At 39.4% G+C, this 72089-nt stretch overlaps 2 protein-coding genes and 1 long non-coding RNA gene across 3 annotated transcripts; 1 reads left to right on the top strand and 2 right to left on the bottom strand.

The window, feature by feature from the left end:
* Positions 1-5861: 5861 nt before the first annotated feature.
* On the bottom strand, positions 5862-8065 carry LOC139163714 (P2Y purinoceptor 1-like). Its single transcript, XM_070744699.1, has one exon. It carries the CDS (start codon positions 7317-7319, stop codon positions 6240-6242), a length of 1080 nt encoding a protein of 359 aa, XP_070600800.1. The 5' UTR covers positions 7320-8065; the 3' UTR covers positions 5862-6239.
* A 22917-nt stretch (positions 8066-30982) lies between these two features.
* CCN5 (cellular communication network factor 5) lies at positions 30983-53723 on the bottom strand. Its single transcript, XM_070744700.1, has 5 exons — positions 53573-53723; positions 46000-46216; positions 40039-40293; positions 35965-36155; positions 30983-31859 (listed from the first exon to the last, which is right to left on the bottom strand). Exons 1-5 carry the CDS (start codon positions 53615-53617, stop codon positions 31836-31838), a joined length of 732 nt encoding a protein of 243 aa, XP_070600801.1. The 5' UTR covers positions 53618-53723; the 3' UTR covers positions 30983-31835.
* Positions 33886-53932, top strand: LOC139163716 (uncharacterized). Its single transcript, XR_011558512.1, has 3 exons — positions 33886-33987; positions 40058-40320; positions 53554-53932. It is a non-coding gene; the product is annotated as an uncharacterized lncRNA (long non-coding RNA).
* The last annotated feature ends 18157 nt before the right edge of the window (positions 53933-72089 follow it).

The following is a 72089-nucleotide window of genomic DNA, read 5'->3' as shown; positions in this document are numbered from 1 at the left end:
TTCCCTGAATGCCATCACAATTTTTCCCTGAATGCCATCACTTTTTCCCTGAATGCCAATTCCCTCACCACTGTCAAACTATTCACTGAGGCTGCATTACTATTACTATTACTATTACTATTAGTCTTCTCATTATTCCTATCACCCATCACCTCCCACTTATGACCGTATGATTGTAACTTCTTGCCTGTATCATTATGATTTATATTAATGTTGATTGTTTCCTAGTTGCTTATTTTTACATTATGTCAATCATGTGTTGTACTTCATGATTCTTGACATATATATATTTTCTTTTATGTACATGAGAGCATATGCACCAAAGGCAAATTCCTTGTATGTCTAATCACACTTGGCCAGTAAAGAATTCTATTTTATTCCATTCTATTCTATCATTTTCTTTCTGTCTTTGCAGACATTTTATCAATCAATCTAATGAATCTGAATTGATTAGATTGACTGATTGATTGGTTGTAGTTCACGTTTAGCAACTGACTTGGCCAGCAACTGTTCACAAAGACAATAGGGATTTTAAAATGTAACTTTGTGACCAATCCTCTCATTTACAATCATCACAGATCTATAAAGCAAAGGAAAGCTGAGGTAAGATTTTAAACCTTTGAACTTGCTCATTTATTTGTCACCACATGAAGACTGCAGCAATATCTCTCTGGATTTTTTTAAAAAAGAGCTTCAGTTGGGCCAAACAAAACTTTAGATAAGACGAATGCTTAATCTGATCCACTGACCAGAACAATTCTGTTCTTGTTTGTTAGCCAAGTGACCAAATAAGTCCATTTCTTCCCCATGCTTGCCTGTGAGCAGGATCTTGTAATGTTCTATAGAAACCCAGACCAGTTGGCTTGTATTCCTGTGCCTTTGAAGCAAGCGAAGTCAAATCATGTCTCTCCCTAAACTGTAAATATTTATTTGGTTACTACCATTCTCTGATATGAATAAAAGGTCTGATTTCTTTCCTGGAAACCCAAAGAAAATCTATTAGTTCAGACCATGACAGCTTGATATGATGAATCTTCATCCAGTTTCCAAATCCTTGGGGCTAATAGTTTGATAAGTATTATTGGCCGTACATTTATTGTACAAATTTCCTGATGTTTAGAGCTGGCTGTGGAAGAAAACCAAACTTTCATCACTCAGTATTCAATATCTGCTGAATATTGCCCTATTATCATTTTTTTCTTTCTTTGCAGACATTTTATAAAGTTGTGGGCCTTATTTTTCCTATCACAATGCTATGGAGAAGGCACAGTAACATTTTAAGGTTTTGTACTGAACCCGCAAGGTTCAGTAGGATAACAGATTAGGCAAGTAGCTCAATTTTCTTTAATTGCTCTAAAACTTCAGTTCTAGATAATTATTAAGCAATTAAAGCATTTATGGGTAAAAACATACTATTTAATTATTTCCTATTTTAAAAGTAATTAAGGATCATACCAAGGTACTAGAGAAGGGAGGACAATTAAAAATATATTAAATATTCAATAAATAGTGCATAAACTTACTACCCCCACTGCATGAAACCAGTTTGGTCAGTGCCACCGTCTTTTTTGGGAGGGGGGATTTTTTTTCCTCCATTTTTTTTCCTTCTGACCATGCACAGAAGCTGAATTTCCTGCACTGCACATGTTACCATCTTGTTTTTGGCTTTTTTAAAAAAGAAAATTTCCATGTGGCACAGGAGGAGGTGAACCAGCAGTGAGGTAAGTTAGAACCCACCCCTGCAGTGATGGGAACCAGGCTACAAATATTTAGTAGTAGTTATCTCAGGGGCCATAAGACAAGGGTGTTTGGGGACTTCATAAAGCCTCAGCCCAATCACATGATTGTCAAGCCACTCCCACCTGGTCACATGGCTGGCAAGCCATTCCTACCTGGTCACATGGCTGGCAAGCCACTCCCACCTGGTCACATGGCCATCAAGTCACACCCACAAAATAAGCCATGCCCAAAATTTTGGCAGCCCATCCCTGCATCTGGGAATATGAAGTCCCTGAGCCAAATGCTGTTCTACCTTTACAGGGAATCTTAGATGACAAGGGTTACAGGGAATCTGTGTAAACTAGAAGATTGGTTAGATACTGGAAACCAGAATAAAGAAATCAATTTCCCCACAAGATCAAGAAAAGACAAAACTCTATAGAATAGAGATGAGTATGCCCAGGGTGTGTGACAGAAATCAGGCCAAGTTATTTTTGTACAATTTCTGTACAATTTGCCACAGGAAACAACAGTAAGAGCATTACTGATTGGTTACAATGGTACATGATAGTCACGCCTGCACATAAGGCAAAGCCATCCCATAATTATTAACAAGATCCACCCACTTCATATAAGCTACCACCAAGTGTGTTTTTTACTATGATAATGATAGATTGTGTTCATCGCCAGCCTCTTACCTGTATACCCCCAACCACTGCTATCTTGTCACCTCCCTATATATATAAAATATATCCTATATCTCATATATCTTCTCTTCTATCCCTATATTTTTTTCTGCTATTCTCTCATAGTTATATTTTACTCCTTTATTTTCTCCCCTGTTCTCCCTTTAATACATTCTACCTGATTATATCCTCTATAACCCTCATTGTGCATTATTGTGTATTGGACAAAACAAGCAAATAAATAAATAACTCCAGCAGCAACTTACTTGCAGTGTATCTTAGCCGAGTATGAAAACAACATCCTGTCAGCTAGTTTGTGAGAAGTGTTTGTGTAGCTCTCCCTAACAGATATTACATTTTTTTTTCTTACAGTCAAAGAAGCAGCTAAGCTTACAGAAGTCCCTAATTACTTATTAATAAATTAATAAAAAAATAGACAAAAATCCAACTGTCCTACACATTCATCTATCTCATTCCAAACATCCTGGCATAGAGTCCAAAGTTTATAGTTCACTTTTTTTATATGACTAGGACGCTGATATATATCTTATCTTTTTTCTGTTACACTAATATTCCTTGTATACACATGACTGTACCCCATTGCATAACACCAATGCAAATATTAAACTTGCAGATGATACAACAGTGGTGGGTCTCATTAATAAAACCAAGGAGTCTATTTATAGAAAGGAAGTACAATCAGTGTTCCCGCTAATTTTGTGGGGGGGTGGGGGTGGAAAAGTATAGTGTCTGAGCGGCAGTCCCTTCGGGACTGGGCGGCACAGAAATAATAAACAAACAAACAAACAAATAAATAAAAAACCCACCCTGTTTTTCCTCAGAGAATTTCAAAATAAAATACTGTACTGTGTGTCTATAACAGTGAGCTCATAATAGGGCAACTCTATCAATATCAAAATGCCACTTAAATAGTTGAGCTAGTTTCAAACTAGATTTTGATTTTCTTTCTCTCTTCCTTACTCCCATTCTTTTTCTTTCTCTTTTCCTTCCTCTCTTTTTTCTATCTGTTTCTCTCTCTTCCTCTCTTCCTCTCTCTCTCCTTCCCTCTCACTCTTTCCCTCTCGGCTTCTGGGCAGGTTTGAAAAACTCTGAGTTGATGATTTTTAAGTGAGCGATTGCTCACTGCTCAGCTTAGAGGGAACTATGGCTGACATTATGGTGTAAAGAAAATAATCTTACACTTCACGACAAAAACAACAACAACCCTAAAGAACTTATAATTGACTTCAGGAGGAAAAGAAATGTACACTTACCATTTCACATAAATGGTGAAGAGGTGGAGAAGCTTGATAGCTTGAAATTTCTGGGTATTTATATCTCGGGAGACCTGTCATGGACTATGAATGTTAACAAGCTTGTGAAGAAGGCACAAAAGAGGCTGGAGTTCCTGAGAATGCTCAGGAAGATAAATCTATCTCAGCATCTATTGCTGTCCTACTATCACAGCACCATTGACAGCGTCCTGAATATGGCATTCTTGCATGGCAGCAAGGGGGCAGCTCTGCAACAGACAAAAAAGCTCTACAGAGAATCATTTGGAATACTGTGTTCAGTTCTGGAGACCTCACCTACAAAAAGATATTGACAAAATTGAACGGGTCCAAAGACGGGCTACAAGGATGGTGGAAGGTCTTAAGCATAAAACGTATCAGGAAAGACTTAATGAACTCAATCTGTATAGTCTGGAGGACAGAAGGAAAAGGGAGAACATGATCGAAACATTTAAATATGTTAAAGGGTTAAATAAGGTCCAGGAGGGAAGTGTTTTTAATAGGAAAGTGAACACAAGAACAAGGGGACACAATCTGAAGTTAGTTGGGGGAAAGATCAAAAGTAACATGAGAAAATATTATTTTACTGAAAGAGTAGTAGATCCTTGGAACAAACTTCCAGCAGACGTGGTAGATAAATCCACAGTAACTGAATTTAAACATGCCTGGGATAAACATATATCCATCCTAAGATAAAATACAGAAAATAGTATAGATGGACCATGAGGTCTTTTTCTGCCGTCAGACTTCTATGTTTCTATGTTTCTAAAACTGCCCAGAATATCATTGGACTCCAACTATCAGCCTGGACAATATTTTCGCATCTTGCTGTTTTTGGAAGTTGCACAACATTCTCAGAGATTCTGCTCATCTTACAATCTTACAATCTTTTTGGACTGCTGCCTTCTGGCAGAAGATACAGAACAATTAAAACTCAGGCCACACATTTTCTGAATAGTTTTTTTATCCCAGAACTATAATTGCACTTAACAATGAACTAAAGCAGTGATGGTGAACCTATGGCATGGGTGCCACAGGTGGCACGTGGAGCCATAGCTGCTGGCACGCAAGCTGTTGTCCTAGCTCAGCTGCACCACATGCATGTGTGTGCTGGCCAGTTGATTTTTGGCTTGCACAGTTAATTTGATTTGTCAAACTTGGTTACTGAAATCCAGATTTTATTCAGTATCTCATAATTAGAAATTAAAGGCAATTGTGTGGGATACCAAATGCTAATACAAAGTATTAGGGGTCAGCTTGAAGGGCTGGGGAATCAATATGATGATTGCTATTATGGGATTGAATTTTTTACCCCCTTTTTTTTTACCCCTTTTCCATTCTTAGCCATATTCACTTATCTATCTATCTATCTATCTATCTATCTATCTATCTATCTACCTACCTATCTATCTATCTATCCAGTATCTCATGTGTGCTATATCTATCTATCTATCTATCTATCTATCTATCTATCTATCTATCTATCTATCTATCTATCTATCTATCCAGTATCTCGTGTGTGCTATATCTATCTATCTATCTATCTATCTATCTATCTATCTATCTATCTATCTATCCAGTATCTCGTGTGTGCTATATCTATCTATCTATCTATCTATCTATCTATCTATCTATCTATCTATCTTCTATCTATCTATCTATCTATCTATCTATCTGTTTATCTATCTATCTATCATCTATCTATCTATCTATCTATCTACCTACAGTATCTCTCTGTGTGTGTGTGTGTGTGTGTGTGTGTGTGTGATATTAAAAGGTATTTATGTGTTGTGATTTTGTGTAATATATCATAACATAGCCATAATGTAGCAAGAAATGCATCCATACATTTTTAGTTTTTTTATATAAGCCATTTTATACAATTTTATGCAAGACATCAGATACCAAAGTTCATCACTCCCCAAATAAAACAGTTTTTAAAAAGTTTTGCAGAACTTGAACCAATGCAGATTTCACTGGCTATGTGCTCCCAGTAAAGAAAAATAGACATTTCACATTTCATTGGAAATGTTAACTAGACAGCTAGGTAGCAATACTGTAGATACCCATTAATGGCAACTGAATAAATCTTCTGGTTTGAGTCTTATATGGTCTTCTACTGCCACCATTCACGTACAAAGAGAAAAAGGAGTACTGTTATACATAATGTATATGGTGTTTTCAATTCAGCAACTTTTCAATACTCCAATGTCTTCAGAGGACCTCCCACGGAAAATGCAAATATAATAAAGTAATAAGGGCAGGGCTATGCATCCAAGTTAAAGATTAATACAAGGAAATAATAAAACCACAGGTCCATAAGTCCAGTTGTTTATCTTTCATAGCCTGTTCCATTGTATTAAATTCATTCTCAGTCACATTTTTTGCACATTTTTGCTTCTAAATTGTGCTCCAAACACATTATTCAAACTATTTAAAACATTAATACCTGTATCCATCAAATTATAGGAATGTTGGAAAACAGAGAAGAGCCTTCAGATGGTAGACACTTGATGACATGTTTGTTTAAATTAAAATAATTTCAGACATCACTAGATAATATCTCTTCACATTCTTTATCAAGCATAGTATTTGATTGCCTTAATTCCAAATGGGATTGGACTTTGCCCTGGAAAGAAGTTTTCAGACTCAGTGTAATACTTCGACGCAATTTCCTAAACTGTACCTCTAAACCCTTGTGGGCCAACAGGTATAACAAAGGGTTCAGGACACTATTCAGGCTAGCCAAGACTCGAGTCACTTGGTAGAAGATATAAATATTCTTTAAAGTCTGGTTGCAAAATCCCTGACGTTGCCATCTTCGAGACACCAAGTTGAGGTTCCTAAAGATATGATAAGGGAGGAAACACACATAGAAAAGTGTCATTACCATAATCACCAGCTTGATGCTCTTCTGCTTGAGGTCAGGGTCCATGTTTTTGTTCCTCCTGAGGACAAGGACCACATGACAATAGCACCCAGTGACAATGAAGAAAGGAATAGCAAAGCCAGTCATTGTTAAAAATTGAAAGTATAACATATAAGGCTCCAGGTTTTTGTGCTCTGTTGAATCATGACACTTCCTAGTGCCATTGCCACCCATTTTATTAAAAGTTAAATCAGGAGAAAGTTGAATTGTGACCCAGAGCCAGACCAAACCGCTCAGAAAGACAGGAAAGCCAAGGTTCTGACATCTTCCAATCATCTTCATCGGATGCACAATGTGCAGGTAACGATGGACACTGATGCAGGTCAGAAAGCCAATGCTGGCATAAAGGTTGACATGGAATAAAAGTCGAGTTAGCTTGCACCAGCTTTGCCCAAAGTGCCACTCATGTCCCAGGAGATAGTAGGACACAAAGAACGGCAGTGTAATCACATAGAACAAGTCTGCAATGGCTAAGTTACACAGCAGCACATTGAAGGCATTCCAACTGTTCTTCCATGAACTTCTGCATAAGGTCCACAAGCCCAGCATATTCCCCAAAAGACCCAAGACGGAGAGAGTGAGGTAGAAAGCAGGCAGGAACCATTCGGTGAAATCTGTTTTAACCGGGCACAGGATATCAATGTCCAGAGTAGAATTGTCCGTGGAGTTGACTTGATGACCAACTTCTTTCATGCTGTCAATGCTGACCGTTGGAGGAGAACAAGAGAAAGCAGAGAACGAAAGGCGGGGGATCTGAGAAGCAGGTAGGGAGAGGAGCAGTTTACCTGAGCAGGTGCAGGATGGGGTTGAGGAATTTCTCAAAGGAAATCATGGCGGGAAGGAATGCCAGGAGAAAGAGCTAAGAAAAACGGGGATGCCCACAGCGGAGAGAACTTAGAAGGGTAAGACGGGGGGAATTAAACCTGGGAGGTGGGGTGGACGGTCGATAGGAGAATCGCAAAGAAACGAGGCTTCCCAAGATAAGACTGGTGGCAGTTTGGAAACTCTTGCCAAGAGAGGAAAAAGCCACCCGGAGTCCCTTTTCTCCGTCGAATGGTTGCAAAACATTCGAAAGTGGAGCAAAGTGGATGGAGGGAGACGACGAAGATGGAGAATAACTCCACGGACGGGGTCCTGAGCCGCGCGTCGGCCGTCTTTGGGACGTCTTGCGCTCCGGAGAGTGGACGCATGTCAGTCTGGCATGGCGAACGGGGAATTCCCAGGATCCGGCGCTGAGCGGTCAAAAGGCGAGCCGACGGCAGCTGAACGAAGCTTCGAAGCGCTCGGGGAAGAGCTCGAAGAAGACGGGGTGGGTGGGGTGGGGACGGAAGACGGAGAGGGAAGGGCAGAAATTAGGTGGAATCGAAAGTCAACGCGGCGCTCAGCCGCGGAGAAAGAAGAGAAGGGCCGGGGAGGAGCGCAAGGAGTGTGGTCGTAGACTACAGTAGCATCCTTGTGAGTTTCTCGTTTCTCGAGGGGGGAGAGGGAGGAAACTAGACGCACTTCAGCAGCGGGGCAGGACGGATGTCCTCGGCGGTTCCCGCTAAGAAACCAGCTCTGACCGCGTGGCCAAGAGAACTGAAAAAAATGTTGACGCATGTTATCCACACTGAGATAGCAATAGCGCTTGCTTGCTTGCTTGCTTGCTTGCTTGCTTGCTTACTTACTTACTTACTTACTTACTTACTTACTTACTTACTTACTTACTTACTTACTTACTTACTTACTTACTTACTTACTTACTTACTTACTTTGCTTGTTTAATTGGATTTGTATGCTGCCCCTCTCCGAGGACTCAGGGTGGCTCACAGCATGTACAAAAACAGAACAATAATATGAATCCAATTACTGTAATAATACATTAAAACAACCATTAAATTCAATTAAAAGAAAGCCTATCAAATCAATCATTTAACAATCATACTAAAAACATTCATTGGTCAGGGCAAAGATCTAAAAACCCCAAGCCTGGCAGCAAAGATGAATTTTTAAACTCTTTCGGAAAGCGAGGAGGGTGGGGGCAGTGCGAATCTCCGGGGGGAGCTGATTCCAGAGGGCTGGGGCTCCCACAGAGAAGGCTCTTCCCCTAGGTCCCGCCAGCCGACATTGTTTGGTGGGCAGGACCCTAAGGAGACCTGCATAAAGACTTATATGCAGTGAAGGGCTACCAAAATTTTTACTACCACACTGTGGGCGTGGCTTATGCAGGATGCCCTGCATTGTCTTTATCTTTCAGTGCAAATTGGGTGCTTTGGGGTCCATTTTCGCTACCCCACTGCGTTCCCCCCCCTCCGAGCAGCAGCCCACCGCTGCTTATATGCCGCTTTATAGTGCTTTTACAGCCCTCTTTAAGTGGTTTACAGAGTCAGCATATTGCCCCAAACAATCTGGATCCTCATTTTACCCAACTGGAAAGGATGGAAGGCTGAGATAACCTTGAGCCTGGTAAGATTTGAACCGGTGAATTACAGCAGTCAGCAGAAGCAGCTTGCAGTACTGCACTCTAATCACTGAGCCGCCAAAGTTGATGAATGAATGGATGAATAGAATTCTTTATTGGCCAAGTGTGATTGGACCCACAAGGAATTTGTCTTGGTTCATATACTCTCAGTGTACATAAGGGAAAATATAATTTGTCAAGAATCAAGAAGTACAACACTTCATGATTGTCATAGGGGTCAAATAAGCAATGATGAAACAATCAATATTAATAAAAATCTTAAGGATACAAGCAACAAGTTACAGTCATAAGTGAGAGGAAATGGGTGATAGGAATGATGAGAAAAAACTAGAAGTAATAGTAGTAATAGTGAGTGAGTGAGTGAGTGAGTGAGTGAGTGAGTGAGTGAGTGAGTGAATGAATGAATAAATGACTCCCAGCCGAAGTCAGGCCAGAAGCACCAAAGCTTCTTCCCAGCAGGATTTGACCTCGTCTCACTCAGAGGGATAGTAAAGTTATCTAATGAACTGGTTTCCCTGATAAACTGGGAGAACATGTGTGTGAAGTTTTTCCTTCAGGTCTTTGAGACTTAACCAGCTCAGTGAAGTTGATTTATTCCTCCAGTAGAGGTGATTTCAATAGAAATCAATACATATATTGTCGCTTAAAAACAATAGTACAATAACTTAAGTTACATTCAAATTTTAATTTTATTTTTCAACCCATCTCAATCTTCCCTCTCCCCACTCTCCTCTTTCTATCTCAGGTGGCTATTCCATCTCTAGTACCTATGGGGAAGCCTCTTTCTTGATGAGATGAGATGGTTGAAGGCCTGGGCACATCTGCATTACAGGGGTTTTGCTGACTGATGTCACATTTAAGCTCCCACCATAATACATCATATATAACACCACAAAGACCTGCATTTGAAGTGATGATGGCTCTATTGGGCCTTGCTGTGGTGTTAGAGCCTATGTATAATGCTGAACCATATGACTTATGCATCATTTTAAAGATTGCTGCAGGATGAAAAATACCAAAGGCCCAAGCTCTATAAATCAATGCCTGGCCAGAAGAAAACATCATTATTACTGGGGTTACCAAGTTCTTCCAATGACACCCATAAATAATTTGTGGGAAAAGACCCTTCATCCAGATTTACTGCTTGTCTAAGAAGCACACAAGTCTGTACTGTCTAATGCTTGTTTAATTAAATGCAGGGAAACTGCAATCGTTTGCACTGTATATGACTGTTATCTAATTTATCCGCCCACAAAATGTGCACAAAATGAACCCTTCAGTATTTCTGAAAGAAGAAACTTATGTCCTTGATTTGCAAATAACACCTGCTTCCGGCCTGAGGAAGGAAATCTCTTATTTTAGAATAGAGCTAATCATCTGGTGCCTCTGCAGAGAGAGCTTTGAGGTTGGTAAATGATGTCTCGTTGATGGTGCTTTTGGAATTTGTAGATGTTGTGTTATTGGGCATTCTTGTGGTTTGGAGGAAAGAGTAAATAGTTTTGTACTATTGCATTTTAGCGTTTTTGAGAAAGGGTTGTATTACACGTTGAATTCAGTCTCAAAAATGGATCAGGTGAGAAATGTATCCAAAGCACATGGTCTGCAATACAAGATGTGATATGGGATGGACCATAAACCAGTACTGGGTCTACTCACAGGCAACCAACAAATGCCGTAGTACCTGTTGTCCAGACTGACCCACTGGTCCATCTTCCTGTCCGGGTGCAGCTACAAGCTGACCCACTGACTAGGGAAGAGCATTGGAAATGCAGATACCCTCAGCCGCTGCCCAGCACCCAACCTCATGGAAGACTCTGCCCCTGTGGCCAAAATATTGCTGATCGACATTGAACGAATGAGCCCCGTCACATCTCAACATCTCAGAACACAGGGCAAAAGACAAAGTATTCTCCAAAGTCATGAACTAGGGGATGATCATAGGAAGAAGAAGGGGAAGAATTTAATCAATTTAAAAATAAACAGATTGAGCTGTCGGTACTGAAGGGGTGTTTACGGTGGCCATGCATAGCGTGAGGCATTGGGTCAGCAAGAACTGGTTGATCGGTTCCTGCCAGTTCCCAAGGCCCATTCTGATTAAAGTTTCTTTTGTCATTCTTGTTGGAGTAACGTTTTGCAGAAGTTAGTCCACCCAGGCATGGAGGAGTTGAGACACCTTTCCCCCAGGCTTTTTTATATTTATGTTTGGATATGTATGTGTTGTTTGCTTTTTAAATATGATAGGGTTTTTATGTGCTTTTTAATATTAGATTTGTTTTTGCTAGAATATTGTTTTTATTGTTGTTGTGAGCCGCCCCGAGTCTTCGGAGAGGGGCGCCATACAAATCTAATAAATTGAATTGAATTGAATATCCACAGCAGCTAACCAGCCTGCCTCAGACCAGGAAAACAGGAACCTTTATCTTGAAGATAATTGAAGACACTTGCTGCAGAGTTTCTTACGAAAATATTTACTTCTTTAGTAGCAAACCTACACTAACTATTTACACTGTAGCTCTCTAATAGTTAATATAAAAGTATTCACAATTCTCTAACTGCTAATCTCAGTTACAATATTTAGCTACAATTCTTCATCCACCGCAAGTCACCCAATTCACAAGCCACTGTAAACCATACTAGCCACAATACCTTCAAGCCAAGCCAACAAGCCACACATATGCAAAGGTGCATTATGTACTTTTGTCAGCCAATCAGGTTACATTACAATTTGCATATTCACCATGGCTAGGCAGTTTTACATTGTTAAAGTTATAAAAAAAACTCTCTCTGCAATTTGGAATATTCTCTTAGGTAGGCCTGATCCTGACAATTCTCACCCTTCTTTTTGCCCATAGCCATTGCTAACCAGACTGAATGGTGAAACAAGCACAGGACTTATTCCCAGGTCAGCCAGGAATGACTCCATGTTCTTGGCTGTCAGCTGTGGTCCATTGTCTGACACGGGGTCATCTGCAAGGCCATGTGTCGTGAACATCCTTCTCAGGGCTCGTATGGTGGCTTCCATGGTTGAGGTATGCACTACCTCCTCTACCTTTGGAATAGGCATACAATGAAGAATGTTGGACCCGCCATAGGTCCCTCAAAGTCAGTGTGAATTCTTGACCATAGGGCTTTGGGTATCTCCCATTTTAATGGTGTGGGTGCGTGGTGGAGCCAGCTGGGATTCTTGGCATTACCCATTCTGTAATGTCCTGGTCCAATTTCAGTTACCATGAATTATGTGCAGAGTTTTCATCACCTGTTTCTGTAGGCTCTGCACCCTGCAATCCTGGAAGACTTCAACTCCCAGAATTCCCCAGCCAGCATGGCTGGGGAATTCTGGAAGTTGAAGTCCTCCAGGTTTAAAATTGCCAAAGTTGGAGACCCCTGCTGTAAAAAGCACACTTGCTGAATTTAAATCTGTAAGAAGCACTAAAGCAGCGTTCTTTGAGCTCCTTGTTTTTCTGCTTTTTAATATGCAGTCTAGCAAGCTACGTTCTGTACAGTATCTAAATGCTGTCAGCTCTCAGACAGGAAGTGAAGGCAGAGAAATCTGAAGCTGCTGGAGGAGATTTGCCAAGCAGAATCGGCCAAAGGAAGAAATGCTAATGGTTGGACTTCAACCTTCTCCTAAAGAAACACTCCCAACTTTGAATAAGTTTTTATTATTCAAGGAAGTTGTAAACAGATCTCTTACATTTTACTTCTAATTAATCTGAGGTGTTTGAACACAACTTCAAACAGAAATAGACAAATGACTTAGCTGGAACTCTGCTTTTTTTCAAAGATAACTTAATTTGATGGTCCTAATAATTATTAATAATTAAATTGAATAGTCCTTATTTCATCCTCCTTCATGCTTCTATACACACACACACACACACACACACTTTTAATTCATGGATTACTCTTGGAGAAAATAAAGTCTATGCGAAGTCAGACAGGGAGAGGCTGTTATGGTTAAATGAGGTTTTCTTAAATCAGAAACTGTCATCTTGGTATTGAAATAATTGACTTCTCTATGTAGAAACTTGGTCTCATTAAAAATTTATCTCTGGGGCTTTTGCTCAGAAGCTCAGGATAATACATGGGACTTATGACAGATCTGTTTAAGCAACTTTCTTCAGGAATGAAAACTAAGCAATTCTTTTGATTAGAAATAGAGTATTCTGTATTGGCCAAGTGTGATTGGACACAAGGGGTTTGTTTCTCTCCAATGCATAAGGTCTCAGGGAATATACAAACAACAAAGTAATATAATCATAATATACCAATAGAAAAAAGTAATAGGAAAAACGAGAAGGATAATAGTAATATAGCCCTATTATATGGGTAGATATCCTTGGACAAAAGACAGTGTTATGGGAATTAGATGTTCAGTAGAGTGATGGCACAAGAGATATTGTTTGATTAAAGAAATATTGTGAGATGTTAAGACTAAGGTTACATTTCACTCATATTTAATCAGGTTTTTTATATAGTGTTTAAATTTAAAATGAGAGGATGCTTGTACGGTTATATTGAAATTGATTATTGCTATTCTTTATGATATTGTTTTATTCTAGGATTTTTTTGTTGAAAAAGAGAAATAAAGTTTTGATTTTGGGATTAAACAATTAGATCAGTTTTGATTAGAGAAATATGGTTCTAGAATTACATATGCATGTTTTATTTTCATTTAATATTATTATATCGGTTAGTTAAATTAAAAAAATAGTCATTTGAATTGTATTATTTTTGTATGGTTTAATATGCATTGACTTAAATTTACAGCAAGAGATCTTGTGTATTTGTATGTTTACTAGAAAAAGTCAGAAGTTACTCATTTTATAATATATATTGTGTATTTTTTCTGTTTTAATTTTTTTTAAAAACACTTTTTAAAGTTTAATTTTTTTAATTTCAAAAAATCTTTTAAATTTACCCCCATTTTTACCCTCCCCAATTTTTCTTTCGGGAAATTTGATTTGATTTGATTTTTATCACGTCTCTCTCCGAGGACTCGAGGTGGCTATGATTTTTATTTTTTGGAAACTCCATTTTTTAAGACAAACAAACAAACAAACAAAGGAATGACAGCTAAGCAATTCCAGGCCTTGGACCCTGTCTTCTGATTGGACGGATGAATCTCTTGCCTCCAGTAATGGTGTCTGACACTTCTCTCTGTGGAAACCTAACCCCTAATTCTGTTGATACTTTTTGCTTGTCTCATTGTCCTAAATGGATATGGCCACAGAATATTGCTATATATAGTCAACCTATTTAAAGCTCTTGCTAGTTTGAAGCTCAGCAGTAATTGAGACTGTCCCCATCTGGGCCTAGGTTCTACCAAGGCCTCCTGTCTCATCTCTCCCTCTTTTATTTAAAGATTGAAGGGGTTATGACTGCCTTCCACTGATTATCTGCTCTTCAAAAGTCTCCCCTTCTTTACTTACTGTATTTTTCGGAGTATAAGATGCACCTTAGTTTTGGGGGAGGTAAATAGGGAAAAGAATCTGCTTACCAGGCTAGCGTCCTTAGTCTCGTCAGCTTCAGCACATTATTTTATCCCCTGGTTAGGGCTTTAAAAAAATTTATTCAGAGAGAGTAACAATGAAAGAGATTATAAGCTGGTAAGAGCTGAGAACATCATTAGTACCTGGAAAGAAATATTCAGAGCAAGTAGAGCAATGGAAAAAACCCTGCAAAGACTTAGGGCTTGGAAAACATTATTTGCAGAGAGTAACAATGAAAGAGCTTTCAAGGCAAGAGCTGGGAAGATCGCTAGCAGCTAGTTAGGGCTGAAAGAAACCCCTATATTCATAGCATAAGACTCACTCAAATTATCAGTCTCTTTTAGGGAGGAAAAAGATGCGTCTTATACACCAAACAATGTGGTAGTTTCAAACCTCTCTGAAGGGTTCAATCAGATCATCAGGTGAGGTTCCTGGTGGTTATGATTTAATTTCCATTCTCTCCTGGAACATTGCTGGCTGGAAAATGAAGAACCCGGATACTAATTTCTTATATTGCCTTGCTGCTTTATGTCTTTCCCCAAGAAACTTTAATTATGGATGGTCTATTTATAGCTGGACAAATTGCTTAGACCATTACCTAGTGTAAAAAGCAGGAGACTCTTGGCTAGGTTTATAATGGTTCCTACCAAATCCGATATTCCCAGGATTATTTTAGAGAAATGTGCTAACACAGTCCTAGTCTTTCTTTTCCATTTCCAGCTTTGCAATATTCTACTCATTAACATATGCCTTCATCTATTTTGTAGACAGTATTTAAGATCTCCTTGACAACAATTAATAATTTACTATCCCCAGATGTTCCAGTAGTTATTGCCAGCAATTTGAATGCACTTATTGAGAATAATGATTCCTTACTATGAGCTCATTTTAAGTAGCATTTTTCCAGAAAGAAGGAGCTTATTATTCTCAGGTTTGGCAATCCCAAGGGAATCGTCGTAACATAACAGATTTGTCATTCTGAATGGCAATGCAAGGGAAAAATTTAATGAATAATTCACTTTTTGTGTGACTGATTTCATACTGATTTCACACATACACATGCTTCTCTAATAACTCGTTTTTAAAATTTGCCTTGGGAAATCATTTCTCTTTAATCTGCATGCTGGACTCTAAAGCAAATACCAAGTTCCTGGATGAAGCGCTTGTACTTTTGTTCAAACATAAAAGGGTGTGTTCAGACTAATAAAGAACATTTTTGTTCTCTTGGTCATGTATCCCTCCTCCGATTTCTTTCCCAAATCTGCCTTGCACAGTCCTCTAATTATTCATATATTATTACACTGTTATCCCCCCCCTTTTTTTAAAAAAAATCTTTATTAAATATTTACATTAAAAACAAACCCCATAAAAAGAAAAACAAAGACAAGACCCATCTTACAAAATATACAAACACATAAACATATATAATCTTTCATATTTGCAAATATGTATCAAATCTTAAACACTCAATGATTTACACAAATGTCAGCCATCCGGTTGACCTTATTTATTACAGCCTGCTTGTATTAGCCTATTGATATAATGTACCATTTGTTTTCTATATCTTAGTCATATTATTTTTAATCATATTACTTTTTTTATTATGAATTATTAAAATTGCTAGACAACGACTTACCTTTGTATTATAAATATATATCATAGTTTGGTTAAAGGATTAATAAGATTATTTATGTATTTTTGTTTTTCTTTCGAATTGTGCAAAATCTTACAATTTATAGATTACACTGTTATCCTTATTCTCTGGGCTCCTCTGCCAAATAACTTCAGAATGTCTTAGTCTCTCCCATATCTAAACTCTGGTTTGATAATAATTGTATCAAAGAAAAAAAGAGAATCAGTGAACACTTTTCCACTGAAAACATTCACTGGTCACATTCCAAGTATTTATATAGCAAAAGGAGACCCACAAAATCTAGGGGAAAGGGAAGAGAACTATGATACCTGTACAATTAGCACAGGGCCCCTCAAGGCTGCGTACTCTCACCACTTCTCTTCTCTCTATGCACTAATGACAGCATCTCAAATGATGCACCTGTTAAACTACTGAAGTTTGCAGATGATACAACAGTGATCGGACTCATTCGAGACAATGATAAATCTGCATACAGACGGGAGGTTGAACAACTAACCTTGTGGTGTGACTTGAACAATCTAGAACTGAACGCACTCAAAACCATAAAAATGGTGGTAGACTTTAGGAGAAACCCTTCCATACTTACACCTCTTACAATACTAGACAACACAATATCAACAGTAGAGACCTTCAAATTTCTTGGTTCTATCATATCTCAAGACCTAAAATGGTCACCTAACATCAAAAACATCATCAAAAAAGCACAACAAAGAATGTTCTTTCTGCGCCAAGTCAGGAAGCTCAAACTGCCCAAGGAGCTGCTGATAGAGTTCTACAGAGGAATCATTGAGTCTGTCATCTGCACCTCTATAACTGTCTGGTTTGGTTCTGCAACCCAACAAGACCGACACAGACTTCAGAGGATAATCAGAACTGCAATCACACTTGGCCAATAAAGAATTTTGTGTGAATCTTGCTCCCCTGGTTGTACTCTGCTGTTAAGGATTTGACACATTGTGGGGTTGGCCTCAGTGGAGCCTATTTCCATATAATTGACCTCTGAACTCTGATTCTGAAAAATGAACTTGATCTATGATACTTGATCCTGCTGTGGTTTCATTGTTAGTGCTTGGATTGTTAGGACCTTGACAATTATGCAGTAGGGTCCTTTTGGAATGCCCTGAAAGGGGATTGGTACCCATACTGCTATTATTGTACGTAGTAGCCTTAAGGTTTCTGAGCGAGAGATGAAGATGGTGCATGACCGCAAGACCTTATACATATAACTCTAACTCTTCACATTTGCCAGACCATAATGTTTCCTGAAACTACTGGAATTCAGCAAAGCCATTTCCAGATTATTTGCTGGATCATGAGCTCAGTTTCCTAGGAAACATTATCTCCAATGTCACTTTGAAGAGAAAACATCATGGCTTCGTTACACAATTGTTAAACACTCTGGCAGTTTTCACTTTGTAGATATGATGATTGCACTTTAGTGGAAGGGTGCATCACACTCTCTCAAAGATCTCTTCTCTGTCTTTCTTCTTACTTGTTGCGGTGTCTTTTGGGACTTGTAATATTAAACTACACAAACCACGTTCCAGCCCAACTAGGTACACCAGACTTAGAAACCAATGTCATATAGGCCAGGATTACTTTTATTGTAACAGCTAGTGAAAAGTCAGGACTCCGGTAGTTTAAATCAAACTGGTTTATTCATAACAAGGTGAATCACAAGCTCTGGAACAACAGATTTTCCGAATGAGGGCAACGGCTAGCCCGTTGCCCTTTTATACTCTTAAAAAACGGCGGGCTTCTTGTAACTGACAAATATTTAACTTTCGCGGCTATTTTCTGAATAGCCGCGTCTTGACCAATCACAGAATTTCTGCGATTATTTTTTTAACAAACACAACACCCCTCCCTCTTTGGCTGAGACCACGATTACGTGTTAATCCACATCACGTAGTCCTGCAAGCGGATTGGTGGCTTTACAGATCTCTGGGACCTGCGCAGTTCATTTTGCTGGGAGCTGCTTGCCTGGACGGACGGCTCCGTTGCTCCGCTAAGGCTAGTCTCTGACGGGCCTGGTTGCGATGATGCGTTTTGATCTTCGCCGGCCGCCAGGGGCAACAAGCAGCCATCGCTGGAGTCTCGAGGTGGTTCTGGTAAGTCCTCTATTGGTTTGTCTACAGTAGGCAAAATGTCTGGGTTAGTCTTAATTCTTTTTCGTAGTTGGTCGACATGCCGATGCCAACTGCGCCCATCTGATAATATTATGATGTATGTTTTAAAACCTGTTTTATCTAATACCGTTCCTTCTTTCCATTTGTCGTTCGAATCATAGTCTTTAGCATAAATTAAATCCCCAACGTTAAACTGTCTCTCACTTTGTACTTTTATTTCTCTTTGGTCATTCTGGTAATTTGGGTGAATTCTGTCTAATTTTGAACGAAGGTTTCTGCCCATTAAAAGTTCTGCCGGGCTTTTGTTTGTGGACGCTGATGGCGTAATATGCTGAATGGTTAAAAATTCATCGATTTGTTGTTGCCAATCTCCTAATGGTGCTTTGTTTAATGCTTCCTTTGTGGTTCTAACCATTCGTTCTGCTTGCCCATTAGCTTGGGGAAAATGAGGTGGAGTGAGCACATGTTTTATGCCCTGGTCTGCAAGAAATAGTTCCATTTGACGGGCTGTTAACTGAGGCCCGTTGTCAGATACCAAAATGTCTGGAATACCATGTGTGGCAAACATTTTCCTTAATGCCTTTATAGTTGCGCTAGTAGTTGTGGATGCCATGAGTTCAATTTCCAGCCACTTGGAGTATGCATCCACAACCAGTAAAAAGGATTGGCCCCTGATTGGTCCTGCAAAGTCAATATGTATTCTGGACCAGGGCCCTCTTGGTGTTGGCCACTCTGATGGTGTGACTTTTGGTGGGTTGGGTCTTGTTCTCTGGCAGGGTACACAACCACCCACCCATGACTCTATGTCCTTATCCAACCCTGGCCACCATAAATGACTTCTGGCAATAGTTTTCATTTTGACTATTCCTGGGTGACCTATATGCAATAACTGCAATGCTTGCTTCTGTAAGGCTTTTGGAATAACAACCCTGTCTCCCCATAATATACAATCTTTTAACACATTTAATTCAAACTGTCTATTCTTAAAGGGTTGAAATTGGTTTGGTTGTTGTTCAATTGGCCATCCCTTTAATATCCATTGTTTAATATATTTTAAAATTGGATCTACTTGTGTGTGATTGGCTATTTCTGTTGCTGTTAATAGAGTTTGTTTACTAGTTTCAATTAATAAAACGCTTGAGGCAGGGGCTGGATCACTGACTAATTCTGTTTGGGGGCACCTGCTTAATGCATCAGCATTTCCTATCTCTTTCCCCCCCCTGTGGATTAGTGTATAATTATAAGCGGCTAAAAAAATAGTCCAACGAGTCATGCGAGGGGAGAGAAAGGCGGGAGTTTGTTTGTTTCCCGCCAAAATACCTAAAAGCGGTTTATGGTCGGTGATTAAAGTAAAGGGGCGACCACAGAGATAATAATGAAATCGTTTAACTCCGGCGACAAGGGCTAGCGCCTCCTTGTCGAGTTGGGAGTAATTTCTTTCAGCTGCCGAGAGAGTTTTAGAATAATAAGCTATTGGGGCTTCTGTGCCGTCTGGAAAGTTATGGCTGAGGACAGCTCCTATGCCGAACGGTGAAGCGTCGCAGGTTAGGGATAAGGGCATAGCTACATTATATTGTACTAAGACACTGTTGGAGGAAAGTAAATTTTTTACTGCTGTGAAAGCGGCTTGTTCTTTTGGTCCCCACGTCCAGGCAGAGTCTTTCTTTAGGAGGTTATGAAGCGGTTCTGCCACCGTCGCTTTCTGTTTAAGAAAGACGGAATAAAAGTTAAGGAGTCCTAGGAATGCTTGCAAGTCTGTCTTATCTGAGGGGGTGGGAGCATTTCTTATAGCATCAACTTTGTCGTTTGTGGGGTGAATTCCAAAACGATCTATTGTAAAACCCAAGAATTCAACTTTGGGAACGGCCCAGGAACATTTGTCTGCTTTTAAATGGAGTCCTGTTTCTTTAAATTTAGTTAAAACGCGCCTGATTCTGTCCCATAATTCAGATTTGGATGTGGCTGATATTAATACGTCGTCAAAATATGGGACGACCCCAGGAATATTATTTAAAATGCGTTCCATCAGACCCTGAAAGATGCCTGGGGTGGTAGAGACTCCAAACTGGAGCCGGGTGCATTTAAAGGCACCTCTATGCGTTACAATTGTCTGGGCCTCAGAGGTGTCTTGATCTACGGGAAGCTGTTGATATGCCTGTGCCAGGTCCAACTTCGCGAAGATGGACCCATTTCCTAAGGTGTGCAAGAGTTGTTGCACGACTGGGATTGGATAGGCATTATGCTGTAAGGCTTTATTAATCGTGGCTTTATAGTCTGCGCAAATTCTAATAGAGCCATCCGGTTTAACGGGTGTTACAATAGGAGTTTCCCATTTAGCATGATCAGTGGGAATTAAGATGCCCTGAGCTATTAATTTGTCCAATTGTTCATCCACTTTAGGCAAAAGTGGAATGGGAATTCTGCAGGGCTTTAATCGGATGGGCGAAATATTTGGGTCCAAATTAAATGATATGGGGCTGCCTGTATATTTACCCAGAGTGCTAGAAAAAACTTCGGGAAATTCTTTCAATAAATCATTTGAGTCAAAAGAGTCACATACATTGTTAACCCCTGAAATTTCAATGCCTAAAGGTTGTAACCATCTGAGTCCCAGTAATGTGTGTTTAGGACCGTCAACCACTAAAAGAGGTAAAAACCCTTGAAATTTTTTAAACGCAATAGGAACATTTAAACATCCTAATACTGGAATTGAATTGCCCTGAAAATCACTCAAACCCGGTTCCCAAGGTTTCAAGTCAGTTTGTTTTACACGAGGTAAATATAATTTAAGTTTTTCCCAAGGCATTATGGAATGTCTGGAACCGGTGTCTAATTCCATTTGGCAGGGGTGGCCGTTGAGGAAAAGAGAAACAAATAGCTTGTTTTCCGCAGCGGGGAAATTGCAGTTTACAGAAGAAGGGAAGTTACCTCGTTGGTTTGAAGAGTGCGAGTTGTCAGCCGGGCGGGAAACGTTGCGTGAAAACGGCGGTCGTCGATTCCTCGGTGAAAAATAGGGTCGTTGGTTTTGTTGAGTTGCTGGAGTTGGGTTGGCGGCGCGGCAGACTTCAGCGATGTGGCCGCGGCGCTGGCAACGGCGACAATAGGCGTCCTTGAAATGGCAGCGAAAACGAGGGTGATTCCTGTTGCAGCCGGCACATCTGTCTGCACGGGGTGCTTCTTTGGCGTCATGGTCTGAAGCTCTTCGGATTTGGAGGCAGGTGTCGTCTGGAGTAGCGGATTCCGAGTGTTTTTCATCGGGAGAGCAGGCGTGCCAAGGTGATTCATCGGGGATGTGGTGAACGGTTGAGGTTGCGCGTTTAATTTCGGCAACAGATGTTTCAGATACCTCGGAGGCTTTTGCTGCCTTAAGAATGTCTTGGAGAGAGGCATCCTCATCAACTAAGTATTTCTTCTGAAGCGTGATATTGGTTAGACCGAAAATAAGGCGGTCAATCAACTGTTCCTCCGGATCCTTGTATTTGCACTTCGGAAGGAGTGCGCGTAGCCGAGTTATAAAATCGTTGGTAGATTCTCCGTCCGCTTGCCGCATTTGGGCGAATTGATGGCGGTATACGCGGACAGGAGTCGTCGGCTGGTAATGAGCGGCAAGTTTTGCTTGTAGAGTTGACCATGCGATGGTTTCCAGGGTGTCTGGGTCAACGAGTGTAGAGGCTAGGCTGTAGACTTCCGTGCCGCAATAAGCGAGGAATATAGCTTTCTTCCTATCGTCATCGGCGTCATGTAGATTGCTCGCTTTCAGGAAAAATGTGAATTTGGACATGTAAGAGGTCCAAGCTTCCGTCTCGGAGTTGAATACAGGCGGCGGTGGAGCCATGGCCGAGTTCATGGCTGCGTTAGCGGGAGTTCGACCTCCTCGTCGCCACTGAAAAGTCAGGACTCCGGTAGTTTAAATCAAACTGGTTTATTCATAACAAGGTGAATCACAAGCTCTGGAACAACAGATTTTCCGAATGAGGGCAACGGCTAGCCCGTTGCCCTTTTATACTCTTAAAAAACGGCGGGCTTCTTGTAACTGACAAATATTTAACTTTCGCGGCTATTTTCTGAATAGCCGCGTCTTGACCAATCACAGAATTTCTGCGATTATTTTTTTAACAAACACAACAGCTAGATTCTGTAGTAACAGAATCTTGGCAATCTAAATGTGCTTCTCCTTCTATTTATCTTTGTGTGAACTATGGACAGGCTCATTTTCCATGTAAACTCTGCCTCTAGATATTACGGTCAATCTGATTCCAATTCATGGACCTTGGACATCTAGTAAAAGAAAAACAAATAAAGTAGAAATTTGCAACCGCCACCCCTGTAAGACATCTTTTTATTTGGATTTTCGGGGCTGTCACATTTAGTGCTGTGGGAAACTGGGAGGGGGGATTGTATGCAGTCGGATAGATATCTAGCCATAATAACATTCTTTGAGAGTCAAGGACATCCTGCCCTGCACCTGGAGTGGCATGACTGGGAGGCATCTCCAGTTGGGACAGTGCATTGATTCGACCATGTGGGTGCAAGGGAAGGGACTTGGACTTTCTTTTGAGTGGGGAAAACCTGTAAGCTTCAGATTCAAGTTTTCCCAGTTGAGCCAATATGACATCTCTAATAAAATGGAACTTTGGGGAACTTCTAGCCTCAGAGTCTTCTTTCGTTGGGGATATTACTTGGAACACTGACATCAACTAGATTATTTTGTAGCCTCTCTAACCTTGTGAAGATCATCTATTATTTGGGGATTTACAGTTGGTGAACAGGCAGAAATATTTGACTTCACTTCCTCTCTGGTCTCTTTAAATAGCTATTTTTAAATATATTTTTTATCTTGCCTTCATTATTTTTGTAATTAGTTTAAGGCAGCAAACATACCTAATACTCTTTCCTCCTCCTGTTTTCCCCACAATAACAATCCTGTGAGGTGAGTTAATAATAATTAATAATAATAATAATAATAATAATAATAATAATAATAATTTATTAGATTTGTATGCCGCCCCTCTCTGAAGACTGAAGGCGGCTCACAACAATAATAAAAGAACATTACATTGAAACAAATCTAATATTAAAAACATATAAACCCCCATCATTTAAAACCATGCAGCACACACATACCAAACATGAAATATAAAAGCCTGGGGGAGGAGTTAGCTATGTCAAATAGGGTCACACGCATACAACACACTAAAGTATAATTTATATGCTCTGCTTATATAGCCAACTGTAGTTTGCTCAACAAACCACGGCCAAAGAAACCATGGAACAGTACAATATACAAACCTAGTTTTAAGTGTGAATTACACGTTTTCTTTTGAGAAAGGCTAAAATAAATTTATTTCTGCAACTTACTTTTTCATATGTCTGATATGTCTTCCTTTTCTCATCCTGTAATTCCACAGTAGCCAAATGAACAGAAACAGACTTTTATTCTTTGATCAAAGGGCCTTCCCAAGAAACCCAAGAAGGCAAGATTAAATATTCATGCATCTAGTGCCGGGGTGGCGCAGCAGGCAGAGTGCTGTACTGCAGGCCACTGAAGCTGACTGTAGATCTGCAGGTCAGCGGTTCAAATCTCATCACCGGCTCAAGGTTGACTCAGCCTTCCATCCTTCCGAGGTGGGTAAAATGAGGACCCAAATTGTGGGGGCAATATGCTGGCCCTGTTCAAAAGTGCTATTGCTAACATGTTGTAAGCCACCCTGAGTCAAAGGAGAAGGGTGGCATAAAAATCGAATAAATTAGATAGATAGATAGATAGATAGATAGATAGATAGATAGATAGATAGATAGATAGATAGATAGATAGATAGATAGATAGATATGGCACAAACATGTTCTTCTCCATCCCATCATGTCATTGGTCATGACGCTGGTACTCACTTCCTTAATTTGTAATTTCCCATGTACTTTTTGGTAAAACACTTCAACAGAAATCCCCTAAGCATAATTTTCTGTTTTCCCCACAAAAATCTGTATCTTGTTTTGTACAAAATATATTTTCGCTGAGAGGTAAAAGTTTATTACTGCAAACAAGCAAAGTTACATAATTATACCAAAGTTCATTGGATTATAAAATATTGTTTTGGTTATATAACAACATATGTCTCCACTCTTGTTCCTCTCTTTACAAGAATAAATCACCTGTTTTCTCCATTATCCCACATCTTGTCTTGTCTTGTTTATGCTACTCTTTGATTGTAATAAAAGTTGGTTTGATTTTATATTATTTTGGGTATTTTGGGTATTTTGGCCTTGGGCAAAAGACATTAAAACAATCTGGTTTACTGTAATTTCGCTCTGCTAAAATGTAAATTTTAAAATGAGTTTAAGCATTCAAAATAGGGGAAGTTTGAAGGTATTGTTGTATTCTGGAACAACCCATTATCCAAAATTATGTTGGATAATGTTCTGCTCTGGTCAATATGACCCGAAATGAAATTTGAGACCTGTATATTATTTGTCATGTGGATCTCAAACTTGTGATTAATTGACTTTTCCTCATTTGAGGGGTTCTTACTATGAGTGTGGGGTTTTTTTCACTTTATTTTCTTTTTGCTACATCCTGATGGTTACATTTCGTTACACCTGAAACAGTACTAGTGTATAGTAAATGTGAACAGAACAGCAAGATAAGAAGCTAGAATTTATTCAGCCATATATGTGTAGTAAAGACTCCTTTTCATGCTATATCATTCTATAGAACCAAATAAATCAACATTAGGTAATCCAAATCCTAATTTTGGATAATGGGTTGTTCCAGAATACAACAATACCTTCAAACTTCCCCTATTTTGAATGTTTAAACTCATTTTAAAATTTACATTTTAGCAGAGCGAAATTACAGTAAACCAGATTGTTTTAATGTCTTTTGCCCAAGGCCAAAATACCCAAAATAATATAAAATCAAACCAACTTTTATTACAATCAAAGACTAGCATAAACAAGACAAGACAAGAACAGGTTTAGGAAACCCTGGCTTCATTCCGATATTGTAGAATAAAGCTAAATCCAGCACCACCTAGTGATTAAGGTTTGTAATGGCTCTTTTCCTCTTCTGTTCCATTTCTTGATAGAGCTTATATTGTATGTGTACAGCAGTTCTTTAGACCAGTGTTTTTCAACCAGTGTGCCGTGGCACACTAGTGTGCCGCGAGACATGGTCAGGTGTGCCGCGAAGCTCAGAGAGAGAAAGAAAACAAGAGAAAGAAAGAAAGAGAAAGAGAGAAAGCAAGAGCAAGAGAGAAAGAAAGCAAGAGAGAAAGCAAGCAAGAGAGAGAAAGCAAGCAAGAGAGAAAGAGAACAAGAGAGAAAGAAAACAAGAGAAAGAAAGAAAGAGCAAGAGAGAAAGAAAATGAGAGAAAGCCAGCAAGAGAGAGAAAGAAAGAGAGAGAGAAAGAGAACAAGAGAGAAAGAAAACAAGAGAAAGAAAGAAAGAGCAAGAGAGAAAGAAAGCAAGAGAGAAAGAGAACATGAGAGAAAGAAAGCAAGAGAGAGAGAGAGAGAGAGAGAAAGACAGGGAGGTAGGGAGAGAGAAAGAGAGCAAAAAAGAGGAAAGAAGGAAGAGAGGAAAAAAGAGGAAGGGAGAGAAAGAGGGAGAGAGAAATAGAGCGAAAGGGAGGAAGATTTTTCCCTTAGACTATCCATGATTGACCTCTCCAAGTTTTTAAGAGGTCAGTAAGGGGTATGCATAAGTGCACTAGGGTGCCTTCCGTCCCCTGTCCATATATCGCATATTTCTTTTCTTCCACTCATATATCTCTATATCTCCTCCTCTATCCTCCATTGATGTATTGTACTTTATTCTTATATCTTCGCTCCTATCCTTCCTTCCTTCCTTCCTTCCTTCCTTCCTTCCTTCCTTCCTTCCTTTCCTTCCTTCTTTCTTTCTTTCTTTCCTCTGGTTGATATGTATTACCACATGGTTAATCTCATTAACCTTCATTATGTATTGGACAAAATAAATAAATAAATAAACAAACAAACAAACAAACAAACAAACAAGCAAACAAACATTTAGGTGCAGTAAAGATTTCACTTATTTCTGTTATGCTGACATCAGAAACTGCCTCTCTTCTCTCCCTTTAAAGCAATACTGCCTCCATTCTTCCTTTATTAATTTTTCTCCTGCCTTTTTAAAGCTATTTTTAATGATTCAATGGTGGAATGCACTGCATTCTAATGGATTTATCACGCTCTCTGATAGGGAATGCTGTAAATTGTAATTGTAATTTTGTAAATTGTAATTGTAATTCGGTAATCCTCTAAAATTAATGGATTTATCATGCTCTCTTTTAGGGAATGCTATTTTTTCCCCTGGCTGAAAGTTCGGTTCTGTAAATTGTAATTCCCTATAGGATATGTTGTTAAATGATCAATATCCTTACTATTTAAATTCAGTCACATGCTGGCTAGGGAATTAAAGGAGTTGAAATCCTTACTTTATCTAGGTACGTATTTATTATTTTTTACAAGTAACTCAAGTTATATACACCACAACTTTTAGTTTTTAGTCATAGTTTTAACTATTAGATTTGTATTGTACTGTTTTATTGCTGTTGCGAGCCGATTTTATTATTTATTTATTATTATTATTATTATTATCTCCCTCCTCCTATTTTTCCCACAACAATTACCCTATGAGGTGAGCTGGGGCTGAGAGAGAATGACTGACTCAAGGTCACCCATCTGGCTTTCATCAGTAAGGTGGGTTTTGAACTCACGGCCTTCCACTTTTTAGCCTTTTGCCTTAACCATTAGACCAAACTGGCTCTTAAAGTTGCCAAAGATGAGAAATGCCTCTTTACACTTATTACTGTTTCCATTGATTCCCACAGTAACCCTTGGAAGTCTTTAGGCAGATATAAAAGCAATAACTTTCTTCTTTTTTTTTTCTCTAAAAACATGCTGAGAGCAATTATGTACTGCGTATAGACAGATAATACAGTATAATAGGACTTTCTCATCGTCAATTGGCATTTTGTTTCCTAATATAAACATTGGAAATAAATGTATTAATTTTAGCATAGTTTAGCAGTCTACGGAGAGGGGCGGCATACAAATCAAATCAAATCAAATCAAATAAATAAATAAATAAATAGATGATTGATAGATAGATAGATAGATAGATAGATAGATAGAAAGATAAATAGATAAATAGACAAATAAATAAATAAATAAATAAATAGATGATTGATAGATTGATTGATTGATAGATAGATAGATAGATAGAAAGATAAATAGATAAATAGACAAATAAATAAATAAATAAATAAATAAATAAATAAATAAATAAAGAAAGAAAGAAAGAAAGAAAGAAAGAAAGAAATAGTTCTACTTATTTTTATTTTATTGGCATTTTTTCACTGCTACTCAGGTTCCACAATTTGTTGCCTGTCAATCTAGAGGCAGACCATTAGAGGGCAGATTGACTTCATTCTTGATCCCAGCTAAGAGGGAAAACCTCTTACTTACAGAATTAAACAACAAGATTAATTTTTAAAAAAAGATTTCCCAGCTTTAATTTTGGGGATAAGGAGGGCGGTCTGTTTCATTATTCTTCTTTTTTTTTGGTCCAAGCCTATAAAATATTTGGGCTTATTTGGCCACTACATTGTCTGCCTAGAGATCTTGTATTTTGGGAATAGCTTAATGAAAAATCATTAGAGATAAAAATAGAATAAGCACCCCCCCAAAAAACAAAACCAAGTTATTTTAAAGTACAGTACATCTTAAAATATCTTACACACACAGAAAAAAGAAAGTTTGCCAGTTGCAGAAGAACTGTCATTGGATAGTAGAAGAATGTCATGAGACAATATTATTTTACTGAAAGAGTAGTAGATCCTTGGAACAAACTTCCAGCAGACGTGGTTGATAAATCCACAGTAACTGAATTTAAACATGCCTGGGATAACCATATATCCATCCTAAGATAAAATACAGAAAATAGTATAAGGGCAGACTAGATGGATCATGAAGTCTTTTTCTGCTGTCAGTCTTCTATGTTTCTATGTCAGATTAAAGGTAGAGGAGAAAAAGAAAGTTGTTTGTTTTAATGTCATCTTGACCACTTTCTGTTTATTTTGATATCAGCGGCCTATTTTTGTTTGTTTGTTTGTTTGTTTGTTTGTTTGTTTGTTTGTTTATTTATTTATTTATTTATTTATTTATTTATTTATTTATTTATTTATTTATTTATTTATTTATTTATTTATTAGATTTGTATGCCGCCCCTCTCTGTAGACTCGGGGTGGCTAACAACAATAGTGAAGCAACATATAACAAATCTAATATTTAAAATAGTTTAAAAGACCCTAATTTAAAAACCAAACATACACACAAACATACCATGCATAAATTGTAAAGGGCTAAGGGGAAGAGAATATGTCAGTTCCCCCATGCCTGACGACAGGATATTTGTTGCTTTATTCTCTAGAGTCAACCACAACATACAGGGTACATTCCAAAAGTAATGCAATTTTTTAAAAAGTAATTTATTGAACAGATTTGCACAAGCACTTAAAATTATTGAAAGTACTGTCCTTGAGCCGCTACACATTTTTTCCAGTGACTCTGCCATGACCAGTATGTACCCTGGAAGGCGTTTTTTGGGACCTCTCGCAAGGTCTTCGTCACGGCTGATTGGATCTCTTCTATGGACAAAAAACGGGTTCCTTTCAGGGCTGGGAACAAAAAGAAGTCTGCTGGGGTGACCTCAAGACTATAGGGGGCATGGGGCAGCATTGGCACCTGGTGTTTGGCCAGGAACTCATGGACTCATAGCGGTTTTGAGTGTGTTCCGTTCTAGATTGTTCCATTCATACCACAAGAATAGTTGTTCAACCTCCTGTCTGTATGCGGATTCATCCTTGTCTTGGATGAATCTGATCACTGTTGTATCATCTGCAAATTTCAGTAGTTTAACAGATGGATCATTTGAGATGCAGTCATTAGTGTATAGAGAGAAGTGGTGAGAGTACACAGCCTTGGGGGGGGGGGCTGTGCTAATTGTACATGTATCTGATGTAATTTTTCCTAGCTTCACCCACTGCTTCCTGTCTGTTAGGAAGCTTGTGATCCAGTTACAAGTGTGTTCAGGTACCGCTAGCTGATTTAGTTTGGTTAAGACAATGTCCGGTATGATGGCATTGAATGCTGAACTGAAGTCTACAAAGAGGACCCTAGCGTAGGTCATTGAAGATTCAAGATAGAAATAAGATGATGAAGCTTTCAATAATCTCTCTTTTCTTGGACATAGAAGAGTTTAAATCAATATTTCTAGGGACAGATACACAAAAATAGACTCTATATAGTTTAACTTAGATCCTTTCTCATATCATTCAAATAATCAACATGGTTTTGTAACCAAGCAAACATGCAACAGGAAACAATAGCTGACCTCAGGTCTCCAAACAGTGTCAGTCCTCCTGTGTAAGTTTCTATAGAGGTCCAAGGATGAACACTTTCAGTAGTGTCTAAGAGATTGAAATTTTGGAAATTGCCTGACAGAAGGCATAACAGTTGATAGATAGGTCATTTGTTTTGCTTTTTTTATTTATAACATTTATACTTTGATTGAGAGACCGAATGTTGTTTTTTTCTGGATGAGACTGATTCATTAGCTGTCCAGAATAACTTTTCTAGACTGATTATTAAGCTGTGGTGATATTTACGGTAGTACATAGTACCCACTAAGTACTTCAAGACACGGTGCCAAGTTCTAACTGATTGATGTAATCTGGCAAAAGGTGGTATTTATCTACAATGCTCTGGCAGATTGCTCATCTTTAAAGATTTTTGAACACTACAATTTAGTTTTGAAAACTGCTGCCAAGCTGCACATTTCTATATATTGGCGTTTATACTAGCATAGATCAAATCTATATTTTCTGTCAGCCCTGGAGAAATAATTTACTTTTTTTTCTTACTTCTCATCCATAAATAGACACCATAAAGATGACAAAGTATTTGAAAATGAAATGCTTCCCATCAAGTATTTAGAAACATGAGAAATAATCATGAAAAGATATGGGTGCATGTATGCTAGACAATATCACATGTCCAGAAGAAAAAGAGATAATAAAAAATAGACCATGTATTAGCTCTAAATTCTTATTTAATGTCTTTTTAAAAAGGGGTTTCCAACCTTGGAAACTTTAAGACTTGTGGACTTCAACTCCCAGAATTCCTCCCTCAGCATGGCTGACGGAGGAATTCTGGAAGTTGAAGTCCATAAGTCTTAAAGTTGTGAAGTTTGAAGAGCCCTGTTGAAAATTCTATTTCAACTCTTGTAGTCTCTTGATAGAAACCAAAATGTATGTTGGCACACAAACACTTTCAATACTGGTGAAAATAAATTCCATTGGGAGATGAAGGTGAGGGAACCTATTATCCTATTCTTAACAAAGCAAAACTTCATAAACCTGTTTCCAAACTATACATAATTTTCTATGTATAAACTTGCAACATTATATGCTTTTATAACTCAGTCCCTAATTAATTGAGATTCCTCATGTGATTAGCCAGAGATAGATTTTCTCATCTTCACTGATTTTTAAATATCCAGCCAATCAGATTTACAGTATTTCATCGATGCTTCAGAAAACTGCATATTAGCCTGCCACATGTTTTTATTCTATAAAAGGGTTTTTTTTACTAATAATTCTCATTATATTTTTTTCAAGGCAAACAAAGGTAAAAGTCACAACATCAGCAAGAGACAACCTTCAAAGAAAACTTTGATCTTTACTCCAAGTCTGCTAAGTTATTAATGACTCATTTTAATTTGTCAAGTTGCATGTCATCCATGAACTAGTATGTTGTTATGAAGACATTATTCTCTTTTATACACAGAGAATAATAATAGCACACAATGCCTATTTTGTTCTTTGTATGTCACTAACATTTGCCTCCAAACATTACATATTGCTGTGATCCCTAAAACTGGTTAATCTGGCTTCAGGCAACTGAGCATTGTAATGATTTTTTTTTATTTCTAACAAGAACATAAACAATACCCTATATTGAACAGTGGATGATGATCAAACTTGCTTCCTAGAACTAATATTTGGAGAAAGGATAATGAACAAAGAATAACACAGCTTTGAATTACTGTAACTGCAAAGTGTCATGTCATTAATTGGATGGATTTATCATTGTGGTCTCAAACTGGCAATAAAGACATCACTACTGAATAGCATGAAAACACATGGTCTGGAATTTTTTCCACCAAATATTAAAGCTGTCTAGTGTCTTTGGCATGTTATTGAGAAGGAAGATGATTGGTCAGCCCAGATGTGGGAACTCTTGTTTGCTACGTTCCTCCTCTCTGTTGAGGACAGTTTCTTTGTCTCTCCATTCCTCAGAGGTTCTCTCATCGCCACAGAAACAAGATCAGCTTGGGCTTCTGGTGTTCCAGTTGCTGGATTGAAGCCAACATTCAACTTCTGAATGGAATGGACTGGTTTATAAGCGGCTTCCTCTTCCACTCTGGAGAGATAAAACACTCAGTTTAAATTCCAACCCTGTCTGGAAAAGTGTGGCCAAACAAAGAGGCAGACGGCCAAATTAGACATTAACCATGGAAGAAAACTGATCTTCCAATTTGTTTTAAACTGAAAAAGAGCTAGAGAAAGCTGCCAATGTGAGTGGAAGAACAGGGGTGGGGGTGGGAGCCAGAAGACTGTTTCATTCCTTCCACTGTGGTCATTTTGTGTTTCAACCGGGCAAAAGAGCCCTATGTTTTTTCCTTCCTGCAAAGGAAAGAAGGGAGGTTTGATACACCGCAGACAAAATGATAAAGGACTAAGCAGATTTATACCAGGTTCATATTGGTAGCTTCTCATGAAAAGACTGTATGAATCTTCTTCACCATTTTAGTCATCTTTTCCCCATTTCTCCAGATAATGCATGCTGATGTATTTACCCTTTGTCTGATATAATCTGAAAAATGGATATTGTACTCAAATTCATCAGCTTTCTCCAACATGATAACCTTCAGATGAGTTGGAACTAAAACATCCAGAATTCCCAGCAAGGATGACTAAGGATGTAATAGTTCTAAGACATTTGCTCAAGTTCTTTGTAACTTCAGAAACATACTGAGTAAATCCATCAACAAGCAACTAGAAATTGTGCCAACTGTCTGTCATCATTTTAAGCCTTTCCACATAGTAACTGAGTTACTTAGTGTTCTTAGTGTGGTGACAATATTTTTCTCTGGAATAGAACATATTAGTGTAGTGATATGTTGTCTGTTGAAATAGGAGAATGTTGTTTCCATGTTTACAACTAATTGATCAAATACATAAAAACATGTGAACATTCCAGGGCCATATGGGCGTCCAATTTCCTACTGTCCTAATTAAAGATTTAGATCTTCCTCCCCAGAGTTAATATCATACATACATTGTTATTTTTATTTATTATTGTGCCTTCCGTCCCCTGTCCTATTGCTCTCCTATATCTCCTATACCTTTCTTCTATTCCTATATCTCCTCTTCTATTCTTTCATTGATATGTTCTATTACTATATCTTCTTTTCTATTCTTTCATAGATATATTTTACTATGAGTATCTCCTCTATAATCTTCATCATGTATTTTACTATATGTATATATATATATACCCACTAAAACCCTCATTGTGTATTGGACTAACTAACTAACTAACTAACTAACTAACTAACTAAATAAATAAATAAATAAACACACAAAAAAACAAACAAACAAACAAACAAACAAACAAGTAAAATAAAATAAATAAATTTTCCAGTACTAATTTGTCTGGACTGATCAAATGTCCAATGGCATTTTCTAGCCATGGTGGGGACTTAATAACGAACAGTCAAATATTTTGAACCAATCTATTTAAAATACTATAGTATAATAATAATAATAATAATAATAATTTTTATTATTATTATTATTTATTAAATTTGTATGCCGCCCCTCTCCAAGGACTCGGGGCGGCTCAAAACAATAATAAAATACAAAAAGCAGTGATACAAATCTAATATTAGTAAAACTGAAGTTAAAATCCCTTAATATTAAGAAAAACCAATCAATACTACACAATCATACCATTCTCAAGTGCTATAATCAGCGAAAGGGGGGGGGGATCAGTTCCCGCCATGCCTGGCGACATATAGTAAGTGGGTCTTTAACGTCTTGCAGAAGACTATAAATCAAGAGCGGGAGACACGATTGGTCAATATCATTTGGCCAGGTTGGTATCCATGACGTTGCTTCAAGATGCCAGTATGTTTCTCTCTTCCTATTTTTCTCCAGGCCCCTTTCTATCCAGCTCTGATATGCTCTGTTCTGTTAGTTTCATAATGCGAACTGGAGCTCCATAATCTCCTATGTCCTACCTTCTTTGGTTGGAACAGCATGTTTGAAGAGCACTAAGAATGTTTTGATTCTCAACAGGGGTGCTACAGCAGAGGCACGTTGAGTACTTGCACAGTAAATTTAGCTTCAACGCTTCATACTCTACATTTTTCCCCTACAGGGAACCTGCGAAGTGTACACCATTTTAGGCAACGGCTGGATTCCTTTGGTGAAGTAACAAGAAAATCAGCTCCTTAAACAAAATAGCCCACTTCAAACACAGCCAGGTAATTTAAGCTGCATCAATAAATCATGCTGCCAAATTGGGGGTCATGAAAGGGCCTTTGCTATTCTGGGATTCAATTGCTTACAATCCTTTGCAGCCAAATTGCTGGTATTGATTTTATACCTGACATAAGGAGATGCTATTCTTGACCTGCTCTGCCTTTTATCACACAGCTTAGTGGTCCACAGTGTGTGTATGTAAAAAAGAGACTGAGATGGATTATGGTACCAGTCAGACCTCCAGGGGAAAAAAAAACAAGTTAGCAAAAATCAGAACAAAGTTTATTAAGTTTAAGTTTTATTAGATTTGTATGCCGCCTCTCTCCGAAGACTCGGGGCTGCTCACAACAACAGCAATGCAATATACAAAGTACAAATCCAATATAAGTTAAAAACAATTTAAAACCCATAAATATTAAAAAACGATCATTACTGCACAATTCTCATATATTACAGTCAGAAATAAGGTAGATACAGTCGGAAACAAGGTAGATAGGTCTTCAACATCTTGCGGAAGGCGGGAAGAGTAGGGGCAATTAGAATCTCCAGGGGGAGTTGATTCCAGAGGGCCGGGGCCACCACAGAGAAGGCTCTTCCCCTGGGTCCCGCCAAACGGCATTGTTTAGTCGACGGGATCCAGAGAAGGCCAACTCTGTGGGACCTAATTAAAAGGCACAAGCTTTCATGACTTTTAGCTTACAGGTAATACTTGATTTATGGTCAAAATTGGGATTGCTTACCAAGGTGGTTTTTAAGGGAATTGTGTCTGATCTTTTATTGCCATAATTTTAGTAAGCTTATAGGGTTTTTTTCCTTTGATGCATGCCTCTGTGCTGATTTTGGATGCCACCTCTGTGTACCCAGAGAAAAATTCTATATTGTGAAAGGATTTTCCTTGTCTGCTATTATTTGATCAGGTTATTAGTTTAATTATTGTTGGAGGAAGTGGATTAGCAATCTTTGCAACATTGTATTGACTTTATAATAAACGTTTATTTATAATGCCGTTTTAACAAAGGGCATGACAGCAAGCCATATACAACTAACGAAGACAGACAGTAGGCAATACACATACTTAGCTAAAACACAACTAATAAAACCACAAAACTTGTTAAAAACTTTCCCAACCTCGCCAATTTCTTCCCCTCTTGCTGATCGACAGAACAAACATGTTTCAATCTGCTGAATCAAAGAGGAATATTTTTATTGCCTTGTGCAAGTGGAGAAAATTGTCCTCTACCCGAAGCTCTAAGGCAGTGATGGCGAAGCTTTTTTTCCTCGGTTGGCAAGCATGAGTCCCCACACCCATAATTCAATGCCCGGGGAGGGCAAAAACAGCTTCCCCTGACCCCCAGAGGCCTTCTGGAGGCAGGAAACGGCCTGTTTCCCAACTTCTGGTGGGCCCAGTAAACTTGTGTTTCACCTTCCCCAGGCTCAAAAGGCTTTCCTGGAGCCGGGGGAGGGTAAAAATGCCCTCCCCCATCACCCAGAGGCTCTCTGGAAGCCAAAAACGCCCTCCCAGAGCCTCTGTGCCAGCCGAAAATCAGCTGGCCGGCACACACATGCACGTTGGAGCTGAGCTAGGGCAATGGCTGGCATGCCAGCAGATATGGCTCTGCGTGTCACCTGTGGCACCTGTGCCATAGCTTAGCCATCACCACTCTAAGGGAAGAGTGTTCCACAGACATGGGGCCAGATCTTGAAAGGCCTGCAATTTTGATGTTGCTGTACGTGTCTGTGGAAAAGTCAACCGACCCTTCCCTGTCGAATGAAGGTCCCTCGATTGTGTATAGCAAGATAAATAGGTCGCCAAGTCATTTGTTGTGTTTGAGCGCAGGGCCTTAAATACCACCACTAACAGTTTAAATTGGGCCCTGGCTCGAATTATGTATTATGTTGGGATTTGCATACAGATGGAAATGGTGACATCATTTTCTTCATACAATTTTCCTCAAATTTTAAGAAAGCCTGTTCCTTACCATGTTGCCTATTCCCGTGAGAGTTGGGCAGTTTCCAAGGATGCATAAGCGTGTCTGACTTTCAAGTCTGCAATAGGGATTCTTGTTTGAGACCCGCGTGGAGACCCCAATGCCACACCTGGTGGAGCAGGCAGACCACTCAGTGCTCAGTTCTTCACAAAAATTGGGGACAGCTATCCCAGATAACCATTCTCGAACAAAACCAGGAAAAAAAGAAGGGTGGGTATTAAAAATTGGCACACACACTCATAATAATAATTAATAATAATAATTTATTGGATTTGTATGCCACCCCTCTCCGCAGACTCAGAGCGGCTAACAACAATAATAAACACAACATGTACAATCCAATAATTTAAAAAAACAACTAAAAACCCCTATTATAAAACCAAACATACACACAAACATACCATGCATAACTTGTAATGGCCTAGGGGGAAGAGCTATCTCAACTCCCCCATGCCTGGCGGTATAAATGAGTCTTGAGTAGTTTACGAAAGACAGGGAGGGTGGGGGCAGTTCTAATCTCTGGGGGGAGTTGGTTCCAGAGGGCCGGGGCCACCACAGAGAAGGCTCTTCCCTTGGGGCCCGCCCAACGACATTGTTTAGTCGACGGGACCCGGAGAAGGCCAACTCTGTGGGGCCTTATCGGTCGCTGGGATTCGTGCGTCATAACAACTTCCAGAGTCATAGGGTGGCTACAACTACAGCAAGTTAAGGAACCTACTGGTAAGAACAAGGCAAGAACTTTAGGGTATCGGTTTTCAAGGACTAGATTTATTAACTGGTGCAGTTTTATCAAAGTTGTGATTTTAACCAGGTTTAGGAATAGTTAAGTCAGTACAATTTTTTTTTGATTCAGTATACCAAACTCTATGCATACTGTTGAATTCTATATAAGTTAAATTCATGAGCAAAATGCACCTTACAAATAACATTCCTCTACAACCATTGTGTAGGACCAGCTGTTCATTTTTAATGGTCTAGACATTAAACATAACATATACAGTGGTATCTCTACTTAAGAGCGCCTCTACTTACGAACCTTTCTAGATAAGAACCGGGTGTTCAAGATTTTTTGGCCTCTTCTCAAGAATCATTTTCCACTTACAAAGCCGAGCCTCCAAAACTGTAAGCGGAAAAGGTGGGGAGAAGCCTCTATGGGTCCTCTCTAGGAATTTCCTGGGAGGAAACAGGGCCAGAAAAGGCAGGGAGAAGCCTTGTGGGTCCTCTCTAGGAATCTCCTGAGAGGAAACAGGGCTGGAAAAGGCATGGGAGAAGCCTCTATGGGGCCTCTCTAGCAATTTCCTGGGAGGAAACAGGGCCTCCACCTTCTCTATGGTTTCCCCAATCGCACACATTATTTGCTTTTACATTGATTCCTATGGGAAAAATTGCTTCTTCTTACAAACTTTTGTAAGGAGAGGGGCGGCATACAAATCTAATAAATAAATAAATAAAATAAATCTTCTGGGAAGAAACGGGGCCGGAAAAGGTAAGGTAAAGCCTCCTTGGGGCTTCTCTAGGAATCTCCTGAAAGGAAACAGGGATGGAAAAGGAGGGGGGCTCTCTACGAATTTCCTGGGAGGAAACAGGGCCTCCACCCTCTCTCTGGTTGCACACATTATTTGCTTTTACATTAATTCCTATGGGAAAAATTGCTTCTTCTTACAAACTTTTCTACTTAAGAACCTGGTCACGGAAGAGGTACTACCGTATACTGGTTGCCTAAGACCCATGGGGGCCTCACAGGGTCTTAAAAGGGCATGGGGTGTCATTTGAAGCCCATGCTTCACCTTTAAGATTTTCCTTTTAGAAAGCACCTCTTGTAATAATAATAATAATAATAATAATAATAATAATAATAATAATAATAATAATATCAAGGCTGAATTTTGAATGTGTGTGACATTTTTAGCTCTAAAAAAGTAAAGTCTTTTCTGAGTCAAGCATGACTCCTGATGACAAATTCATGCAGTTTTTATGGCATTTTATAAATGGTTTGTCATTGCCTTCTTCCAAATGTTTTTTTAACTTCCCTGGTGTGTCTATAGGTCTAACTACCCAGATGGTTCCCCATCCAAGTGCTACTGTATTTTTCTGAAAATAAGGCCTAGCCTGAAAATAAGCCCAAGCGTATTTTCTGCATGTGTGCCCAATATAAGCCCTACCCACAAAATAAGCCCTGTGCAACTGCCCCCCACCTCCCATTTTGTCTGGTTGCTTGCAGTGCCACTGACTTGAGGTAAGATAATACCAAAGGGCATGGAGCTGCCCCACGAATATACTGGCTTACTTCATGGCATCTACAGTACCAGGCCATCCATGACCAAACAACTGCCTTGCAGCACCAGGAGCCATTTGCAGCGGGAGCCCACGTGGCCACCAGCCCACTTCTTCCAGCAACTGCAGTTGTTGGGGCTTAGAGGGCCTGGCTACGGGCCCCCTGAGGTAAGCTGGTGTGAGGCGTGTGGGGTAGCTCCATCATCACCCTGCCTCGGGGTGGCGGCACTCAAAATAAGACATCCCCCCAAAATAAGCCCCAGTGTTTATTTCAGAACCCAAAAGAAAATAAGACCAAGTCTACAACGATAGTTGGCCCTGCTTCGTTTTCAGGATCAATCAAGATGCTGTGATTTACCATCTAATGCCTTTGAAGAGTGTTTGGAGACTGCATATTGTGCAAAATCAAGCCGCACGAGCTATTGTGGGGCTACCAAGATCTGCCCACATTTCAACAACACTCTGTGAGTTGCATTGGTTGTCAATTGGTGTCCGGGCACAATTCAAAGTGCTGGTTATGACCTATAAAGCCCTATATGACTAAGGATCAGACTCCCTATGGGACCTTCTGCCTCATGCATCCCAATGGCCGGTTAGGTCCCACAGAGTTGACCTTCTCTAGGTCCCGTCGTCCAAACAATGTCGCCTGGTGGGGTCTAGGGGAAGAGTCTTCTCTGTGGTGGCTCTGGCCCTCTGGAAGGAATTCCCTCTGGACTGAACTTGCCCCCTCCCTCCTGGTCTTTCATAAAGCTCTGAAGATCTATCTCTGCGGCAGACATGGGGACCGTGAACCACGAGATTGTCCCCGTCCGATTGTAATGTCAATGACCCATACTTTTCTTTTTCTCCACAATCATGATGTCTACTGTATTATTATTATTAAGAAACATAGAAACATAGAAGACTGATGGCAGAAAAAGACCTTATGGTCCATCTAGTCTGCCCTTATACTATTTTCTGTATTTTATCTTAGGATGGATATATGTTTATCCCAGGCATGTTTAAATTCAGTTACTGTGGATTTATCTACCACGTCTGCTGGAAGTTTGTTCCAAGGATCTACTGCTCTTTCAGTAAAATAATATTTTCTCATGTTGCTTTTGATCTTTCCCTCAACTAACTTCAGATTGTGTCCCCTTGTTCTTGTGTTCACTTTCCTATTAAAAACCCCTCCTAGACCTTATTTAACCCTTTAACATATTTAAATGTTTCGATCATGTCCCCCCTTTTCCTTCTGTCCTCCAGACTATACAGATTGAGTCCATTAAGTCTTTCCTGATACGTATTATGCTTAAGACCTTCCACCATTCTTGTAGCCCCTCTTTGGACCCGTTCAATTTTGTCAATATCTTTTTGTAGGCGAGGTCTCCAGAACTGAACACAGTGCACATATTATTATTATTATTATTATTATTATTATTATTATTATTATTGAATATAATACATACTGTTGTATGTATTATATTGTATTGTTGTAAACACTGTGATTATTATTTCCTAAAACTATTTATACCAGTGATGAGTAGTTCTAAATCCTACTGCTTTACAGTTCTATGAAATGGTAATGGTGATAGTGGGAGGCTCTGCCCACCCGGCCCGGATACTCCTGCTTCTGTGCATGTGCAGAAGTATCCAGGGTGGGTGAGCAGAGCCTCCCGATGCCACTGCTACTGCTTCATAGAACTGGACCATACCAGTAGCAACTCACCGCTGATTTGTACCCAGTCAACACACCATTCAACGCTGAAAATGGAATTTTTATGTTATAAAATTATACACACTGGATTTTACCTGCCATGTTCTCCTGCAGGATCTGCCTGGACTCTCTGTCACAAATCCATTCCTGACAACACTTTCCTGGGATTTCCACACGCCTCGGATGTGGACAATCTGGGGTGGGGAGACGAACATCCTCACTGCAGAGAGGGACACATACAAATCCTCCTCCTGAGCAACGACATTGGATCTTACAATTCGGCTGGAATACTTCTCCATCTTGATAGATCTTTCCGTTCACTTCACAACTGTCTTGGTCATCTTCTTCATCTGCAGCCAACATTGGGAACCAATGAGGTAAATCAAATGTAAATATTTAGAGCGTGGATAGATTTCACGCCTAATATTAACACTGGGCCATGATTATTTCTGTTGGGCTTTGTTGCGTATTCTGGTTAATATTAATATTACTAGTATTAACAGAGTTTAGCTGGCTTAACAGCATTTCAAGAAATCAATTGTATGGCTTAGAATGCCATTTGTTGGTAATGAATGATCACTCCTTCATAAAGATGAAAGAAACTGTAATCTTTACTTACAATTCAGTTGATTCATGCATTTACATAATGCAGGCATATATGCTTATATTTCAGTATATAGCAATAAGTTCTGGATGCTTCCACGTGTCTTCGGATTGATCTCACACATGTGTCCTCAGCTGAGGACAATGGAGCACACAAGGAGAGAGAAGGAGGTGGAAGAAAGGCTCAGCAGGGACAAAAAGAGGATCAGAAGGGGAAGGAGCATCTACTCTGCAGAAGTTTATATAGTCTGCAGAGTACCTGCCCCTTTTGGTCATCAAAAGGTGACATGCTAGTCAGTTAATTGCGACCTGACCATAGAGGTATGTTTACAAGACAGTGCAAGCATGTCGTAGAGTGGTTAAACCCAACAATTTCACAGTATCGAAGAGAACCTGTAGCCTTAAATGAAGAAGATTGAAATGGAATCTGGAATTACTGTTTAAATACATAAAGGATCATCACACAGAAAGTTATCTGTTCTTTATTATTCATGGGTGTAACATGTAATAAACAGGTTATTGTCCCTTGACGATCATGTCTACCTTACCCACAAAAGTGGGGAGGCAAGGAATGTTGTGGGTTCCATCCCCTAGGACAGTGAGGGCAAACCTTTTTTCCCTCAGGTGCTGAAAGAGTATAGGCATGTGTTATAGCTCATGCGCAAGTGCCCACACCCATATTTCAATGCCTGAGGGCAAAAACAGCTTCTCTCGCCTCCCAGAGGCCCTTTGGAGGCTGGAAACGGCCTCTTTCACAACTTCTGGTGGGCCCAGTAGGCTCCTGTTTTTCCCTCCCCACGCTCCAAAGTGTTCCCTGGAGCCAGAAGAAGGCAAAAAGGTTCTCCCCCATCCCCTGGAGGCTCTCTGGAAGCCAAAAACACCCTCCAAGAGCCTCTGTGTGAGCCAAAAATCAGCTGCCTGGCATACACATGCATGTTGGAACTGAGCTAGGGCAACAGCTTGCACGACAGGTGACACACGGAACCAGCAGATAGGGCTCCGCGTGTCACCTGTGTCACCCGTGCCATAGGTTCGCCATCACTGCCCTAGGAAGATACACTTGGTGGGACCTAGAAGAATGGCCTTCTCCATGGTGGCTCCCTCTCTCTCTGGAACATCATTCCTCCAGAGATTAGAATGGCCCCCCACTCTAACCCTCTTCCGGAAAGTGCTGTAGACCTGGTTCTACCAGCAGACCTGGAGAACCAAGAGCGTGATGAAGCCCATTAAATGGCTTGTGTGATGTATATTTTTGATTATTTGCTTTTATTTTATTTTATATCCCTGTAAACCATCTTGAGTCTCCATGTGTGAATAGGTGGCAATATAAATTTACAAACAAAGAAACAAACAAACAAATATAGTAATTGTTATAATTATAAGTAAAGGGCCAATTTGGTCTAGTGATTAAGGCACCAAGCAAGAAAGAAGGAGACTTTGAGTTCTAGTCCCACTTTAACCAGCTTGGTAACTTTCGGCCTGTCATTCTCTCTCTCAGCCCAACTCACCTCATAGGGTTGTTGTGAAGAAAATCAGAGGAGGAAGGTTTTCAAGTTTCAAGTTTTATTGGATTTATATGCCGCCCCTCTCCGAAAACTCGGGGCGGCTAACAACCATCATGAACAATATACAATAATAATCCAATACTAAAAGCAAATTAAAACCCCTTAATATATAAAACCAAACATACATACAAACATACCATGCATACAATTGTAACGGCCTAGGGGGAGAAGAAGTCTTAATTCCCCCGTGCCTGGCGGCAGAGGTGGGTTTTAAGTAGCTTATGAAAGGCAAGGAGGGTGGGGGCAATTCTAATCTCTGGGGGGAGTTGGTTCCAGAGGGCCGGGGCCGCCACAGAGAAGGCTCTTCCCCTGGGTCCCGCCAAGTGGCATTGTTTAGTTGACGGGACCCGGAGAAGTCCCACTCTGTGGGACCTAACTGGCCACTGGGATTCGTGCGGCAGAAGGCGGTCCCTGAGATAATCTGGATATATCCAACACCTTCAGTTATTTGTACAGAAAATAAAGGCAGGATATAAATAAACAATCAAATAAACAAAATAAGCCACAGAAAGTAAATGAATGTTAACAAAAGCTTTCCAAAGATGAAATAAGTTTTATAGTAGAACTACTTATCCAGAAAGATGGTGTACTTCTCTTTACTGAAGTTGCAGACATCTATGTCCAGTAGTTTAATTTGGATTCTTGCATTATGTATGGGATGGAATTCAATGGCCTAAATGGCCCTTCCAGCTCTACAGCATAAAACTTTAGGTCAAACACTAGATCACTGGGAAGACGCTGCCAGTTTTTTCATAGTAGAAGAAAAATATCAATAAGACTCAGAATCAAGGGATGTGACTGAACAGAGGAGCCACCTAAGAGGAGAACCCATAGGTGAAAAGGAAAGGTATCATAGACATTGTAGACTGAGTCAGGGCTAGAGACTGACAAACAATTTAATCAGAAATTATCTGATACATCATTGTTACAGTAAAGGGCCATAATAATATTTATCTTTGACTAGTAAGGACCACACCTCGGCTAAATCAAATAATATACTGACAAAATAAGTCTAGTGTCACCATCTACTTTTTCTCATATTTTAATGAAGGACAAGATATGAAACATATCAGCCTAAGACTCTGATATATTATTTATTGTGAGGATAGAAAATACTAGGTTCTTTGACTCTTATTTATTTTTAAGAAGCCTTCAATGTATTAAAATAGGATAGGGTAGGGTAGGATAGGATAGGGTAGAATAGACTAAATAGGATAGAGTAGAGTAAGGTAGGATAGGGTAGGGTAGGGTAGAGTAGATTATGATAGGATAGATAGAGTAGGGTAGGGTAGGGTAGGGTAGAGTAGAGTATGATAGGATAGGTAGAGTAGGGTAGGATAGGATAGGATAGGGTAGAGTAGGGTAGGGTAGGGTATAGTAGAGTATGATAGGATAGGTAGAGTAGGGTAGGGTAGGATAGGATAGGGTAGAGTAGGATAGGGTAGGGTAGGATAGAGTAGAGTATGATAGGGTAGGTAGGATAGGGTAGGATAGGATAGGGTAGGGAAGGGTAGGAAAAGGATAGGAGAAGTAGAAGGAAAAGGAGAAGAAGGACTGCACAGGACTCAACGGGATAACTGTAATATTAACTGTAACTGGAATTTTTTTTTTTTCAATGAGATCTCTATCGAATGATGGGATGTTTGACATCAAAACCATGGCTCTAATGTGCCGCTTGAATCTCAAACATATAAAGAGCCATGCTGGTACATTGGTTAGAACACAGTATTGTAAGATGATTCTTCCCACTACCACTAGTTCGATCCTGATTGGTTCAGGGTTGACTCAGCCTTCCATTCTTCCAAGGTCGGTAAAGTAAGGACTCCGATTTTTAGGGCTAATATGCTGACTCTGTAAATCGCTTAGAGAAGGTTGTTAAAGCACTATGAAACAGTATATTAGGCTAACAGTGCTATTGCTATTAAATGCTTAATATTTTATACATTTCTATATTTTATTTAGGCTTTACATAAGAATGATTGTGAGAATTCCAGTATATGAAATAAATAAGATAATTAAAAAAACAGGCAAAGCAGCAAAAAAATTGCTGGCAGAGCCTATCAGCTTGGTCTCTTCTTTCTAACTCAGTATAATTCCATTTTTTTCCCAGTTCTGACCCAATCCAGGTCTATAGTTTAACTGAGGTAAAAAGCCAAAAGCAATAGTTAAAAGGCTTATTTTCGCTCATCCCATTATCTCTCTCAGTTCTCCCTTCTTTTAGTTGCCATTGACACTTTTGAAGAAGTGAACATTCATGAATAATATCCATGTCTAATTTGACCCCGAATCTCATGGAAAGTTTGTGAATTTGGGAACTGAGCTTTTGAGGTCTTAGTCAATTGAATTACCTAATCATACTGTGTCATTCTGGCATGCATTAAAGTCAGATAACTCCATCTATTTTTAGGAAGCTGATGTTTTCTTCATGTTTTCTGCCAGGCCTTTCCAGCTTTCCAGCTTTCTGGAATTGTTAATCTTAATAGAAATTTTTCCAAGTATGAAGAAAACATCACCTTCCTAAAAATAGCTGGAAAGGCCTGGCTTTTCCGACAAGCCTGGGACCATTGACCTTGGGGCAGGGGTGGGCTCCAGCTGGAACGCTAAATTGGGCTTGCCACCGTGGCTCCTGAGTGCTTGCAGGGCCAGCACGATTTTGCTTCTTCACCTGTGGATGTTGTGTCCAGAGGACAGTTAGGCCTTGTACCCGCCCCATATTCCTTGGGCGGGAAAATACTGCAAGGTGATTGGTTGGCTCAGCCTGGCAGCCCAGGATATATATAGCTGCCAGGCACGGCCATGTTGTTGTTGTCTTGTTTCCATTCTGTGAACCGTTACCTTCTGCTCTAATAAAAAGAACCGTTACTTACTCAGAGAGTCTGCAGTTAATTCTTGTAATGGAGAGAGCAAAATTGCACACGGAACCGCAGGTAGGTATGCCCGTGTTTCAGCATGCACGGAAGCAAAAAAAAAACCTCGCTGAAACACGGGCGCACCTGGGACTCCACGCATGATTTTTCTATCTTCACAGGTGCAAATGCAAAATCGCGCTGACCCCACAAGCACTCGGGAGCCGCAGCGGCAAGTGCAATTTAGCATTCCGGCTAGTAGCCCACCACTGCACACACACCCCTGGAGGTTCTCCGGAAGCTGAAAATGCCTTCCCAGAGCCTCTATGTGAGCTGAAAATCAGCTGGGCACATGCATGTTGGAGCTGAGGTAGGGCAACAGCTCATGTGCCAGCAGATATGGCTCTGCATGCCACCTGTGGCACCTGTGCCATAAGTTCGCCATCAGTGCCCTAGGGCAGTGTTTTTCAACCAGTGTGCCGCGACACACTAGTGTGCCGCGAGACATGGTCAGGTGTGCCGCGAAGCTCAGAAAGGGAAAGAAAGGAAGAGAGAAAGAAAGCAAGAGAGAGAAAGAGCGAGCGAGCAAGAGAGAAAGAGAACAAGAGAGAGAGAGAAAAGCAAGAGAGAGAGAAAAAGAGCAAGAAAAAGAAAGCAAGAGAGAAAGAAAGATAGAGCAAGAGAGAGAGAGAAAGAGAGGGAGGGAAGGAGAGAGAGAGAAAGACATAGAGGGAGGTAGGGAGGGAGAAAGAGAGCGAAAAAGAGAGGAAGGAAGAGAAAGAAAGAGGAACGGAGAGAAAGAGCAAGAAAGATGAAGGGAGAGAAAGAGGGAGGGGGAGAGAAATAGAGCGAAAGGGAGGAAGAGAGAGAGAATTTTTTGTCCAAACTTTTTTTAGCCTCCCCCCCCCCCGCTGAATGTGTCCCAGGGTTTCGTAAATGTAAAAAATGTGCCGCGGCTCAAGAAAGGTTGAAAATCACTGCTCTAGGGAGTTGGGCAGCATAGAAATGTGATTGAACAAACAAACAAATAAAGATTGCTCACAGTTGCAGATTCCCGCCCTTCGCGTGGGAGCATTGCTGTAGTCACAGATAAGTCCCTGGTTCTGATCACAAACAATCAGGTGGTTGCAAGGCTCCCCTAACCTCCGAGCACATATGCTGCAACAGCCGCACCCATCCACAACCAAGCGAGACCCAGGTGGACAACGGGGAGGGAGCCATGGACAGTAGCATGGAGTTTGACAGTGCTGGAAGTTCGCCTGGGAGGAGAGAAAATAATAATATAACAAAATACCCAATTCAATTTCTGTCTGTTAAAATGAATCTTTTATTTAAAGAATCTTCCATTAGAACAGAGGTGTCAAACTCAAAGCCTGGGGGCCAGATGCGGGCCGCGGGGTGTTTAGATTTGGCCTGTGGGGCCACATTGGAAATAGCTGACTGGCCCACGGTGCCTCTGTCAGCAAAAATGAGCTGTTGAGCTCTGTTTTCAGCTGTGACAACCTCCTGCAAACCTCCGCCAGCGAAAATAGCGAGTTTCATTTTCGCTGGCAGAGGGTTGCAGTAAGCCATTGCAGCCAAAAACAGCTCACCAGGCCATTTTCACTGGCAGAGTGCTTGGGCCATTACAGGCACCCCCAACACAAGTGATGTGAGCGGGATATGCCCACCCTGGCCACACCCACTCCTGACCCCTAAGGTCAAATACAACCCTCATGTGTCCCTCAATGAAATTGAGTTTGACACCCTGCATTACAACAGCTTTCTTGTATCAAATGAGTTCAGTTCTTACATAGAGATGGTTCTTGGTACAGGCAAGCCTTGATTTACAACCAGAATTGAGCCTGATATTACAGTTATAAGTCATTGCAGTCATAACTTGAGGCATCATGTGAACGGATTCAAGGTTACAACCATTTTTATGGTGGTCATTAAGCAAACATGGTGGTTGTTAAGTGAAATTTACCCCAAAGTTTTTTGGGGGGGAGAGCAGGGTTGGGCTGCTGCCTGGACGGGAGGCAGGGGCACAGTAGGGTAGTGGAAATGGAACTCCACCCCAGAGCACCCAATTTGCACTGAAAGATGTTGAAAGAAAATGCAGAGCATAAGCCACGCCCACTGTGTGGTAGCAAAAATTTGGTAGCCCTTCACTGGGGGAGAGTAACCAGATGTAAACACTTCAAAACTGGAGAGATATATATATATATACAAATCACAGTCATGTGATGTGACCATGGGGGTGTGCAGTTGTCTGAAAATGTTTGTAGGTAATTAAGTCAATGTACAGTAATTATATATATATATATATATATATATATATATATATATATATATATATATATATATATATGACGGTCTTGGTATATTCGGGTTTCTTCCCGTGTAGGATTTGGAAATTTCTGGCGACGTTTCGATGAGGTCTCACTCATCATCTTCAGGCTGGTGTTTCTGTCCTTTTTCTCAGGCGAAGACTGCGAGACCTGAGCTGCATTCCTTCTATAAATACTGGTGGCTGGGTGTGGTTTGATGGCTCAGTAATTGCCTGCTGTGTAGAAACTTCCTGGTGAGTCAGAGGGGTAACAATTGGGGTCGTTGATGTAGCTGAGGTATGCTGGTTAGTTAATGGTTGTAGATTAGGCGTGATGTCCTGTGTAGTTAGAACTTGTAGGCTGCTTGATTGCTTTACAATGTGTGTCCTGAGTCTGGTTTCTGTGGCTGGGATATGTTTGAGGGCTGGTTTCCAGATGTCTGGTAAGCGAGAGGTATCATCCCGCTTGTTCATATTTTGGGGATGTTTTTCTATCTCGATCGCTTCCATGATTATTCTTTTGCTGTAGTGTTCTGTTTTGGAAATTAATTTGGTACTGTCAAAATCAATTTCATGTCCTGTGGTTTTGAAGTGTTGGAAAAGGGAGGAGGTTTTTTCTTTTTTCTTTAATGCATTCTTATGTTCTGCAACACGTGCATTAACTCTCCTGTTTGTTTGTCCAATATATGTGGCTGGGCAGATTTTACATGGTATTTGATAAACTCCCTGGTTTTCAAGTTGGATATTGTCTTTTGGGTTTCTTAGGATGTTGGCTATTTTTTTATCTGTACCAAAGGCTGTCTTTATGTTGTGTCTGCGGAGAATTTTACTGATTTTATCTGTGGTGCCCTTGATGTAAGGGAGGAGGGCGATGCCATTGTCCTGTTCTGTGTCTTGGTTCTTGGGGGGTGTCTCTTTTTGGATTAAGTTGTTGATTGCCTCTCTTTGGAATCAACAACTTAATCCAAAAAGAGACACCCCCCAAGAACCAAGACACAGAACAGGACAATGGCATCGCCCTCCTCCCTTACATCAAGGGCACCACAGATAAAATCAGTAAAATTCTCCGCAGACACAACATAAAGACAGCCTTTGGTACAGATAAAAAAATAGCCAACATCCTAAGAAACCCAAAAGACAATATCCAACTTGAAAACCAGGGAGTTTATCAAATACCATGTAAAATCTGCCCAGCCACATATATTGGACAAACAAACAGGAGAGTTAATGCACGTGTTGCAGAACATAAGAATGCATTAAAGAAAAAAGAAAAAACCTCCTCCCTTTTCCAACACTTCAAAACCACAGGACATGAAATTGATTTTGACAGTACCAAATTAATTTCCAAAACAGAACACTACAGCAAAAGAATAATCATGGAAGCGATCGAGATAGAAAAACATCCCCAAAATATGAACAAGCGGGATGATACCTCTCGCTTACCAGACATCTGGAAACCAGCCCTCAAACATATCCCAGCCACAGAAACCAGACTCAGGACACACATTGTAAAGCAATCAAGCAGCCTACAAGTTCTAACTACACAGGACATCACGCCTAATCTACAACCATTAACTAACCAGCATACCTCAGCTACATCAACGACCCCAATTGTTACCCCTCTGACTCACCAGGAAGTTTCTACACAGCAGGCAATTACTGAGCCATCAAACCACACCCAGCCACCAGTATTTATAGAAGGAATGCAGCTCAGGTCTCGCAGTCTTCGCCTGAGAAAAAGGACAGAAACACCAGCCTGAAGATGATGAGTGAGACCTCATCGAAACGTCGCCAGAAATTTCCAAATCCTACACGGGAAGAAACCCGAATATACCAAGACCGTCATACCTGTACCCGTGAAAATCTACGAAAACAAATATATATATATATATATATATATATTTTTCTTATGTCGGATCACCCTGGTATATTTAAGGAACGTCACAGCTCCTTTTTGCCTCTAGGCCCGACCCAGGACCACTACAAGGCAGTTAATATATTTATAGCCGACAACTATATTCTGTATGTGTTAAATGTTTTTTTTTTTTTTTTTTTAGCTGGAATTTTAAAATTAAGGGAGACTAGGATGGTTCCATTTCGGCTATAAATATATTAACTGCCTTGTAGTGGTCCTGGGTCGGGCCTAGAGGCAAAAAGGAGCTGTGACGTTCCTTAAATATACCAGGGTGATCCGACATAAGAAAAACATATAGCCCCTCCCTGGTACACAGCTGGAAGGATTCAGATCTGATAGCTCTAACTGTTAGCTCTCTGCTTTACAATGCAGAGTTCACCAGATCGAATCCCAGTAAAGAAAGGGTGTGGCTAGCTGATGAGGCCTAATAAGGCCGAAATGGGACCATCCTAGTCTCCCTTAATTTTAAAATTCCAGCTAAAAAAAAAAAAAAAAAAAAACATTTAACATATATATATATATATATACATACACATACATACATACATACATACATATATATATATATATATATATATATAAAAGATGTGTAAATATTCCAACTTTACATAATTTCTAAGTGTTATGAGAGTATGGGAGCATAAATAGATAAAGAATTGCCTCAGCAATATGGACATCATAGAAGTTTAACAATTAGAAAAATGGGTAGAGTTATAAATGGAAGATGATGTTGCAGATCAAATCTCACCAGGCCATCCTTCTGAGGTGAGGACCCAGATTGCTGGGGGCAATATATGCTGACTCTGTAAACCGCTGAGAGAGGGCTGCAATGCACTGTGAAGTGGTATATAAGTCTAAATGCTATTGCTATAACAGTTCTGAGAAAGAGCAAGGGTAGTTGATTGCTCAAAGGCCTGGATGCCTACTAATCTCCAGGCAGTCCATAAAATAGCCATTCTCGGGTTAAATTTTCAATTAATGTAGAAAAACAGATTTGTATGATATATCCAGAGGATAAATCTTAAGTATTTTTCTTATGTCAATCATGAGACGCCGTTGTCAATCATGAGATACCGTTGTCCATCGTGAGATGCCATTGTCAATCATGGGACCTGCTGGAAATAGCTAGCCAAACCCAATATCCAAAATGAGACCCACAGTAACTGAATTTAAACATGCCTGGGATAAACATATATCCATCATGAGATAAAATACAGGAAATAGTATAAGGGCAGACTAGATGGACCATGAGGTATTTTTCTGCCATCAATCTATATTTCTATGTTTCTATGTGCTCTGAAGTCTATTAATGTTGGCCATCCTATTCCCACCCTTCAGCTATCACAACCCTTAGACAAGAAAACCTTATGGTGTGGAAGAATGTGAATTTCTGTAAAAACAAAACAATACCTTAATTCTAAGTTGTCTGATTTCTAAAAAAGTTTTAATTTATTTGCTTTCATATACAGATAGAAAGAAAAAAGGTACAAAAAAACAAAATAGAAATAGAAAAAATAAAGAAGGGATAGGCCATATAATATACAGTATATAGAAAACACTTTGATTTTAAACAAATCTTGACTACACTGAGAAGTTTTGATCAGGCTTCGAACATAACATGAATTCATAATCAGAAAAACTGTAATTTCAGAATGGCAATGACTGTCTTTATAAAAGAGTAATGTTTACTGTTATTCTTTGGGCTTAAAAAAATCATAATTGCTGATATAATAGAGTCCAACTTTTTAATATTTAATTCAGAATCACACCTCTAAATTGTATCACCCTTCTCAGGCCATATTAACCTATGGATAATAAGACATAATGAGACAATAGTTGGGCTAGCCCACATTGTATATGTTAGCATCCATTCTATCATTTTGCATTTCCAATATCTGGTAGAAGTCTATTGGTGATGATCTGAAAAGGAAGACTTCCTTCATACCACATTACCATTAGCCTACTCAACATAAAACATTAGATCAAGGAAATGCTCTGCTGAATCACAGAGTCAGATAGCTGTGTAAGTTACATGGCTAACATTGATGTTCTGAACCACGCCACAATTTCTTATAGAACTCATATTAAGTTTGATTATCACATGTAGGATTTGCATGGTGAACAATGGCTTTGTTTTTGTAAGCAGAAGTAGCTTTCTGTGTTAGAATTGGCGAGTGTCAAAAATACTTAGCATTATATTTCCACCTGATTATACAACTTCTTGGGTCTTCTTTCTCTGAACCCATGCTGCTTGGTAGGAAAGATAGGATACAAATATTAAAAAATGTATATGTCCTTAAAGAATATCAAACAGAAGGAATATTTATTCCCTAATATTTTGAGATTCAGCATGTAGAATAATAGATACAAGTTACAGGAAGGCAAATCACTTTAAATGTTAGATAAAACCCTAGCAGTAAAAAAGAGCTGTCCAACACTAGAACGAATGGCCGGGAGAAGCAAAGTCTCTCCTTCACGGGATGTGCTCAAAAAAAGGCTGGATAAGTATCTGACATGGATGCTTCAATTTAGGTTCCACCACTGGAGATTTTATGCTCCTCACAATTTGTCAATCCTATGTTTTCGCGGCTGAGTTTGAAATGCAATCCACTGGCTTAGGTGAGCAGAAATTTATGCAAGAGCAAGGCCATCGCCTTTATTCTGGCTGTCTGCTCAAAGCCACTGAGAGCCAACTCATCCTCTTCTCTTCCAGATCATAAGTTACAAAGCCTAAAGGATTTTGCATATCTTTAGGCTGCCCATGGATAATATCAAAATAAGGGACCAGCATATTATTATACAACTAAGAATGACTTAAACCAGTCTCTCTCTTTTTATATTAAGGGGTTTTAAACTGTTTTAATTATTGGATTTGTACTGTTTTTATTGTTGTGAGCCACTCTGAGTCTTTGGAGAGGGGCAGCATACAAATCTAAATAATAATAATAATAATAATAATAATAATAATAATAATAATAATAATAATAATAATAATATTGCAGAAGTGGTGTAATCCAGTATGGGGAACACATAGCCCTGTGATTATAATTCTAATAGTTCAATAACAGCTAGGGCTACTTTGCAATAAAACAAATACTGTACTGCCACCTGGTACAAAGAGGAAAGAATGCATTCCTTAAAGTTTCAAGGGAAGTAGAGAATAAAGACATTTGTTTTTCAAAAAAAGTAATACCTGTGGGTGCCACTTGACATGTTTCTTCCTTTCTGGATGTTGTCTAACAAGCTTGCAAGGAAACATGTACTTGACATTTGATAAAGGGCAACAATTAGACTTGCATGTGCATTCTAAATTTCTTATTTCCTGATTCCAGCATCTATCCAATTAACTAACACAAAAAGTCTTAGAACTGGGGGAAAACGTACCCAGTTTCATTCAACTAAGAATTTTGAATAACTGAATAATGGTGAATTATTTCTTGCATCAAAGCTTAGCTTATAGTAAAGGAAAGTTTTTGTTATTTTGACTATGATGATATAAGTAAGATTAGGAGCTATCATTTTATCAGAAAATGAATAAAATATTCTTAACACTAAGAAGAATGGTCTTCAATGAGTAGCTGGTAAGAATAGTCAACATACTAGTATTTTCAACTGTTTTGCTTTTGTCTAGTACTTGCTGTTCTTAGATGCTGAAAGGTTGTAATAATTAATTTTATTTATCTGTCTGGTCTATTGTAGCTTTCTATAGTTAGGTAATATTGTGGGTGGGTGTTGTGTAACTAGGTAATATTATGGTCACAGATCTAAGTCTCTGTATTGCAAAGTTTAGAGACAATCACAGTAATCTGAACTCTTTTACTAAGCCCAAAATTTGGAATTCAAGGAGCAGTCCAAAACCACTGGGACCAAATGTTTGTTTTTCTCTATAGATATATGTTTTGTTCATATGGGTGTGTGTATGAAAAAGAGATTATGTTTTAATTGTATGCTGTTTCTCCTGCAAATTCCTGCAGGAAGCATTGGTTGAACATGACCTTTAGATATTTTATAGAGCCAAAGTTGAACAATTGAGAAATCTGAAAAGGAATGTCAGCCAGTTGGCTTTCTGCCTATGTTTTAATACCAAAAACTGTTTATGAAGAAGAAAACTATTTAATTGATTTCCACACATGACTCTCAGCCAACGTGATCTTATGTTACACTGGCATAATCAACAAATAATTCACAGATCTGGCTGCAAAACATGGGTCCGGTCATTGTAAAGGAATTGCTTTGTCCTGTTATTATTTTTAAATTGGACTTCCACAGTTCATTCAAAGCAACGTGTTATCCTAAGTTTTGCTTACATGTGATATTTTAACTGAGCATGCACAATGAACATTATTTTTAAAATTCCTTATTGTCTAAATTAGTATTTTCCAGTTTCCTTACCTTGGAAAGGAGGCAGAGGAAGATCAAGAGAAACTGGAGCTTCATTCTGACACTTCAGCACATCATCCTCAAGCTGTTTGGAGGCAGCAGTATGTCTGCAGTTTTTAGAGCCTGCGAGTAAACTCCTGCAAGTGTTTATACTCTTCCCTCCTCTGATGTCATTCCTAAGCTCCAATATAAACACAAGTTGGTTTGGGCAAGAATCAAGGAGTTTCTCTCTCTCTCTTCCACCCAACATTCCAGCGAATACTTCCACACACTTTAAGGTGAGAACATGCAGCCCAGCAAGAAAAAGCAAACAATGGAGACAGTTTGTTGTATGATGACTGCAGACCTTTATTGAATAAAAGCAATAAGTAATAATGCCAAATAAATAAAATATGTAGTCTAAGAATGTTTATGCTGACGGGATGTTCTGTCAGAATGTATCATTTGCATCAGTGTCATACTGTAAAAAGGATGGATACTCATGGGTGGTCTTCATGATTGTAGATGGAAAAGATAGATAGAAATTGAATGGAGAGACAGACAGGTAGACAGAGATAACAGTTACTGTGCCATGTTGAAATTCACTGGAAACATCATTGCTTGTGCTTTTGGGTTGAGTCTTCTTCTTCCTTCACATTTGTAAACTTACTACTCTCAACCCAACTTTATGAGCTCCTACCCTTCCTTCCTTCCTTCCTTCCTTCCTCCATCCCTTCCTTCCTTCCTCCCTCCCTTCCTTCCTTTCTTTCTTGATTTCATTTGATTTTTTTTTTATGCTGCCCTTTTCCTTAGACTCAGGGCGGTTTACAACCTGTTAGCAATAGCACTTTTTAAACAGAGCCAGCATACTGCCCCCACAATCCGGGTCATCATTTTACCCACCTGGAAGGCTGACTCAACCTTGAGCCAGTGATGAGATTTGAACCACTGACCTGCAGATCTAGCTGTCAGCTTTAGTGGCCTGCAGTACTACACTCTACCCACTGTGCCGCCTCAGCTCATCATTTACATCATTTACACAATTACACATCACCTAAATGCAGGAAGCCCCAACACTAGTGGCTGGATCCTGATGGTATTTATTTATTTGTTTGTTTGTTTGTTTGTTTGTTTGTTTATCTATGTATGTGTGTGTGTATGTATTCATTCATCCATTCATTCATCCATCCATCCATCCATTCATTCATTCAATTTTTATGCCGCCCTTCTCCTTAGACTCAGGGCAGCTTACAACATGTTAGCAATAGCACTTCTTAACAGAGCCAGCATATTGCCCCCACAATCCGGGTCCTCATTTTATCCACCTCAGAAGGATGGAAGGCTGAGTCAACCTTGAGCCGGTGATGAGATTTGAACTGCTGACCTACAGATCTACAGTCAGCTTCAGTGGCCTGCAGTACAACACTCTACCTGCTGCACCACCCCAGTTCGTAAGCCATCTGATCAGTGACTCCAGGCCTGCCGGAAAAGCCAGGTCTTTACGGCTATTCGGAAAGCCAGTGGGGGGGGGGGTAGTCCAGATCTTGTGAGGCAGCTGGTTCCAAAGAGATGAAGCAGCCACAGAGAAGGCCCTCCCCCTTGGGCCTGTCAGCCCATATTGTTTAAATGTGTTGGCAAGGGTTTTGAGCAGGACTTTTTCAGCTTTTTTGGTCGCTGGGAGCTATGCGGTAGGGAGGCGGTCTCAAAGATAGTCTGACCCTAAGCCACGTAGGGCTTTAAAGATAATGGCCAACACCTTGCATTGTTTAAGTGAGTACATCTTACATTTCCCTGTGCAGTCTGGGTGCTTCCCAAATACACAGACATCTACTCCAAAAATTCTTAGCCAAGGTCAAGGTATTCGGGAAATCCTACAGATTAAAATCCAAATTTCTGAAGGATGTTAATTTCAGTTATGGAAGTCTGTCACAACAGGCTGGGCTGGGGGAGAAAGCCCATCCTTTTGATGTATCAGGCAGTGATGGAAAATCATTCTCCTGCTTACCTAATACATAGAGAAAATCTGCTTTTCTCCAAATGATCTCCAATCCTGCCTTCTGGGGAGAAAAAAAATCCTTTTGGAGAGACATGTTTCAGATTACATTAGAGGAATGTCTTGTTGGATGCTTATTAGGGGAAAACAGAAATGCCTGCGCTTTGTAGATACAAAGAGAAAAGCACTTGCCTTTTCCCTACATACAAATAACACATGAACAACCTATTTTGTAAGGAAGTATCAACACAGAGACAAAACATACCCTGTCTCAGTCATGACAAAACGCTCTGTCATGTTTGTCTGCAACAATTCAGTAAACGTTAATTCTTCTTGCTATAGATCACATGGTCAACCTACATCGGTAAACTAATCTTCCTACTGGTTTGCAGTCTTCTTTGTTTAATTTATCTTGTTTCACAATCTACGTTGGAAAACAGATTTCAGTTCAGCGATTCCTGCTCAGAGCCTGACGTGCATAGGCTAAATGAGATTTCTTTAGTCTGGTGTGTTCCAGATGTTTTATTTATTTTATTTCTTTATTTAATTTGTCAAGTACATATTGGTAATAGGCATAGAAATAACATTATTTATATACGTAAGATAGGTATAAGAGGGAACATTAGGACAGAGACAGAAGGCACGCTGGTGCACTTATGCACGCCCCTTACATTTAACCCAGGCATATTCAACAAGGTCAACAGTAGACAGTCTAAAGCAGTGATAGCGAACCTTTTTTTCCCCTCAGGTGTCGAAAGAGCATGTGCACTCAATGCCTGAGAAGGTCAAAAACAGCTCCCCCCCGCCCCCCGGAGGTCCTATAGAAGCCGGAAATGGCCTCTTTCTCAACTTCTGGTGGGTCCAGTAAGCTTGCCCTCCCCAGGCTCCAAACGCTTCCCTGGAGATGGGGGAGGGTAAAAACACCCTCCCGCATCGCCCTGGAGGCTCTCTGGAAGCTGAAAAAGCCTCCCCAGAGCCTCTGTGTGAGCCAAAAATCAGCTGGCTGGCACACAAATGCACATTAGAGTTGAGCTAGGGCAAAAGCTAGGGCAAAAAATGATTGGTTTCTTAAATTGGAGGTTTTTTTACATTACTTTTAATATTAGATTTGTTCATATTGTCTTTTTACTGTTGTTAGCCGCCCCAAGTCTTCGGAGAGGGGTGGCATACAAATCTAATTAATAAAATAAATAAAATAAATAATAAAAGCTCGCGTGCCAACAGATATGGCTCCATGTGCCACCTGTGGCACCCATGTCATAAGTTTAAGAGTAAGGTTTTGGAGGTTAGGTGACAACACCAGAGTCAGGTAGTGAGTTCCAAGCATTAACCATTCTGTTGCTAAAGTTGTATTTCCTACAGTCAAGTTTACTTTGAATTTGGATCTGTTGTGTGCTTGTGTATTGTTGTGTCCGAAGCCGAAAAAGTCCTCCTCAAATCACTTGCCAACACATTTAAAGATCATCTGATTGGGAAAGACTGTGATAAATGTTCAGGGTTAGTTATAATGATAACTCACATTAAAAAAAATAAGCCTCAAAATTGGTCAACAGTTTGCAAACTCCCAGACTCTAGAATTTTCCATCAAGCTTGAAGATAAACAAAGCAGTGAAGGGAGAGGATCTGGCCTGTATTGGGCCCTTAGCATCTGTATTTAATTGCAGTTATACATTGGAATGTGGTTACAGACATTCAAGTAAAGGTCTTGGTGATTTCCAGCTGCACCACTGTTTCTTTACTCCATCAGACATAGATACAATTCCATATGCAATCAAAAACTGGACTAAAATCAAAATGACAAACTAAGTCTAACGTTAAATATATCATCTTACTAGACATGCAGGGTATTTTTTAAAAAGTGAAATAACACTGGTATCTCTCTGTCTCTCTGTTTGTGTGTGTGTGTGTGAGAGAGAGAGACAAGAGACAAAGAGAGGATGTGGAGAACAAAAAAAAGTCATCCCAAAGGAAATGGTTCCACTGAAGCTGGTTTGTTTTGATTTACATCTTTATTTTGTGCAGGGCTTTGTCTGCTGTGATTCTAAAAATTACCAGATTCAACTCCCAGCTGAAGCTGTTGGAATTTTTAAGAAGTGTTCACATTAAATGCAAGACCTTTAATAATAATAATAATAATAATAATAATAATAATAATAATAATAAGAAGAAGAAGAAGAAGAAGAAGAAGAAGTAGTAGTAGTAGTTATTAGATTTGTATGACGTCCCTCTCCGAAGACTTTCCTGTGCCATGTAGAATAGATACATAAGAACACAAGAAGAGCCATGCTGAATCAGGCCAAAGCCCATCAAGTCCAGCATTCTGTGTCACACAGCGGCCCACCAATTGTACATGGGGACCTTGAGTAGAAAGAGAAAGCAAAACCCTCTCTTTCCCTTGACCCCCAACAAATGGTACTCAAGGGAATCTTGCCTGCGTCAACCAACTTAGAGGCGGCACTTAGACATCCCTCCAAGCCCTCCGATATATTTTAAGCCCTCCAATATATTTTAACTAAAAGACGCAGTAGCCTTTTCTACAAAAATACAGGGCAAGGACTGTAACAGCTACTATGTAGGACAGACAGCTAGAAGGCATCCCCACAAACACAAGAAGACATAACAAAAATGCCTTACTTTCACAGCACATAGACAGGCCCAACCACAGTTCAACTGAAAAATATTAGTACCTACAAACGCCTCTACATACGAACTTTTCTAGATAAGAACCCGGTGTTCAATATTTTTTTGCCTCTTCTCAAGAACCATTTTCCATTTACAAACCCAAGACTCTGAAACTGTAACCAGAAAAGGCAGGGAGAAGCCTCCATGGGGCCTCTCTAGGAATCTCCTGGGAGGAAACAGGGCCTCTGCCCACCCTGTGGTTTCCCCAATCGCATACATTATTTGCTTTTACATTGATTCCTATGGGAAAAACTGCTTTTTCTTACAAACTTTTCTACATAAGAACCTGGCCACAGAACGAATTAAGTTCGTAAGTAGAGGCACCACCATATTATAGATCAAGCCAAATCCAAAAATGCTAGGGAATTCCTGGATGCTTAGATTCAAACAAATCAGTCATCAATACACACAGAGAGATAAATCATACTTACATACCATTTAAAAGATGCATTAAAAAATTAATAAAGCAACATATCCCCTCCAGTAACTAACAACTGATAAGCCTGGATTAACACCAGACAAAGTCAGGCAGAAAACAATACAACAAAACAATTACAAGGAACCACCAGGAACAAATACTACTATCTCCACCCAAAACTTGTGCGAAAGATACCATATATAAACAAGCAGCAAACCCATCCTTATTGATGATATCACCTAGTTAGATAATGAAATGTCTGTAAACATCCAAGTACAGATAACAAAAGAAATCCACATTTTGTTTTCATTGTTGCTTTTTAAACTGGTAATCTTCCAGGTTGACTACTCTCTCCTAAAATTAACCTAAGCCATTTCAGCCTATGGTAGAAGCATAGAACTATTAGGAATACATTGAATCTAATGAAAGCATCATGCTCTCCAAGTCTAAGCCTTTTATGATAAATTTAATAGAAGGCATACTTATGCAAATATCTATAAGTCAGAACATTTATATCTGAAGGTGAACAAGTTGTAACAACTTTCTTCAATATAGAGAACATTATTGTAATTAAATTAAATTAATTACACTCATTCAAAACAGGAGGAAGTAAAATCAGATTGCTCACGGGAAGCCCTAATATTAAGGCTAAAGCTAAAGCTTCATTATGTTGGACACATAATATGGAAGCCAGAGTCTTTGGAGAAGTCCTGATGGTTGGAAAAACTGAATGTACTGGAAAAAGTGGCCAGCAGAACAAAGGATAGTTGTAGTTGTCACTGACGTCACAAGCACAAGTTTGCAAGAACTCAAAGAAATAGTTATTGACAATCCTGGCAAACTGATGTCCATCAGATTACAAAGAATTGGAAACAGCTGAATGACCGTCAATTAAAATATCACTCAATCTTCATTGGAAGAGTTACTCATAAAATTTTCCTCTCTACTTCCCAATGTTAAGTTGACAGTAATCCTGAGAGACAGAGTAAGCAGAAACAAGCTAGCTGACACAAGCAAACCAACTTTTAATGGCCTAGTTGTATCCTTTATGTTACTAGTGTAGAAAGTTGGCACCCATCCCTCTCCCAGAAGAATGAAATATTTTACGAAATATTAAAAAGGCAGAATACTGTATTATATTTTCCTGGATGAGAAATTGAGAAACATGCTGTTAAAGACAGAAACTCAGCCCCAGCTCCCTGTCCCCAGCAAATATTTTGGTGCCAACTTATCTATGGAAGATGGAAGAATAGGCCAGCCTATCTACAAAACAAAAGTCATCCAGGGTGATGGAAACATGACCCCTCCAGGACATAATAGGATTATCTATTAGCAGAGCCACCACATGGCACAACCAAGCCCCTTCATTACATCACCCAGCAAGGTTCAAACTTGGTTCAGACAAACATGACTCCACATGGGAATCTGACTGCAACCAATATAATAAATCCCTTGTCAAGGGAACAGTAAGCTCTAGTTTAAAAGCCAAGAGGGAGTATAAATACCTCTCACTCTCCACTCTACATAGATTCTACCCTACAAAAATCCCATAACTCTCCGGTCCTCTAGAAATGAAATCCTAGCAGCATTCCTTCAACACTATGCAGAAATGGGTCTGTAACAGTAAGAAATTTATCTCCTTTAGGCATTGCTCATCCGAAATCAATGAAAACCCAGTATGATATATTGGCACTGCCCAGCTGAACTCAGAAAGTCAAGATGTTACTGCAATATTCCAAAAAAACCATGCAAGGAGACCAAAACAAGAAAATAGCCCGCTGTCTATAATTAAGATTTTATCAAGATTTCTGCTGTATAGTGAGACCACATTTGGAATACTGTACAGTGATACCTTGTCTTACGAACTTAATTGGTTCCAGGACGAGGTTTGTAAGGTGAAAAGTTCATAAGATGAAACAATATTTCCCATAGGAATCAATGGAAAAGCTATTAATGTGTGCAAGCCCAAAATTCACCCCTTTTGTCAGCCGAAGCACCCGTTTTTGTGTTGGTGGGGTTACCCTGAGGCTCCCCTCCATGGAAAACCCCACCTGTGGATTTTGCAATGCTGCAGGGAAATCCCAGCAGGGGAATCCCACCAGCGCAAAAATGGGTGCTTCGGCTGGCAACGGAAGTCCGGAGGTGTGGTTTCCCAACGAGGGAAGCCTCAGCGAAATCGCAGCATCCCATTCGCTGGCTGGGGAATTCTGGGTGTTGAAGTCCAAATATCTATCTTCAAACTGCCAAGGTTGGGAAACACTGATCTAGGTCATGGTTGTCCCAAATCCTATCAGGGGTGAAGAAGCGCCTTGGATGAGAAATGAAACATCTTCAAAAGGCAAAGTAAGAAAGTCCACTTGCCTCCTGAAAAAGCACCTTTGGGACTAACAGGTCATCTTTAAATAGCAAAGCTCAGCTCAGCACCATTAAATAATAAAGCACTTTTTAGTTCCATTGATTAGAGGGAACATGAAAATATATGTTAAAAAAAAACAGCAGGGACTCCATTGCATGGATTCAGCTGCTATCTTTACTTTTTACTTCCCTTACACCTGTATCTACTCTTTTGGCATATCGCTGCGCTTCTTTGCTTCTTTGTTTATTTAAAGGATCCTCTAATCAATTGGCACAACGCTACATACAATTCTGTGCTATGTAATTGGGATTGCAAACATCAGATTCAAGCCAAATTAAAAATATTGTTCATTGCAATTATATAAAATCCATGGTCAGGATCAAAACTGTTAAAGCCAACCTATCACATGGGGCGATAGTCCCATCATTTCACATCATGGTTTTTTCATGATGCTTTTCTGTTCTCTCACTGCTAGGAACAAACCAGCTCCCTTACAGATGTATTCTGAACAGACTGGCTATAATCAGAAGAAATCAGTTCATGTTGCCCAAAAATAAGAGCCAAAAGACAAAGTTGTTCATCTCATTTTCCTAACCCAGTCACCATGAGATTTTGGTAAAAGAGAGTACATTACAATTCTTCATCACACCATATGTTCAAAATGTGTTCTATATTTTGCATAGAACTTCATTATCTACTTAATTAAATCGTGATGTTTGTTACAATTTTTCCATGGTGTGCAACACTTGGATTGTCTCCCTGTGGCCAGTTGTGTAAGAGAAGAGTTGACATAAGGACAGAATAAAATTCCTTTGCATTAAGAATTGGCAAAAGATGGGGTTGTTACTATAGAAAGTGGAAAATTAAAGCAACGGGTACAAGTTTGAGGTAATAATAATATTTACAAATCCATCCCATTGGATAGAAATACCGTTTCCCTGTCAAGGAAGATTTTCAACAGAATTTTAATGTTTGCCAGATGAAAATCTACATTCTATGTTAAGCAAGGGAATATTTATTGAATATATTGAGAATGGATTAAAACTGCTTGTGATTGAGACATTCTCTACAAAAAAGGGAGAGGTTTTCAGATATTGCTTTCAAGCATTATAAATCCAGATTTTCAAATACAGTGTTCCCTCGATTTTCACAGGTTCGAACTTCGCGAAAAGTCTATACCACGTTTTTTCAAAAATATTAATTAAAAAATACTTTGTGGTTCCCCCCCCCCCCTATACCACGTTTTTTTCTGCCCAATGACGTCATATGTCAGCGCCAAACTTTCGCCCACCTTTAATATATTTTTTTTAATAAACTTTAATAAATAAACATGGTGAGTAATAATCTAAATGGTTGCTAAGGGAATGGGAAATCGCAATTTAGGGGTTTAAAGTGTTAAGGGAAGGCTTGTGATACTGTTCATAGCCAAAAATAGTGTATTTACTTCCGCATCTCTACTTTGCGGAAATTCGACTTTCGCGGGCAGTCTCGGAACACATCCCCCGCGAAAAGTGAGGGAACACTGTACTTAGATAGGTTACCAAAGTTGTTAGCTCTGATACTAAACCAAAAATCCGAGTACATTTGATATGTAAAATTTTGCAGTAACTTCATATGAAGTAATGCAGGGGAGTCAAACTCCCGGCCCATGGGCCAGATGTATCATGCACTGGCCACGCCCATACACAGTTTAGCAAAGGGGAGGAAAGTCACAATATGTCACGTGATGCCGCAGATTTGACAGTTGACACCCCTAAAATACAGAAAGCTGGTCCACATATGTAAATAGGTTAGCTAGCAAAATCCCAAAAAATATTGATTGTACATTCTCAGATATGTAGAGAAGGGCGGCACATTTATTTATTTATTTATTTATTAGATTTGTATGCCGCCCCTCTCCGTAGACTCAGGGCGGCTAACAACAATAATAAGACAATATAAACAAATCTAATATTTAAGTTTAAGTTAAATTAAAAAAACCCTAATTTAAGAAACCAATCATACATACAGACATACCAAGCATAAAATTTATAAGCTTAGGGGGAAGGGAATATCTCAATTCCCCCATGCCTGACAACAGAGGTGGGTTTTAAGGAGCTTACGAAAGGCAAGGAGGGTGGGGGCAACTCTGATCTCTGGGGGGACTTGGTTCCAGAGGGTCGGGGCCACCACAGAGAAGGCTCTTCCCCTGGGTCCCGCCAGACGGCATTGTTTAGTCGACGGGACCCGGAGAAGGCCAACTCTGTGGGTCCTAACTGGTCACTGGGATTCGTGCGGCAGAAGGCAGTCCCGGAGATATTCTGGTCCGATGCCATAAAGGGCTTTATAGGTCATAAACAACATAAGACAAGCAAACAAACAAACAAACAAACAAACAAATACTATCTCTCAGAAGGTTCAGACTTGGCTGACTTTGTTGGGTCTGGAAAATTAAGCAAGCTCAAACCTGGTTATTATTTGGATAATAATATTAAACAATTGCTGCCAACCTGCCTTCCATTGAGCACCTGCATACTTCACGAGTCAAAAAGATGGCTGTGAAATTTTTTTACTGATACCTTGCATCCTGGACATAAATTGTTTCAACTCCTACCCTCAAAACAACGCACACCAAGACAACTAGACAAAAGAACAGTTTTTTCCTGAACGCCATCACTCTGTTAAACAAATAATTCCCCTCACCACTGTCAAACTATTCACTAAGGCTGCATTACTATTCCTCCACTCGAAACAGAATACCCTATGAGACTAGACTTTCAATCCTGGGCCTAGAAAGCCTAGAACTAAGATGCCTTAAACAAGATCTAAGTACTGCCCACAAGATCATATGCTGCAACGTCCTGCCTGTCGGTGACTACTTCAGCTTCAACCACAACAACACAAGAGCACACAACAGATTTAAACTTAATATTAACCGCTCCAAACTTGACAGTAAAAAATATGACTTCAGTAACCAGTAAGTTGTCGAAGCGTGGAACTCATTACCGGACTCCATAGTGTCATCCCCAAACCCCCAACAATTTACCCTTAGATTATCTATGGTTGACCGATCCAGATTCATAAGAGGTCAGTAAGGGGCAGGTACAAGTGCACTAGAGTGCCTTCTGTCCCCTGTCCTATTGCTCTCCTATATCTCCTATACCTTTCTTCTATTCCTATATCTCTTCTTCTATTCTTTCATTGATATGTTCTATTACTATACCTTCTTTTCTATTCTTTCTTAGATATATTTTACTATGAGTATCTCCTCTATAACCTTCACCATGTATTTTACTATGTGTGTATATATATATATGTAGATTGTTACACGGGGCAAAACCGAATGAATGAATGAATGAATGAATGAATGAATGAGTGAGTGAGTGAGTGAGTGAGTGAGTGAGTGAGTGAGTAAGTAAGTAAGTAAATAAATAAATAAATATTAGTCTTCTCATCGTTCCTATCACCCATCTCCTCCTATATATTATTTATATAATAAAAGTTACTAATACTAGTTACTATTATTAAATATCAAACAGCCCAATCTTGAAAAAAATTGGGGCTTTTGGAGTGTTACTCTGCCTATTGCAAAACATGAAGATTTATAAGTTTTATTCTGTGAATATTTTTCTCTTCTCATTAAAAAAAAAAACTCCCTGGGATTTAATGAGGTTTTCAGTTGTTAAATTTCCTTTGATCAGAAGAGTGTATCTTGTTTAGCCTTTTCCCATTAGCAAAATCTTTTCCTCTTTCAGTAAATAGCAAACATGGTGTGATAGTACAAACCTTGTGCACATCAAAAGGAGGCAAGCTTATTTTTCTACTAGCCTCCTTTCAAAAGTTATCAGACAGCACCACCTTAGAAGGCTCCTATCTTCTAACTCAGGCAACCTTTCTAATTTACCTATAGAAGAAATCCACCCATTTTTCACCCTTAATACATCGTCATCAATGATCCTGTTAGATAAGATAGGTTTGGAAATAATGACTGTCCAAATAATCTGTGTAGAACACAATGACTCAGCAGAAATTGAACCTCTCTTTCTCTCTCATCTACTGTCCAAAGTGTATGCATTATATTGCACTGACTCCAACATTCCCTTATGGCCAAGTGTGAAGATTGTTGGGAGCTGCAATTCAGCAACATATGGAAAAAAATCTAGGGAAACTTTAACGATATATCATTTTTAAGCTTTATGTAATAACATGGCATACATGTTAAACTGATCCCGGAATTCTATCGGGAACCAATGTGATTCACTGTAATATGCTCTTGCTATAGTTAGGATGACCATCAATGATTTGAGGAATTTAGAAAGATGCTCAAGGCTTGTCCAGGGAATAAAGGATTATTTTATTTTTAGAACAGTGTTTTGCACAGACTCCTAGAAATCTTGGATCTGATTCATAAATCCAACCACTTCATTCTTCCCAACCAGTTCTTTCCCAAGAGTACAGTTGTTATTAAGCACAGAAAAATTTAGCCTTGTGAGATATGTTAAAATGAGAGATTAATGATGGCCCCCAAATCCTCCAGAATCTTCATGCTTGAGTAAAAATATTCCTTTGAAGTTAGTTGCAAACTCAAAGGCCCAATCACATGTTATTTATTCATTTAGCATATGGCAAAAATATTAAAAGCTCAAGCCCAAGTGAATGCAAGAAATGCAATAATATAAAATAAACTACATAAAATCATTCATGGGATAGAAAAGGTGGATAGAGAAAAATTATTTTCTCTATCACACAATACTAGGACGAGGGGGCACTCCCTAAAGCTCATAGGTAAGAAAGTGAGGACAAATAAAGGGAAATATTTCTTCACTCAGAGGGTCGTTGGTTTATGGAATTCACTTCCAGAAGAGGTCGTGACAGCTGTCAGTCTGGATAGTTTCAAGGCAGGATTAGACAGATTCATGGATACCAAGTGTGTCGGTGGTTATTGAAACGGATGTCCATGTGCTGCCTCTATGTTGGTTGAGGCAGGCAGGATTCCCTTGAGTACCATTTGTTGGGGGTCAAGGGAAAGGGAGGGTCTTGCCTTCTCTTTCTGCTCAAGATCCCCATGGACAATTGATGGTCCACTGTGTGACACAGAATGCCATGTTCATATGACTGAGCGTATTCATGTATTCTATCACTAGTTCTTATATAGCTTTAAATAGTTCTTATATAGCTTTAAATAGTTCTTATATAGCTTTAAACTTTAAGTAATTTATTCTATATTTTCCAGAATAATCTTAGATAGCTTTCCCCAAACACAAACATTTCCAGAATTATTGATCTAGCCATTCTGGGAACTAAAGTTCATATACCTGGACAATACCAATGCAGAAGACCACTTCCCAGGGGGAGTGGGCTGCTGCCCGGACGGTTGGGGAACGCAGTGGGATAGCGAAAATGGAGCTCCACCCCAGAGCACCCAATTTGCACAGAAGATTTATTTTTTATTTATTTATTTAGTCCAATCCATAATACACCTTGAAGAGAATAGATATGTAGTAATATAACTAAAGAAATGAATGGAAGAAAAGATATAAAAGTATAGGTGAACAAATTTGAAAGGAAGAAAAGATAAATGAGATAAGGAGAGACAATTGGACAGGGGACAGAAGGCACACTGGTGCACTTATGCACGCCCTTTACTGACCTCTAAGGAACCTGGAGAGGTCAATCGTGAATAGTCTAAGGGAAAAATGTTGGGGGTTAGGGGTTGACACTACTGAGTCAGGTAATGAGTTCCATGCTTCGACAACTCGGTTGCTGAAGTCATATTTTTTACAGTCAAGTTTGGAGCGGTTAATATTAAGTTTGAATCTGTTGCGTGCTCTTGTGTTGTTGCGATTGAAGCTGAAGTAGTCGTTGACAGGTAGAATGTTGTAGCATATGATCTTGTGGGCAATACTTAGATCGTTATTTAGGCGTTGTAGTTCTAAGCTTTCAAGACCAAGGATTGATAGTCTGCTTTCGTAGGGTATTCTGTTTCGAGTGGAGGAGTGAATGGCTCTTTTGGTGAAGTATCTTTGGACATTATGTTGAAAGAAAATGCAGGGCATCCAGCATAAGCCACGCCTACAGTGTGATAGTAAAAATTTTGGTAGCCCTTCACTGCCACTTCCCAAATGATTACAGCATAACTGTATCTAAGTATATTGTGTGCAGAGGTATACTTTTTATTTAAACGGTGGACCAAACTTGTATCATACATTATACTCCATCTGGTGGATATATTGCAAAAACAAAAAATCTTCATAGGAAAAGTGCATAATTGCTCAGTATATTGAATTATAAACCCAAAGAGAAAATGAGAATATAAATCAGGAAACAAATAGGTTTTGTAATATTAGTCACGAACACCAAACATAGGTTTGTGGTTTTTTACATGAATAACTTTTTGCATTTAGCTGTTTTTGTGTGTGTGAAAAGAAGGCACAAGTCTAATGGTACCTGAGAAAGATTTTGAAAAAAGGTGAAGAGATATTCCTAGGGAAAGGCAGATAAGAGAGAGACCATAACCCAGAGATGCATAATGGGTGGAGAAAGAAGCTCAAGCAGTAATGGAAATGGTTGGAGATTTGTACTTTCAGACTTACACTAGACTAGAATAAGCTCAACTGGTTGTGCTTTCTATCTGGTCTACTACGAAAGCTGTTATCAATCTTGCAAATCTCATACTCTCTTTCAAAGAGATAAGAATTTCAGTCCTCAAGAAATTCTGCTATCTGCCAAACAATTGATTAGATTAGATTACATTAGATTAGATTTATTGGATTTATATGCCACCCCTCTCTGTAGCCACCGGGCGGCTCACAACAATGGTAAAAAACAATACATAGTAACAAATCTAATACTGTATTTAGCAATCTAAATTACAGTTTTAGGTTAAAAAATCCCAAAGAAACCCCAATATATAATATATATGGCTGCAGCATTGTTGCAACACCAGCAACAAGTGGGTGCACCAATGACCAATTTGCAGAATTCCATGATACAATTAATTGCACAATCTGTGGCAGCAGAATTGATAGAGGTTAAGCCAACAATCTTGCATTCCTATGGGTGCTTGTCAGATAGACTGACATAGAGGTCAGCCACAGGATCTAAGAAACAAGAAAGGCAACATCTAAAGAGTTATTCTCTATAGTCCAGGGCACAAATGATAATCAGCATATCTCTGCTCAAAAGCTGTCAACTCCTAGCAGCTGCTCATAACTAAGCCTTATTAGTTAGATTTGTTGAAAGGGAAAGGGATAAGATTACAGAATCTGGAAAACGGAATAGGAAGATTTGTGGGCTCCATTTATCAGTTGAGGAGCTCCTCTGATCCTTTTAATCCTCTGTCAAAATGTCTCTTTACAAATGAGAGATACTGCTACCCATTTACATGATAAGGGATGCCTAAAGGTAATCCTCAGCTTATGACTGGTTGCTTAATGACTGTTCAAAGTTATGGTGGAAATCAAAAAAGTTATATGGGCTTTTGGGGTTAATGGGGTTCCTTTTAAATGGGGTTCCTTTTAAATATTTCTAAATGTTTTTAAAGCTATGTGGATTTGTTATGATGCGCTGTATTTTGTTGTGAGCCACCCCGAGTCTGCGGAGAGGGGCAGCATACAAATCTAAATAATAAATAAATTAAATAAATAAATATTACAGTGTTCCCTCGATTTTCGTGGGTTCGAACTTCGCGAAACGTCTATACCACGGTTTTTCAAAAATATTAATTAAAAAATACTTTATCCCCTATACCACAGTTTTTCCTGCCCGATGACATCATATGTCATTGCCAAACTTTTGTCTGCCTTTCAAAAACATTTTTTATAATAAACTTTAATAAATAAACATGGTGAGTAATATTCTAAATGGTTGCTAAGGGAATGGGAAATTGTAATTTAGGGGTTTAAAGTGTTAAGGGAAGGCTTGGGATACTGTTATAGCCAAAAATAGTGTATTTACTTCTGCATCTCTACTTCGCGGAAATTCAACTTTCGCGGGCGGTCTCGGAACGCATCCCCCGCAAAAATTGAGGGAACGCTGTACTTACAATCTTTCCCCAGTTAAAACTGCCACATGCCCCCCACCCCCGAGTCTCATGACTGTATTTTGGGCACTTGGCAACTGCTCACATTTAGACCCATTTGCAACATCCTATAGTCGCATGACTGTGATTTGCCATGGTTTTTTTCCTGTTTTCTGCAAAAACACCGATCGGATATACTGTATTTGAATATGCAGTATTTGACCACAATATAGAAATGGCCAAAAATGCCTATCCCAAGACCATCAGCAGTTAAGCTTGACTTGAGATAGACTTTTTATAGTTCTAAGAGCAAAACATCAGCACTCAAAATGCAAAAGAATAAAGCAATCCAAATAACTTCTAAAGAAGCAAAATAGTAATAATAATTCAGACACCTGAATTAGCTTTACTAGATAAATGGTCAAAGCAATGGAAACTGCAGTTTAATGTTTCCAAATGTAAAATAATGCACTTGGGGAAAAGGAATCCTCAATCTGAGTATTGCATTGGCAGTTCTGTGTTAGCAAAAACTTCAGAAGAGAAGGATTTAGGGGTAGTGATTTCTGACAGTCTCAAAATGGGTGAGCAGTGTGGTCGGGCGGTAGGAAAAGCAAGTAGGATGCTTGGCTGCATAGCTAGAGGTATAACAAGCAGGAAGAGGGAGATTGTGATCCCCTTATATAGAGCGCTGGTGAGACCACATTTGGAGTACTGTGTTCAGTTCTGGAGACCTCACCTACAAAAAGATATTGACAAAATTGAACGGGTCCAAAGACGGGCTACAAGAATGGTGGAAGGTCTTAAGCATAAAACGTATCAGGAAAGACTTAATGAATTCAATCTGTATAGTCTGGAGGACAGAAGGAAAAGGGGGGACATGATCGAAACATTTAAATATGTTAAAGGGTAAAATAAGGTTCAGGAGGGAAGTGTTTTTAATAGGAAAGTGAACACAAGAACAAGGGGACACAATCTGAAGTTAATTGGGGGAAAGATCAAAGGCAACATGAGAAAATATTATTTTACGGAAAGAGTAGTAGATCCTTGGAACAAACTTCCAGCAGACGTGGTTGGTAAATCCACAGTAACTGAATTTAAACATGCCTGGGATAAACATATATCCATTGTAAGGTAAAATACAGGAAATAGTATAAGGGCAGACTAGATGGACCAGGAGGTCTTTTTCTGCCGTCAGTCTTGTACGTTTCTATGTTTCTACCTAAATTTAAAAGAACCAAAGGAGTGCAGATTGAAAGCCCTCTTTAAAAAAAAGATTTTCAATAGCTTGTGAAAAGCAATTAATAAAATGGTCTGAGCTTCAATCACTAGGGTTAGCTGGGGAATTCTGGGAACTGAAGTCTACACATCTTAAAAAATGATGCACTTAATAAATTGATCAATAAGGAACAGTTTTGTCAGGGTGGGTGGGAGAAGCTGTGGCTGCAAAGATTCCCCAGGTAGCTTGAGGAAAAATCTATGGGTGCAAAGCACAAGAGGCTACATAGGAAAAGCAGGTCTGAAAATGGAGAAGGAGCACAAAAAGATTGAAATTGATTTGACTACCTCCATCCATCATCCATGCCATTCCAGCAATAGGAGGGGAGAAATCAAACACAAAAGAAAATAAATTCTTGCCAATATCTTTCTGAAGTAAGGAGCCTCCCATCTCAAGAATTCTACCTTCTCAATTTCTGGATGTCTAATTTTGTGCCGGTAATACAAATTTCCTCCCCGAGTTATTCGCTTGCCAAGATCAAACGTTTTCTTGCTCTTGGCCTGTTGGCAAATGAATTGGTGACCAGTGCCAGAAGAGAATACAAGCATGCCAATTAACATTTTTTACATGCTGAAAACGTCAGATTGGAAAAGCCATCTGACTGGGACAAAGGAAGAACATAGGAGATTATCGGACACCTTTTTCACTGCAGCTTTATGTGGAACATTATGGGGTAGGGAATGAAAATAATATTTAGAAATTAGGTGTGCAATAGTGTGCTGTCTAGGGAAGTGATGGCAAACCTTTTTTGGCTCAGGGGCCAAAAGAATGTGCGCATGCACGATAACGTGCACATGTGTGCCCACACCCATAATGCATTGCCCTCCTCCCCATTGTGCATGCACACAACCCCCATGTAGAGCATGAGCCCAGGCCTCCCTGAATAATAATAATAATAATAATAATAACAACAACAACAACAACAACAACAACAACAAGAAGAATGGAATGGAATGGAATGGAATAGAATAGAATAGAATAGAATAGAATAGAATAGAATTATTGGCCAAATGTGATTGGACACATAAGGAATTTGTCTTGGTGCATATGCTCTCAGTGTACATAAAAGAAAAAGATACATTTGTCAACAATCATGTGGTACAACACTTAATGATTGTCATAGGGGTCAAATAAGCAATGAAGAAACAATCAATATTAATAAAAATCTTAGGATATAAGCAACAAGTTACAGTCATACAGTCCTAAGTGGGAGGAAAAGGATGATAGGAATGATGAGAAAAATTAGTAGAAATAGAAGTGCAGATTTAGTAAAAAGTCTGACAGTGTTGAGGGAATTATTTGTTTAGTAGAGTGATGGCGTTCAGGAAAAAAATGTTCTTGTGTCTAGTTGTTTTGATGTGCAGTGCTCTGTTGCAATGTTTTGAGGGTAGGAGTTGAAACAGTTTGTGTCCAGGATGCGAGAGGTCAGTAAATATTTTAACCGCCCTCTTTTTGCCTCGTGCAGTATACAGGTCCTCAATGGAAGGCAGGTTGTCAGCAATTGTTTTTTCTGCAGTTCTGATTATCCTTTGAAGTCTGTGTCGGTCTTGTTGGGTTGCAGAACCAAACCAGACAGTTATAGAGGTGCAGATGATTCCTCTGTAGAACTGTATCAGCAGCTCCTTGGGCAGTTTGAGCTCCCTGAATTGGCACAGAAAGAACATTCTTTGTTGTGCTTTTTTTATGACGTTTTTATTTATTTATTTATTTATTTATTTAGATTTGTATGCCGCCCCTCTCCGCAGACTCGGGGCGGCTCACAACAAAGTGAAAAACAATTTATAACAAATCTAAATTTCTACTAAAAACATTTTTAAAACCCCATT

This window comes from Erythrolamprus reginae, chromosome 3 (assembly GCF_031021105.1).
Source record: "Erythrolamprus reginae isolate rEryReg1 chromosome 3, rEryReg1.hap1, whole genome shotgun sequence".
Classification (NCBI taxonomy): domain Eukaryota; kingdom Metazoa; phylum Chordata; class Lepidosauria; order Squamata; family Dipsadidae; genus Erythrolamprus; species Erythrolamprus reginae.
The sequence above is the reverse complement of the archived record's forward strand: the minus strand, read 5'-3'. Positions and strand labels throughout refer to the sequence as shown.

What these genes read in the sequence shown, in the direction of transcription:
- LOC139163714 (XM_070744699.1), bottom strand. Translation starts at nt 7,319, where the DNA reads ATGAAAGAAGTTGGTCATCAAGTCAACTCCACGGACAATTCTACTCTG.
- CCN5 (XM_070744700.1), bottom strand. Translation starts at nt 53,617, where the DNA reads ATGAAGCTCCAGTTTCTCTTGATCTTCCTCTGCCTCCTTTCCAAG. An exon ending in TCCTCTGCCTCCTTTCCAAG is followed by an intron (nt 46,217 to 53,572) that starts GTAAGGAAACTG and finishes CTCTCCTCCCAG; the next exon opens with GCGAACTTCCAGCACTGTCA. An exon ending in AAGGGCGGGAATCTGCAACT is followed by an intron (nt 40,294 to 45,999) that starts GTGAGCAATCTT and finishes TGTTGGCTGCAG; the next exon opens with ATGAAGAAGATGACCAAGAC.